At 35.9% G+C, this 72,089-nt stretch overlaps 1 protein-coding gene across 2 annotated transcripts; it reads right to left on the bottom strand.

Moving 5' to 3' along the window:
* Nucleotides 1-26,089: 26,089 nt before the first annotated feature.
* LOC131164252 (thylakoid lumenal protein TL20.3, chloroplastic) lies at nt 26,090-50,892 on the bottom strand. Of its 2 annotated transcripts, XM_058121300.1 has the most exons (7): nt 50,516-50,892; nt 50,250-50,412; nt 50,137-50,166; nt 49,844-49,950; nt 27,081-27,115; nt 26,627-26,755; nt 26,090-26,445 (listed from the first exon to the last, which is right to left on the bottom strand). In XM_058121300.1, exons 1-7 carry the CDS (start codon nt 50,676-50,678, stop codon nt 26,254-26,256), a joined length of 819 nt encoding a protein of 272 aa, XP_057977283.1. In that variant the 5' UTR covers nt 50,679-50,892; the 3' UTR covers nt 26,090-26,253. The 2 variants fall into 2 exon arrangements, with proteins under 2 accessions (XP_057977283.1, XP_057977284.1); XM_058121301.1 differs by lacking the exon at nt 50,137-50,166 and having other exon boundaries at nt 50,516-50,846.
* Nucleotides 50,893-72,089: the final 21,197 nt, after the last annotated feature.

Here is a 72,089-nt window from a genome sequence, read left to right as displayed (position 1 = left end):
GTCTCTCTACTGTATATACATGCACGCACACACAAATATATACATATATATTGGTTTAGCTTGTGTTTTATTACATAAAGTTTAAGTTTATTTTAATGTTACTTATGCATATGTGTGTATATCCTGCAGAACACACACACACAACACACACTGCAAAATACACACACTGCACACACATAGCACACATAGCAACACACACAACGCACACACCTACTTATTTGGCACATCATTGGTTTATATATTTGTTTATTATTTACATATGATTTATTGTGGTTTTGTGCATATTGATTGCTCATGTTTATTTAGGTTTTATTTTTCAGATTATTCTTATATTGCCATGGATTTTAGGGTATTGTTCTTCATGTTTTGATTTATTGTGTTATTTTAATAGTTAAGGTGTTTATATTTAATATTTTGGTCATACATTTGATTTTTATCGTCATGATATTATTTATGATTGTAAATTCCGATTTATTGTATAGATTATTGTTATTGTGTAAGTTTAAGTTTTTTTTTATCATGTTCATTGTGTAGTTGGGTTTTGGATTTATTGTCATTGTACTGGTAATATATTTAGGGTTTTTGATTTATTGTATTCACATCATTAGGTTTGTCTTATTGTTGTTACATTATTTATATTTATTGTTTACATTTAAGTAGGGTTCTTGATCAGTTAATTTTGAATATTATTTACATACTTATACAATTATTGTTATTAATCACATTGTATATTATTTCATATTAATGTTAAGGTTAATTTGCTATCATACTTATCCTTGTATATCTATATACTAATTCTAGAATCGATTTGTTTCCATATTATATAGTTTACATGTTAATTGTGGGATTGATTTGTTTCTTTACTTTCATTAATTATTTCCATATTGTATATATCATCATTAATCGCATGTTAATATTAAGGCAGATATCGTATTATTTAGGTATGCCTATTATTACTAATATTATTATTGGTATAATTATACATGTACATAGGTATATTTTTAAATGTGTGTTAACATTGTATTCCCTAGTACGCGGTATTATTAGTATTATCATTTTTGTGCAAGCACATATATAGGTAAGTAGATGGTGTTATTACTATTAGTGTATGTATATATATTTGAATTACATGTTATTTATTATTGTCATACATATGTATACATATGCCGGGATAGTGTTATTATAACCATGTATTATTATTATTAGCTTGTAATTATTATGCCATAATTATTTACCTAGTGTCATTGTGATATTATTGTATGCTACTATTACATTATAGTGTTGTACTATTGATATGATAATATTAGAATAGGGTTATGATTATAGTAACCTGTTTTTATAATTGTTATTATTCTTGTTACTTTTTATTATTACTAATATTAAATATTCTTAGTATTTTTATTTCTTAGGTATATTTATATTTTATATCATATGTAAGATATTAATATTTATTTTAAATTATTATTTATTTTCTTGTATGTATATCCCTATGATTTTAATGTTAGAGTATCAGTTTTCGGGCTTCACGTACCTTTAGTTCTGAGGGAATATATATAGTACATATATTTTGTATTATTTATTTATTTATTTATACTACATATATGTTTGTAAATCCACTAATAGAGGGGTACTTTTGAAAGACTTATTAGATTAACTTAGGGATAATTCTGAATTAATTAGGTACCGTTCGTAAGAACGGGCGCGTAGGGGGTGCTCGTACTTTCTCCTTGCGCGACCGAACTCCCGACCCCAGCTCTGGTGAAGTAGACCCATTCTACCCCTAATGGAGTAGTAATCATGTGTTCTAACCACACTAAAAGGTTAGTGGCGACTTCGACATTCCTTGTTTTCCTCGAAAATTATAAATTGATTTTCATTTCGCCACCTAGGGGCACACGCGCTCTGTGACGTCGCGACAGATGCCATCTTTTTTGCTCTCTCCTTCTTCTTTCTCTTACTCTCCCTTAGTTTATCTCTCCCTCTCCCTGCTTCTCCCTCTTCATTTGCTGCCAGCCGAGGAGACCAACTCTCTCTACCTGCTGTAACTCTGGGCAGCTTCCAACAGCCCTCTTCTCCAGCTCTAGCTCCAGCTCCAGCTCCAGCTCCAAACACCTCTGCAGCAACCACCATCTACCAGAAGACACCACAGCAATAGCCACCCGTAGCTCCCTGTGACTTCAATTGCTACCTCATCAGACCCGAACACAATAGCTACCAGCTCCAGCTCTAACTGCTGAACCCTCTGCCTCCAGCTGCTCCGGCCTTCCATCTAAAGATGTATTCTCTCTCTCTCTCTCTCTCTCTCTCTCTCTCTCTCTCTCTCTCTCTCTCTTATTTTAATTTTATTTTATTTTTAAGTTAGTCATTATTATTTTTATTATTATTGAAAGTTGAAAAATTGTATTTGAATATTATTTAAATTGTTTTATTATCATTGCAATTTAATTATTTATTTGTTTTCTCAAGTAATTTTAGTGGTGAATTTAATTCGCATTATTTAATTATTCTATTAAGGTCTGGTTAGGTCTTAAAATAAAAATAAAAAAAATAAAATACAAAAATAAAAAAAAAAGTGCTTTTGCTTTTAAGAAATTAGATTAGTTGATCTTTTCAAAATTTTAATTTTTGTCGAAACTTGATTTTGTTTAGGGTCCCTCTTATTAAAGTTCATATTTTTATCGTGTTTGTGTTTGTGTGAGTTTCATTATTGTGTGTTTTAATTACATGTGTTTCAATTCTTGTTCGGTTGTTAACGTAGGGTTTCTGTTCTTGCTATTTAGTTCAGTGCATGCTAGGATTAGGGTTTTAATTCGTGTGTTTGTTTAATTTGTCGAAGGAAATATCCACCAATCTTGAAAATCCAGAATTTGAACTAAGTTTAGTAACTTTTTAATTTCGATTGAGAAAATGAAAAACTTGAGATTAAAACCCATTCCTGGAAGAGATGATCTAGTCCTTGGGCTGAATATTACACGACGTAACTCTTATACTTGGGATAGCTTCCGAGCTGTTCATTTTTCAAGTGAGTTAGCACCTCCTAGCATTGATGATGATGGTGACTGCTCGCCACGTGTGGCTCAGAAGGGTGGGTCGTAATTCAATGCATTTGATGTGGGTGATCAGGACCACTGGGGTTTCATAAGGATCGAATGGCAACAATTGAGCATATCAGAGACGCTGACATCGACGCCATCGTGCCCATTCCAGCCGATCCAGATCGAACAGTGTTATACCCATCGTCAGTACGACTTCATCCTGAGAGTTTGTGTCAAAAAGTGATCATACGACTCTGAGGGTGTCACGTGGCTTTTTGATCAAACGGGCGCGAAATGGCCACATAGCATGATCTTGGGGGTCCGAGGCTTGGGATACTTTGGCAGAAATTTTTGATTCTGTTATTGTTTTTTCTCGTTCTCTCGAACGCCACCCTCTCTTTCTTCTCTCCTTACTCCCTACGTTCCTCTCCCTTTCTCTATGACTCTCCTCTCTGTCTCCTTCTGTTATTTTCCTTCTTAGCTTTTGTCTTCTTTCTCACTCCCTTCTCCTTTTCTCAGTCTCTCTCTACAGATCTGTGGAACGCAACCCTTATCCCCCTTCTTACTCTCCCCTTCTCTCTTCGGATCCCCTCTTGACAGAAACCCTTTTTGATTGCTCGCTCACGCTCACCCACTTTTTCTGAAGCCAGACCATGAGGAAGCTCGAGATACCAACGAACAGAGCATGAAAGACTCCTCAAATTGATCCTGCATTGCAAGATAAGTTTTTTTTTTTTTTTAATGCTTTTATCCTTTCTTTCTTTCCTCTTTTCGTGTGTTTTTATTTGTGGAAAATATTTGGGGGGGGGGGGGAGGGTGTGATGTATTAGCCTACGTGTCGATGATGGTTGGTTCAGGTTTTCAGGATGGGCCAGTGAGATTGAAGACGAGTCAACTCGTCTTCGACTCGATGGGTGTGTGTCAGAGTTGACTTGATTGAGTCGACCTGGTGAGTGTATGTGTATTGATCTAGCCAGACTAGAGTGAGCTTGGCAAGCTAACCTGGGTGAACAGGTTGGCACGTGTCTGGATCATGTGTAGGCTTTAAGATTTGGGCCTGGGGGTTAACAAGTGTTCTTGGGCTTTGGTCTTTTAAAACGGGGAGCTGGGCTTAGTTCGACAATGGGTCTGGTGATTTTTTTTTAAAATGGGCTGGCACGTTCATTTCTTTAAAACAAAAGGCCTTGGTTTATTTATTTTAAAATGGGCAGACCCAGTTCTCTTTTAAAATAAGGCCCAGTTTTCTTTTTCAAAACAGGTTTGGCCCAATTCAATTTAAAGCAACAGGGCCCATTTGATTTTCAAAAAGGGCTCAGCCCGAGTTAATTTTTTTTTTTAAAAAAAAGGGTTCTGGGCTTGTGTAAGACTAGGCTCAGAGCTAGGTTAGGTTAAATTAGTTAGGCTCTAGGTCAGAGCAGACGGAGAAAGAGGACTCGAGTCTTGAGTGTGATTTGGAGTGGGTATGAATCCGAATGCGGGTTTGGGAATAAGTTCAGGTCTGGTGAGAGTTTGAAGGATCTGAACCCAAGTTTGAGTTTGGGTTGGATTTCTGGGCTTTTTTGCAAAGAGGGTTCGAGTCTGAGAGTTGGAGGGGCTCAACCCAAGCTCATGTTCGGGCTCACGATGTTAGACTTAGGGCTGTGGGAGTCTCTCTTACTGAATTCCAAAATTCAAGTTCAGACATGAACCTAATCCCGAGAGGAGGTACCTACATACATTCTCAAAGATTTGAATCAATTATAAAAACATAGGGTCGAGGATAGTTACTCTTCTCTTTTACTCCTTCGATCTTCTCTCCCAAACTCTGTGTGCGTCTGATTTGAGTTTCTGGTTCTCTGTTTCTATACCAAGTGCTGCAAAGCTTCTCTTGGTAGCTCCTTTTCTTCTCAAACCTCTTTCGACACTCTGAGTTTTGGTAATGCTCACTTACTCCTTCTCAATTTATCAATTCTTGTAAGACTCTCTGATTTTCCCCCTCTATTCTAATTTTTGCAGAGTATTCTTACACTCTTAGCCCTTTTTCTTGCTACGGTGATGGGACTCCCTATTTATAGGTGGTCTGAGAGTGCATTTAGCAACAATTTCATTCCCTTGTAACAAACTGTGTCAGGGAATAATTTTCCCTGCACATGTGACTGATTTGATTTTGCATATTCTCAGCTAACCAATTTTCCTTTTTTGGTGCACACGTGACCCTGAAGGTCCACATGGCAGATGAGGAATGGAGGGCTTTTGGGATGTTTCCAGGTGGCAACACCGGGATGGAGGGCCTTTGGAATGTTTCTAGGTGGCAGCACTGGGATGGAGGGCAAGGTATCTTTGGTTTAGTTTTATTTTTATTATTATTTTTTTATTTTTAATCTATGATTTCTCTCTGCTAACTAACTTGCCTGCTTCTTTCTTCTGCATGCAAGTGACTCTAGGTTTGGCCAGGTGGCGTCCGAAGAGAAAAAGGCTTTTGGGGGTTCTAGGTGGAGTGTTGTAATTGACGGGAGAGGAGAAGATACTTCTAGATGGCTGGTAGGGATAGGCTCAACATTTTTATTTTGATTTTTGTCTTATATTTCCTCTTTGATGTATGTGTATTGATGTATTCTCCCCGCATCATCTTTTTTGAACATTCTTCTATATTTGCAACATTTATTATCTCATACGCCCCTTGTATTCTCCCTTTGGCACGTTTATACTCTTACATGCCCCTGTGCACACACGTACACTGTGCTAATGTTCATACTCCCAAGTCACACATCCCTTTGATCATATTTGACCATTCATTTTGACTTAATTTGACCAAAGTAGTTGACCAACCTTGGTCAAATAAAACAATATATAACTTTAATCCTTGAATGACACCATCTTTTAAGAACAAGACCCGATCTGAGAATGAATTAAGACTTTGGTCAGTCAATTCTGAATTCCAAAGTTTTTGGACTTATGGAAACTTAACAAGACTCAATCAACTAAATTAGCTTTTAGAAGACTTAAAATCAGTCCTTGAAGGGCGAGATTGGATTTTGGAAATTAAAAGATGACTCAAATTTATTTAAAATGGAATGACCCCTCTTGATTTGGAGATTCTTGGCTAGACTTGGGACTCGGAGTTTTAAAATTGCCAACTTTAATAATCTGAAGATCCAAGAATTTTAAAGACTAGCCCACAATGAGTTTGGAAAATGTTGGGGGCTCCAATTAATAAATTTTTTTTTTAGATCAATTAATTTAGAGGCACTTGACTTAGACGAGATCAACAACTCCCAAGACTCTAGAACCGAATACCCTAAAAAGGGAAATTATAATTATGGGGGTCCTATATAGGAATGAAGATTAGTCTTGCAACTAAAAGGGATTAGCTAAACTTGCCAACGAAAAAACCTAGCACTTGGTTCGAGAACAAAAACAAAACTTGGATCGGCTATTTGCACGACTCAACTTTGAACCATTTCTTTTAGAGATTCGACTGAGATCGGGAGGACTCGAGTGAAAGGTCAGGGCCTTAATTTTAAGAATGCGGGGTCATTCAAGGCTTAAAGTCAACTCCTATTTTTCTAGGCTTCTTTGGGGTAGCCTGGTTAAAATTGGGGTGTCGATAGTTGCCCCTCTTTGTAGGCTTCGTTGCTTCAATGTAACGGTTGGAACGCTCCTACATTATTTGAAGTGACAAGTCTACAAAGATAAAGACAACTATTTTAACCAGGCTACTCAGACATTTAGTCCCTTCAAGTGCATTTGCCAGCCAATGAAGGGCAAAGTGTGATGGAAATGCGGAAATGCACGCATTTTTTTTTTTATAGTTAGGAGTTAGTGGGGGTTAGTGATCAGCGTTAGGTGTAGGGACTCAACTAGAGAGATGTCACGCATCAGGTATGGGTACTTGAGTTGCACGAGTGAGAAGAAAGTGACGCGTCTCAGAATATTGAATCTGGGCCTGCGCATCACAAGAGGGTGATGTTCCTCGGAATATTCAATTCGGGCTTGTGCATCAAAGAGGGTAACGTGCCTCGAAATATTGAATCTGAGCTTGCGCGGCTCAGTAGAGCATGACATGCCTCAGAATATTCAATCCGAGCTTGTGCATCACAAGAGGGTAACATGCCTCAGAATATTCAATCTGGGCTTGTGCATCACAAGAGGGTAAAGTGCCTTGGAATATTCAATCCAGTTTTGCATGCCTCAAGAGACGATGACATGCCTCAGAATATTTAATCTGGGCTTGCACATCACAAGAGGGTAACGTGCCTCAAAACATTCAATCCGGGCTTGCGTGCCTCAGGAGTGGATGATGTGCCTTGGAATATTCAATCCGGGCTTGCACATCATAATAGGGTAACGTGCCTTGGAACATTCAATCCGAGCTTGTGCGCCTCAGGAGAAGATGATGTACCTTAGAATATTCAATCTGGGCTTACGCGTGCCTCGAAATATTCAATCTAGGCTTGCGTGTTGCAAAAGGGTAACATGCCTCGGAATATTCAATTCGTGCTTGTGTGCCTCAAGAGAGGATGACGTGCCTTGGAATATTCAATCTAGGCTTGTGCATCAAAAATGGGTAGCGTGCCTCGAAATATTCAATCTGGGCTCATGCAACAAAGAGGGTATCTTGGGCCACACCATGAGTGATAGGTGATCATTCAGGCGTAGGCTGCCCTGAGGTTCTTTGGAAAATATATCTTTTTAGGTTTGAGGCATAATTGTCCCACTAGGGACAATCAAACGGGATTGAAATCCCGAGGTCCTTTGGGAGATGTCCTCAAATGTAGGGCTCCAAGTCCCTGCAAAATTGCTCCACTAAGGAAGTTCAATTAGGGGCATGTTCAAATAAGCTCATGTCCTGAAAAATGGCTTCACTGGGGATCATCAATTGGGAATGAAATCTTAAGATCTCTTGGAAAATTCCCTCAAGTGTAGGGCTCAGAGTTACTCCACTAGGGATGATCAATCGGGAATGAAATCCCAAATCTCTTAGAAAATGCCTTCAAGTGTAGGGCTTAGAGTTACTCCACTAGGGATGATCAATTGGGAATGAAATCCCAAGATCTTTTGGAAAATGCCCTCAAGTGTAGTGCTTAGAGTTACTCCACTGGGGATGATCAATCGGGAATGAAATCCCAAGATCTGTTGGATAATGCCCTCAAGTTTCGGGCTTAGAGTTACTCCACTGGGCATGATCAATCGGGAATGAAATCCCAAGATCTCTTGGGCCATGAGCATTCAAACGTAGGATTCCAGGTCTTGAAAAAGGTTCCTCTACTAGGGATGATCAGTTGGGGACTAATCTATAGGTTCTTTGGCTGTCTTTAAATCGACTGACCCTGAAATTCAGCAACTAATGTCCTGATGGGTCAGTTCTCCTAGTTTCAAACATTAGACAGTAAAGGATGCCAAAGGACTATTCACAAGCTTATCCTACCAGACAAGTATGAATGCATGGTTTGTTACTACATGTATGCATGCTGGGATGCATGGATGCATGTCGCATAACACGTTCCCAAATGCCTTCCCTAAAATGCATCAATATATAGGGTGCCTGAGGATGCATGAAGTTCTTGAGGCTACATCTTAGTTATTTGCCTCAGTATTTATCCGCTAGTACTTTCAGTAATGTTCAAAACTCAGCAGGTGATCAAAGTTTGCCCCTAATGTCTGACTGTTCGTACTTTTAGTGATTTTTAGGACCCAGAAGGTACTCAAAATATGCCTCAATGTTTGGTTGTCCATACTTTCAGTGACTTTTCAAGACCCAGAAGGTACTCAAAATCTGCCCCAGTGTCTGGCTGTCAATACTTTCAGTGGTTCATCAAGACCCAGAAGGTACCCAAAATCTGCCCCTAGGGTTTCCTAATCACTGATCCTGGAAATGCTTCATGTTCCCACCAGTGCCCAAAACTACCCTGGTATATTGGACTCTCGAATTTTGGCCTGTTCTTTTTGGATTTTTTTAAAAAATGGGGGATTCCTGATAATGAAAATGATTATGCATTTATGTCATTAACGTACTAAATCAAGATATTAGGTTATGCAAAATAGTTGTTTCGTTATGTTCAAAAAATTATTTAAGGAAATGGATAAATTTTACACCAGTGTTTCTTATCCTTATGGTATCAATACTAATTTTTGAAAACTAACTCTCCCCTTCAGCAGCAACTGCTCTAGTTTCAGTTAAAAGGAAGTTTTCCTTTCTTGTTGCTGTAAGGCCAAGTGGTGCCTATAGTTCTATTGTTTGCTCACAGTTCATTCAGGGTTTTGCTCATGTTTCAACCTCTAGATGGTTTTTAAGACTCGGGACGAAATGCAAGCTTTGGGTTGTGGGCTGCCAAGAGGAAAGTAAACTCAAGCTCCAAAATCCCATCCCTTGGTAACGTTTACTACCCTAGTTTTCGGTTTGCTGCAGGGTATTGATCAAACTTGTTAATTTTGAACAAGCTGCCTACGTACCTTTTTAAGATCAGATCATTATGTAGTTCAGACTCAACATTGAGTCTGACAAATCATTTGAGCTAACAATGTGAGGCAATCTGGTCAAGACTTTTATTTGGACCGTAATGTAGGCTTAGGGTATTGGTTAGAGAAGAAAAGAGTGCAATATGGTTCAAACTTTGTTGTTCAAAAGGGAAATCCTTGGTCAAAGATCACATCTCAAGTAGGTCCCTTTTCATTTTCTTTCTTTTTCTCTTTATTCAGCATTTTCTTCTTTTTTGCTTCCCTTTTATGGAGGATTTTTGGGCATCATGTTCTTTGGGAGCTTAATTGGGACTAATACTTTAAAACTACCTCAGTGTGGGGCATGATCACTTGAGGGGTTGATCAAGAATTGAATTCTTTTAGGCTCAAGGGGGCTCGTAAGGGATTTCTTTAATCTTCTTTTTGGTAGTAGAAAAGACGGCTTGCCATCACTTTGGTAGCCAATTGTTGTCTCACATGATTTGCCAAACCCTTGGAAAAACCCCAACCTGGTTTGATTTTTGGGAGATGACTTTTTGAAGAAAATGGTTTAATTTTAAAGCTCAAAAGAGTTCTTCAAGTGATTAAAAGACTTTGGGTTCTTCAAGGGGAAATTGGCGGGCCAAAAATGGCTATCCGTCATTTAATCGACACGATGAGTAAAGAGAGAACGCATGAAATAACAATATGATCTTTTATTAGTTTCTTTTAGGGATGTACACAAGCATTAGACATAATACTTCTTTACAACATCAGAATTAACAGGGTGCAAAAGGTCGGTTCCGTCCATATCTTCCAAAAGTAGGGCGCCTCCTGAGAATGCCTTCTTCACCACGTAAAGCCCTTCATAGTTTGATGTCCACATGCCGTGAGGGTGTGTATGGATCGATAAAATCTTCTTCAATACTAGGTCCCCCTTCTAGAACTGCCGGGGCCGCACTTTCTGGTTAAATGCTCTTATCATCCTTTATTGATACAATTGTCCATGGGCTATGGCGGCCATCCCTTTTTCCTTAATTAGGTTTAACTGGTCATACCGAGATTGTACCTATTCTGCCTTAGCCAGCTCTACTTCTTTCAGGACTCTCAGAGATGGGATTTTGACCTCTACTAGGACCATTGCCTCCATTCCGTACACCAAGGAGAAAGGAGTAGCACTTGTGGAGGTTCTGGATGTAGTCCTATAAGCTATCAGAGAAAAGGGAAGCTTGTTATGCCAATCTTTGTAAGTTTCTGTCATTTTCTCCAGGATGTTCTTAATGTTCTTATTGGTTGCTTCCACTGCCCCATTCATTTGTGGCCTATACGAAGCTGAATTATGGTGCCTGACCTTGAACTGGTTGCATAGCTTCGTCATTACTACGTTGTTCCGATTCTTGGCGTTATCTGTAATTATTCTTTTAGGGATTTCGTATTGGCAGATCAGCTATTTTTTGATGAAACGACTTACCATGTTTTGTGTGACATTGGAATATGAGGCAGTTTCTACCCATTTAGTAAAATAATCAATTGCCACAAAAATGAATCGGTGCCCATTGCTGGCTTTTGGGCTTATTAGCCCAATCACATCCATGCCCCAGGTTGAAAAGGGCCGTGGTGCGGAAAGGACATGAAGTGGGGCCAATGGAACTTGTATCCGATCGCCATAAACTTGATACTTATGGCACTTCTGAACGTAGTCAATGCAATCTCTCTCCATGGTCATCCAGTAGTATCCGCTCCTGAGTATTTTTCGTGCCAATGAGTGGCCCCAAGAGTGAGTACCATAGACTCCTTCGTGGACCTCACGCATGACTCATCGGGCCTCCTGTGCTTCCACACACCGTAGGAGGGTCATGTCGTGGTTTCTTTCATACAATGCTTCGCCATCCAAGAAGAACCCCATGACCAGCCTTCTAATTGTCTTCTGATCATTACTGGTTGCCCCTTCAGGTTACTCACTTTTCTGGATGTATGATTTGATATCATAAAACCAAGGCTTTCCATCAACCTCCTCTACCACAGTGCAATGGGAGGGTTGTGACTGTATTTTGATCTAATTGGGTTCAATCTCGACCCCTTCCTTAACCTTGAACAAAGTTGCTAGTGTAGCTAACACATCAAGAATCATGTTGTTCTCTATTGAAATTCGGGAGAAGCTGAAACTATCAAACCCTTCAATCATCTTTTGGATGTACTCCCGATACGGTTCTAGTTTGGCATCCCGAGTCTTCTATTCCTCGGTTAGTTGGTGAATGACCAAGGCCAAGTCTCCTCTTACCATTAATCGCTTGATACCTTGATCCATAGTGACTTACAATCCCAGTTTACACGCCTCGTATTCTACTATGTTGGTAGTCCACCACCACCCTCTCAGCCAGGTATTCTGCAATGACACTTCCCTTGATGGCTTTCATGGTGACGTAAGAAATGTCATACTCAATTAGCAGCATCTGTCATCGTGCTACCTGTTATATTACTGTGGGCTTTTCAAATATATATTTGATCGGATCCATTTTGGAGATCATCCAGGTGGAGTAATACAATGTGTATTGCCTTAACCTGCTGATTACCCATAGCAAAGCGCAACATGTTTTTTCAAAGTCGGAGTACTTAGATTCATAATCTGTGAACTTTTTGCTTAGGTAATAAATGACCCTTCCTTTTCTCCCTGTCTCATCATGTTGGCCTAACACACAACCCATGGAATTTCCTGAGATTGCTAGGTACAAAATCAGCGGCCTTCTAGGCACCAGGGGCACTAGCATTGGGGGTTTCAAGAGGTACTCCTTTATCTTTTCGAAAGCCACTTGGCACTCTTCATTCCACTTTTCTAGGTTGTTCTTTCTTAACAACTTGAAGATGGGTTCGCAAGTGGCGGTTAGCTGAGATATGAACCAGGCAATGTAGTTGAGCCTACCCAGGAAACTTCGTACCTCTTTTTTGAACTTTGGGCTAGGCATCTCTTGAATGGCTTTGACTTTGTCAGGGTCCACCTCAATCCCCTTCTTACTCACTACAAATGCTAATAGCTTTCTGAAAGTGGCACCAAAGGTACATTTTTCGGGGTTCAACTTTAATTGGCACTTTCAGAGTCTCCTGAATAATTTCTCCAAGTTTATTACACAGTATTCCACATCTCATGACTTAACGATCATGTCATCAACGTAAACCTCAATTTCATTGTGCATTAAGTCATGAAAGAGGGTTACCATAGCCCTCTGGTAAGTGGTCTCAACGTTCTTTAGTCCGAATGGCATGACCTTATAACAGAAAGTCTCCCCCATAGTGTGATGAAGGTTGTCTTTTCTTTGTCCTCAAGTGCCATCCTGATCTGGTTGTATCTCGAGAATCCGTCCATGAATGAAAATAAAGCATGCCCTACAGTGTTGTCCACCAACACATCGATGTGCGGGAGTGGGAAGTTATCTTTAGGGCTAGCTTTATTTAAATCCCGTAAGTCAACGTAGACTCATACTTTGCCATTCTTTTTTATTATTGGGACAACACGTTGGCCATCCATTCAGGATACTATTCTACCTCCATGAATCCTACCTCAAACTGTTTCTGTACCTTTTCCTTTATTTTGAGCAACATCTCTGGCCGCATTCTTCTCAGCTTTTGCTTTACCGGCTTAGAGTCCAGATGAAGGGGAATCTTGTGGGTTACTAAGTCCGTGTCTAGACCTGGCATGTCCTGGTATGACCAGGCAAACACATCCCGGTATTCTTTTGCAACTTAATCATTTTGCTCCTTTCCTCACCCTTTAGTAGTGCTCCGATTTTTACTTGCTTTGGCTCTTCCTCGGTTCCCAGATTGATCATGATGGTGAGGTTGCTGTTGGTCAGGGTTGGTTTTTCATCTGTTTGTAACATTCTTTCCATTTTAGGGGATAAATTTATTTCTTACTTTTCAACTTCAGTTTCATGAATTATATTTTCAAAGTTAATGTCAATTACTTGGTGAGGAATTTTGATGTTGTTATTTCCTTTATTCCTACATGAAATCAATAACAAACAAATTTTTACAACTGCTTTTCAAGATGCACGTAAATGACAAGAAATGCATAGTTCATTTTCATTAAGAAACCTCCTTGATTTTTCAGTGGCTGGGGGGGGGGGGGGTTACATAAACAAAACCAAACAAATTTTGAACAAAATCATTACATGATGATATATGGCAAATCAAAAGAGCTCCAATTCTGAAGTTGTATTCCTGGTTGGAGAAGATGGACCCACTCTGCGGAGGTACTTGAGGAGACTTCATAATCTAACACTGATATGCTTAATTGTCGGAATTCTACCTCCGGGTTGGATTGGCTACCTTTTACGAAGGTTTGGTTGATGGATGGGACAACTAAACCCCCCTTCGAACTTGTCTCACCAATAAGCCTCTCTACCCTTTGTATCTTCTTTTCTTTTGCTTTCTTATTCCGGTCTGCTGTCGTGGGTATGTAGCCAAGACCGTATCTGTCTTTCACTTCTTTGAGCATTAATGGCTTTCTAATTCCAGGTTAGTATTTCCCAAGCCCCTTTTTCGGATGATACCCCTGCTTAATCATCTCAGACGCCATCCTGCGGCGGAGATCCATGGATGAGGGATGGGAGATCCTTCTACTATAGTTGTGGCATTCACAATCTCAAAATTTTGGAATGAGTTCTCCAGTGCCTCTTCATCGGCTTCCACGTATGGATTTGAAGTGAGTTTAGTTATCATAACATCAATCTCGCCATACACGCAAACTAATTGATTTCCTAACACAAACTTCAACCTTTGATGTAATGAAGATGTGACTGCCTCGATGTTATGAATCCATGGTCCTCCCAACAAGCAGTTGTAAGATGGAGTGATGTCTATAACCTAGAATGTAATGTCATAAATAACTATCTCGATCTGCATGGGAATCTCGATTGCCTCTGTCAACTCCCTATTGGTTATGTCGAAAGCTCTTACTACCAGGTTATTCTATTTGACATATGAGGAATCTATCGGCAATTTCTGAAGAGTGGCCAATGGCATGACATTGAGGGATGATCCATTATCAATTAGCACCTGTGCTATCATATGATCCATGCATTTAACTGATGTATGCAGCGCCTGATTATGCCTTCTCCCTTCTGGTGGAATCTCTTCATCGCTAAAGGCAACATAATTAGTAGTGGCCAAGCTCCCAATCACGTGGCTGGACTTTTCTACACTGATATTTTAAGGAATGTATGTCTGGTTAAGTGTTTTCAACAATGCCTCCCTATAAACTTCTGAGTTTAACAACAAAGATAAAATGGATATATGTGTCGGCATCTTGTTCGATTGGTAAACCACATTGTATTGTGTTTGATAAGCGTAAAAAACTCTTCGGCCTCCTGCTGTTGCACAGGTTTCTTAATATTTCTACTTGACTCCCCCATCTAGTCCGTATTCGGATTCCCTAACTGTTCTAGTGCGTATACCCGACCACTGCAAGTTATTCCTACGACATCGTCTATATCTTTCGCGCCCTGGGCCTGGCAATCATACCTCCAACGTATTCCCTTGTCGTTTTGGTAGGAATGGCTGGGAAACTAAAATAATTAGCTGAGTTGGAACCTTGGGGACATAGCTGGTGTTGACCTTATAAGTCATACTCGATTTTGATTATGAAAAATACTCATTGTATCTAATGAGTGTTTAAGGTTTTGTGTAGGAACTAAGATTGTTAAGATTAAGATGGGCACAAAGTAAGTAAAGCCTAAAGACCAATTATTATTTTCAATTGTAATATATTTCATTTTTGAAATTGGTTGGTAATAGTAATTAGGTGTTTGGTTTGTAATAAGCTCATACACATCACATGCATGATTTATTACATAAGCTCAAACCAAAATACAACCCAAAGTTACCCTAGGACACACACCATTGCACTTGCATGTATTAGGAACTTGCATAGGGTGAATATGTATTGAAATGGGACCGAAATGCACACTTTGTGCACTTTCGGTCGACCGGTCAAGGCAGTTCATTTTGCCCCGGTCGACCGAAACAGCTGTCGCGGCGTCCCGAGAGCGCGTGTGCCCCGGGCGGTTAGAACACATAATTACTACCCCGTTAGGGGTAGATCGGTCTACATTACCAGAGTTGGGGCCGGGAGTTCGGTTACGCGAGGGGAAGGTACGAGCACCCCCAACGTGCCCGTTCTTACGAACGGTACCTAATTAATTTGAAATTATCCCTAAGTTAATCTAATAATTCTTTAAATTACTCCTTTTTATGAATTTATAAATACATGTAATAAATAAATAAATAAATAAATATATACATATATATATTCCCTCAGAGCTTAGGGTACGTGATGCCCAAAGGCTCATACCCCCGCAATAAAATCATAGGGATAATAATTAGGAAAATACACTCCCAAAATTTTGAAATTATATATAAAATTTTTATAGGAAAATACTAACATGGGAGGTTTTTAATATATGGTAATAGAATAATAAGCCTCACATACCTACCAACATATTATGAATGTCAAAATAAGTAACTAAATACTATATATATTAATATATTAAGGATACTTAATACTAAATATAGTCAGGTTCTAATAATGATTAATACTAAACCTATTTATATACTAAAAATAGCTGATACTAAAAATACTAGGATACTAATAATTAATACTAACTATATTAATATACTAAAAAAAATAATAATGATTGATGCTAAACATGTGATTAAAATGCTAATTTACTAAACATACAATATCCATTAAACCCTAAATCACTAAATATATAATATAAAAAAAAATACAAAAATGCTAAATATGTAATATTTACCAATATGCTAATATATGATATACATATAACCAAAATTATTAATTTACATATAATATCAATAAAACACCAAGCTTAAGATCCTAATTTACTAAATATGTAATATTACCTTACTACTAAACATGTAAAAACCCTAACTTGATAATATATCATTTAACATTTACAATGGATACGACAAAAATTTAAAATTAAATATTAAGACATACTTTAACCATATCAATTTTGCAATGAGAACAATGATTATTAAATAATACATATAGCCAAAATACAAACATGGATATCAACTTAACAAATATTAAAAATCCTATAACAGTAAAAGTTTAACAAGAAAATTCTACAAATATAATAATAAATACTACAAAAGATACAAACATGAATATCAATTAAAAGGTCTCACCACAATATTATATATGTAACAAATATGATAAAAATTTAAACTTTAAATATTAGAACAAGTTCTTACAATAAAAATTCTATAATAATAATAATACAACAATTAATACAACATAAGTAAAATCAATATAATTACGTTAATACAATTAATATAATGGCAATAATAATATCCAAGCAATTTACTAATAACAATATACAAATAATAATAACAATATGATCAACAGAAAAAAACCTTCAATAACAATTTTAATATATATATAAAGGATAAAATAAAGAAAAATTTAAACTTTAAAACATAAGGTGTGTGTGTGTATCGTGTTTGAGTGCAGGGACTTACAGAGGGGGTGCAGCCGGGAGATGCCGGAGTAGGTCTTCAGGGCTGGATTGCTGGAGCGGGCCGGAGTATAGGGGTTGCCGGAATTGCAGGTTCGTCGGAGTTGCAGGGATACACGGGGCCGCCGGACTGGGTCTGGGAATGGTGCGGTGGCTGGAGGATGGAGCGGCTGGGTTGCTGTCCGTCGGGTTGTGGGCGATGATGATGGAAACGGCGAGTGGTGGGAGGCGTCGGCGATGGCGCCGGTTGCTGGAACAAGGGCTGGCCGAGGAGTTGCTGGACGGAGGCGGTACTTGCAGCGGCGACAGTGAGTGGGGGGTTGCAGAGGGTCTCCGGGGATTCTTCGGGCGTGGCTGTTGTAGCAGGGCCGCTTGGGATGGCCGAGAGTTGCTGGTGGAGGGTGGCCAGAGCTGTCGCCGGAGACTTGTCGGAGAGGACGTGGCTGGATTCTGCTGGCAGGGGCTCGCTGGTTCGTGGTGCGGTTGGTGGCTCGCCGGAGTTGCAGTAGGAAGAGGCGGCAAGGGGTATGGAGCGGAGATGGTGAAGTTGGTGGCTTGCGGCTCTGCTGTTGCTACTGCAACGAGGTTGGGGGCTGATGAAGAGAGGTTGGTGGTGAATGGTAATGGCGATCGCGCAGAGTGATTGAGAGGAAAGAAGGAGAAGGAAAGCTCTGTGTGTGTCCCCTGCGTGCAGTGCAGCGCAGCCCCCCCCCCCCCCCCCTTTTGAGAGAAGCCAAAAGAGACCCTTTATAAAAAAAATTTGGAAACCCTACTTCTCTTTTCCTTTTTTGTATTTTATGGTATTTTTCTTTTTTTTGGAAATAATATATACTACTATTATGGTAATAAGGAAATAATAATAATAATAATAATAAGGTAAAAATAATAATGATAATAATAGTAATAACAAAGATAAATAAATAAAAAAAATAATAATAATAATAATAATAGTAATAATAAAGGTAAAAATACTAATAATAATAATAATTAAAAATAATGTCAATAATAATGAAAATAATAAATAATAATAATAAACAATATAAATAGAAATAAAAATAAAAGTAATAATAATAAATAAAATAATAGTAATAATAGTAATAAAAATACTAATAATAATGATAATAAAAATTAAAAATAATAATGAAAATAATAAATAATAATAATAATAAAATAGACGTAAAAAAAATAAAAATAAAAGTAATAATAACAATACTAATGAAAAATAATAATAATAATAAATAAAATAATAGTAATAATAGTAATAAAAATACTAATAATAATGATAATAAAAATTAAAAATAATAATGAAAATAATAAATAATAATAATAATAAAATAGACGTAAAAAAAATAAAAATAAAAGTAATATTAATATTACGAATGAAAAATAATAATAATAATAAAGAAAATAATAATAATAATAAAAATAATAATAATAATAAGATTAGTGAAAATTAATAATAATAATAATAAGAATAAATAAAATAATAATAATAATAATAATAATAATAATAATAAAATAACAATAATAATAATAATAGTAATACATATATTGGGTCTGGGTAAAAATGGGGTGTCTACAACAGGTCTAGGTCAATAGTTGACTAAGGTCCTGGTCGACCGAACCAGTATAGTTCAAAACCTTCCGGTCAACTGAAACCCCCTGAGGTCAACAATTTGACCATCTGGTCGACCGAGCCAAAAATGAATACAACAACCTGATCGACCGAGGGTCGTTGGGAAAAATCCCAACGGTCTGGTCGACCGAACCTGCCAGTTCAAAATGGCCTGGTCAACCGAACCTTGGAGAAATAAGAAATTGCCCACTTTCGATCGACCGATCATTCAGTTCAAAAGTGACCTGGTCGATCGAGCCATATGAACTCTGGTCGACCGAAACTGTTCTGGTCGACCGGACCTCTCGAATTGCCCTGATTTTTACCGCAGTTAAACATTTTTTAAACAGGGTTAAAATATTTGAAATGTCATTAAAATTTCCTAATAATACTCAATAGGTCCCTAACGGTCATATCTCTTTCCATGTCTATATATATGAGATCATTTGTGCAAATTAGGAAGAGATTAGCCACTTTGATTAGGAGAAATTTTCTAAAATTTCCAAATCTTATAATACTCATATCTAAGCCCCAACCACTCATACTTACCTTCTCTTATTGCTCAAACTCTTTGTAAGTTGATTGAGTGCTTGATTTAAAGGTTTGCTCTCCCATTCTGATTAGATTGATTTGATTTTTACGAGAGCTAAACCTAAGTGTTTTTAGGAGACTTTGTTAATAAGTCTCTCCTAAGAAAACTTGTATAAAACTTCTGAGTATTGCATATTCATTGTAATATCTTGAGAAGTTTGTATTTGTTTTTGAATTGCAAAAAATTCTCAAACATTTTTAAATATCTATTGTGTCTTTATCTTGAAAAATATTTGAGGAGATATTTGTTTATGTGATAAAATCTTTGTTGCAATATTCATTGATCTGCATCATTCGTTGAATACAAAACATATATATTACTTATTTGAGCATCATACAACTGAGAAAATTTGCTGATTGAAATATACATATATATATTGTTTGGCTAGTATCTTTGTGTGAGCTGTTAGATTGAGCACATATTGTGATACAAAGATCATGCTGGTTGATACTCTCACGTACTCATTACACTGATGGTAAATATATATATTTGAGAGTTGAAATACTAAACCACACTAGGCTTACATATTAAATCATATTGTGGTGTATGTAATTGCACATATTTGGGTACACATCTGCTTTACATGAAAGCATAATCACTGTACCATTTGATTGTAATACACATATGTTGTATTTCTAGGCACAGGTCTAAAGAGGGAGACTAGCCTTGGAATAGTCCCGGATTGGCTTAGACCTGGTTTGGAAAGCTAGGTGCGTCATCCTGTTAAGGCATGTAGGTTGAGGTTAGCCCCTCTAATTGACCTGGTTAAGGTTGAGGTCAACCCTGTGCTAATTGACCTGGTTGTAATCGGTGCCTCTCCACCCTTTAGTAAGCTATTAGTGGAATCCCCTGGCTTGCGAGCTAGAGGTGGGGACATAGACACAATTGGCCGAACCTCGATAACATATTGTGTGTTTGTTTATATTTCCGCACCTTATATTTATCGCACGTGTATGTTATCATGTGAATGATGTGCTTAATTTAAATTTTCGTATATTATATTTATCAGTGTATTTAGAACTGCATAAAAATACCTTAGGTTGCAATATTCTGCTAACAACTAATTCAACCTAACAGAAAAGTTTAAAATTCCAATTCACCCCCCTCTTAGGAATACACCAATTCTAACAGCTGGTTCCTTTTGACATGGTCCCCCCCATGGTTTGGCAAAGGGTTTCCTTGGATCCTCGCTGGTTTGTCATCAAAGGTGAGCCAACCCGCATCTTTTAATGACTAAACTGTATATTTGAAAGCCCAACATTGGTCTATGGAGTGACCTTGAGAGTTTGCGTGGTATGTGCAGTGGGCGTTGGGATTGAACCATCGTGGGGGTGGGTTGGTGACGGGGATGGATAATATAATTGTCATTATTTTCATTTCACGTAATTGAGGAAACAAATTTGCATAAGGCATTGGTTTCAAATCAATTTTCCTGGTATTCTGTGGCATATTCCCCTCCCAGACTTGATCATTTATCTGTGTTGGTCTTGGTCAGGGAGCCACGTATTGAGGCCTTGGGCCTATATGCAGTGTCTGGTTCACCATCGGTTCAATATAGAAATTTTTCTTAGGCCGTTGGTTTCGGCCTCTCTGCTTTTGATTCCTGAGGGACCCTTGTACAATTTGGGCTTCTTCTTCCTTCTTCCCTTTAACCCATTTCTTCCTTGGACCACTATCGGTGCTGCTAAACTTTATCTGTTTGGCCTTAACATCGTCCTCCAGTTTGGCCCCCGTTGCCAAAATATCCATAAATTTTTGGGGTGTAAATCCTACCAGGTGTGAATGATGGGGATCTTTTAATGTCCCTACAAATAACATAATTGCCTCTCGGTCGCCTACCTGGGGATCTACTTGGGTGGCCACGTCCCTCCAACGGTGCACATTTTATCTAAACGTTTCTGTCGATTTTATCTCCATTTCAAAGGGAATCATTTTATTAGGAGTCATTTCCAAGACATGGTAAATTCGGGCCCGATCTTGTTGGACATACCATCTAGCCGCTGCTTCAGTGAGACTGTTCTGAAAGGAGTGCATCATTAATTTCTCATTGTCAACATAAGCGACCATTGACTTGCAATACATGCACAGGTGGGTCCGGGAGCATGTAGTCCCGCCAAACCTCTCAAAGTTGGGCATTTTAAACTTTAGAGGGAGCACTACATTGGGCACCAGGCAATAATCTGAGGGTTCGGTGGTATTGGAGGTTCAGGTCCCTTCTATAGCTTTTAACCGCTCTTCAAGCTCATCACAGCGGTATTCTATCATAGTCTTGCTTGTCCCCACAACTATCATTGCTGATGAAGGCATTCCCATTCTTGGAATCGTCGCTGCTGGAACAAAGGGGGGCACACCAGGCGGTGGTCTCTCCAAGGTGAATGGTGGCGGTCCTGATAACTGCCCATGAATCGATGTGAAGCCTGGTGGATGTATATGATCTGTTTCTTCTTCATGATCCTGATCCTAGACTGTATTTCTTTTGTTTAGCAGCAGGTCCAATATTCTTTTCATCTAATTGCTTAGTTCTTCTTGCCCCTTCTCAATACCCAAAACACGACTTTCCAGTTGTTCTGCCATGGCTTTGGATTTTCTACAAGTGTTGTAGGGGTGTGTATTTGTCTTAATTTTTCCCGATCTCAGCCACGCCTTTTTTTCCCCTTGAACAAGAAACCCGCATCTTTTAGGACAAGTGCATGCAATGAATGCTTATGCAAGTATGTATGGATGAAAAAAAAAGTACAATTATGCAGTCTTATGCGCCTTGACCAAGGTTTTAAAAAAAACTATCATCATTTCATTACCACTTTTTGTACAATTTTTGGTAGAAAATATAGGGAACTTTCCGAATAGTCTAGGTAGATGCCAGATTCTGATTTTCTGGTCCCCTCCCATTAAGGTAGCTCGAATCTTCTAGAGCTGGTTCTAACTTCCTAAGTGCTGCACTTTCTACCTTCTGTTTTAATGCTCTGTATTGCGTTTCCCAATTATTGGCCTTTGTAACACAAGGCTCCAACTTTTCAAGCACTTTGTTATAATGGTATCTCTACTTGTCATACTCTTCCTGTAGTTCTTGTATGTATCGATATTTTTCTCCAGTTTCTGCTTTGGACACCCTCAAAAGTTGGGTTTTTCGACCAAGCTTCATCTGAAGTTTTTGTTTTTCCTTTCTCATAATTGTCACCTTTTCCCCTGATCGTGAGCTCTGGATCTTTGGTTGTTTGTTTGACTTGGATCGAGGGTCAGCTGGATCTTATTTCCTTTGCTTTGGTGACTACTCTTTGGTTGCTATTTTCAAAGCCTGCACGCTTTCTTTCGGTTGTTTCTTTGCCATCGGTGCTTTTGTCTCCTGCCTAACCCGAGGGTTTACTCTATTAAGCCTCCACACATAACTTTCTTGGGCTCCCCAGGTCTGATTGCTCGATTCGACAATGTGCACATGCTTCCAGGATACAACGAACTCTTGAACCTTCTTTTGGCTATCAACGACGTCGTATGCAAATTGAGCATCTGCTAATCCGTGGGTCATGGGTATAAACCACACTACGCCCACCTGTCTTCTAAACATGAGGGGTGCGTAGGATATTTCTCCCTAAGGGCCTAAAAGTGGGACTTAGGGGAGGTTTCCACATTTGTATACTACTTTCGACTTGTCCATCCACGGTGCTTGCTATACGATCCCTTTATTCACCAGATTGTGCAGCTTGTCCTTCCATTCAATCTTGCTAGCGTATCCTTCCCACTGAGCTGCCACAAATTTTGCCAAAAGGATTTTGACTGTTAATAAGGAAGCACGAAAGTACTCATGAATGCACTGGAAGTGACTCATTATCCAGACATACAATAACGGCACACAACAAGTCAACCTAGCATGCCTCTTGGTCCGGCATTTGTTAAGAGATCGAAACTTTTCTACCTAAATCTCATGGACCGGGTTAACCCCTTCCTTCACATGCGCCACGAAGGTAATGGTCGCATAGTCAATGGTCCCCAGCTCATTTGGAAATATAAGCAGGCCATAGATGGCTAGTGCCAACAAGTGCAGCTTGGCATCTTCCCCTTCCTCCTTCTTTATAAACTCTTTTAAGCATTCCCAGGTGGCTTTTGATTCTCCCAACTTCTGGACCTTAACCTCGGTGATTTTAAATAGTTCTTTGGCGATAGATGTTCGGGCAGGTACATGTGTCTTGTAGGGTGTCGGAAGTTTAGCTAGTTGCAATAATGAGATGTACTCCTCCATGGTGGGAGCTAGATCTACCCCATCCAGAGTAAAGCAGCTGTAAGACGGATTCCAGAATTCCACCACTGCTTCAATCACATGAGGGTTTATGGATACATGCAGCAGAAAGCCAATGTGTCTGTAAATCTGAGAAAAGGTCAAACGACTCTGGGGTGTTCATCCCTTCCAAATGTCTCTCAGCTCCTTTAGGGAATTGGATCGAGCATTGACATCAACCTTGTCTAATATCTTAGCCACAGATCCCTTGTTGGTATTGTCGCCCCACTTCCTTTGTTGATTTTTAGAATATAGCCGCACTGTTGACTCTGTTTCATGATAGACCACCATGTTCTCCATGGATTAGTCAGATTTTTACCAGAACCTTGGCAAAACGAATGGGGATGCCTATATGAATGCAACATGTTAGTAAATATGCAACACATTTTTAAGCACAAGATACATACATATAAGATCATACGGAGAAGGATGGAGCCTCTGTCCCAGTCCTAGAAGAGGTTGGTATTTTTATAGGGTTCTCCGAGGCTCTATCCTAAAGATGGGATTTTTGGACGATAATGTGTGGTTAAGCTTTAATCCCTATTGAAAAAGGTTCCTAGATTAAAACTTCATCCTCCCTTACAGAGGTCCGGACGAAACTTGCACTGAGCAAAGTGGTTCACGGGTTCTCAAAGGCCCTGCCACATGGGAACTGGCACTATTACACTTTTATCTAATCTTTAAAAGGGAAAACCCGGGTATAAAGCTATGAGGGTGTGTGAGTTTAACAGTTTTAACCTACACCCTCTACCTCCTTCTCCTTTTCTCAGTCTCTCTCTACAGATCTGTGGATCGCAACCCTTATCTCCCTTCTTACTCTCCCCATCTCTCTTCCGATCCCTTCCTGACAGAAACCCCTTTTGACTACTCGCTCACGCTTACCCACTTTTTCTGAAGCCAGACCATAAGGAGGCCTGGGATACCAGCGAACAGAGCATAGAAGACTCCTCAAATTGATCCTGCGTTGCAAGATAAGTTTTTATTTTTTTTATTTTTTTTTATTTTTTTTTATTTTTTTTAATCTTTTTTTTATTTTTATGCTTTTCTCCTTTCTTTCTTTCCTCTTTTCATGTGTTTTTATTTGTGGAAAATACTTGGGTCTCCCTTTTTTCTCCTCCTCTCTTCTTGTCTTGTCCTTCTTTTCTTAATGCCTTTATTTATAGGCTTGGGAGAGGTAATTTGAATTGAATTTGATTGGTCAATCAAAATTTTTAAATAAATTTCCAATTTGCTTTAATCAAAATTTAAATTCCAAAGTTAACTCCTAATCACCACTTATTTTTTATTTTTGCACATTTTTCACATTGCATGTGTGAAAATGATTTTCAATTTGAAGAATGTGGTCCACTTCCATTCGTTTTCTTTTATTTTTTAATTTTCCCAATGTAAAAATGTAATTTCCTATTCTCTACATTTTTTTTAATTTTTTTTTGTTTCTTTGTATGAAATATATATATTTTTTTGTAATATAAGACCTCCGGATAATTTGGGGTTTCTACAAACCATGTGCTTAGAAACCGTGTGCATCAAATGAGAGGTCCTTTTCCCTTCTCTTGGCAATAATTAAAAGAGAGAAAGCTTTCAACAAGGATAGTTAAAACAGGATCATCTCTCCTATGCTCCATCATTGAGAAGATCACAACAACTTTGTAGCCGATAATATACGTTGTTGAGGATAGAATGACTAAACTATATACTACAAGAGCCAATAGTCGTAGACGAAAATGGGCGGTAGAATCATTGAAATGATTTTTGAAGATTTTCTCTAGACTGGTCAAATCCCATCCTTTTGTCTCCCCCTTCTTTTAAACCTTGTCGGTTATCCCCTTGGCTTGCTGGGCCTCCATTGATCCTAAGAATCTTTGAATCTCTCTCTCTCTCTCTCTCTCTCTCTCTCTCTCTCTCTCTCTAACTTAGAGTCTTTCTATCTAAAACCCTACATATCATCCCCTCATCATTATCTTGCCACTTGAACTTAAGCTTCTAAGAGTCACCTAGTTCTCTTTGCTTGGAATATCCATTCTACCACTCTACTTAGATGCAAGTTTGCTTCTCATTTGAACTCGCACCTAAATCCCCAATTTAAACTCCCTTATTCTCCTTTCTTGTTTTGGTCTATAATAAAACCCACCCTTTTGATTTTGCTCAACGTTGTTCCATACTGATTTTTTATAACAAAGTCATTAACACCCCAAATTTAGAATCCTAGGTAGTGTTCCAACTAGTCATAGTTTCACACCCTAATCTGAAGCTCACCCAAATGGCCAAGACACTATCCTAGATCCAAAATTTGAGAATACCAATTTTTTATCTCCTTAAGTTTAATTGTAAACACCTAAAAAATCATTGCATTGAACATTGAAATGAGTATAATAAAACTATAATTTGTGATGTTGGCTTATGCAAATCCAAATCTTGACTGATTATCTATGAGAAAAATTGTTTGTTCCCTGAAATTTTGAGATGCTGATTTTGGAAGGATAAGAATTGATAGACTACCTTTTTTTTTTTTGGTCAAAAAAGCTTCTTGAATGCACTTATATTGTAGGAAATGTTCACTTAAATATTTATTACATATATATTTTTTTGTTGAAATTAAAAACATAAACACAAAATAAAGAAGAAAAATCAACGTGAAATGACCACATCAGTCGTGAATTTTTTTTTTTAATCCTTGCACACACAAGTACATACACTGAGATATATATGCATACAATGTTTTAAATTTGGTTTTGGAGTTAATGTATGTATTTAAAATATTAATCAGTCTAAAAACGGAATTAAAAACAAAACTATTTGGAACCACAAAGACCAGTGCTCTCATCACAGAATCCATCACGATCAAGCAGGCGTTGGGGTGGAGCACTCAACAATGGGGAAGATGGGGTGCCATATGCATTTCGCCTGCTATTGCCGCACCCTAGGCTTGCTCTCGTGCTCACCCCTGTCGTTGGATTCGTCCCACTCGCATACTTGCACAAAGCCTGTATAACGATTCAAAAAATAGCAGAGCATAAATCACATATACGAGGAAGAAATATCGTAACTTGACATATCGATGCTAGGTCGACCCAGGGCTTTCTCAAGTCTCGGATTTCAGTCTTGAAAACTGTGGAATAGAAAGAGTTTGAATGTCAAGGATGACCGACCAACTTAGCGTGATACCTGCTTCTGCGGAAGGTCCAACACAGCGTCACTGAAGTCGGCGCCTTCGATTAGGGCTCCACCGAGATCGCTCCGAGTGAGAACAGTTCTAGCCAGCACGGCATTTGTGAGGTTAGCTTCGTTGAGAACCTAGGTGAATTAAACGAAGAACATAACAAATTAAGCAATAGATTTGATTTTTTTTTCATCTCATTATGTTATATTTCTATACACTAATCTTAACAAAAATTCACTAATCAATTCTATCGAAATTAGAATTTTGGTCCATTAATCAATACTCATTTGTCCAATAAAAATTTGAATTGAAATTTACACACCTACACATGAAAATAGAGACCTTGTAGTGGGAATTCATGCATATTAATGGAAATTTTCTTCCTTCAATGATCCATTTGAGTTTTTGAACCAAATATGCTTAAATTTTAGAAGTGGGTATAGCCAAATAGATTTTTACCATGCGATCCATCAATGTGTCGCTTAAATCCGCACCTGTTCAATGACAAAAATAGTATACAAATTACTAACTTGTTTAACAGCTAAACAAATTAATGTTAATAATAAATGTTACTTGCAACAATAAAGAGTGTAGATGAACAATACAATAGAATATCACACTTCATAAATTAAATGGATAAGTTGAAAATCTACTTCATCAGCAAGCTAGGTTATTGGGAAGTCTTGGTTGTGTTATTTAGCGTAGATTTTGAATTTTGAATTTACATCCATTCATACATAAATACAATAAAATTTTGTAGCAAGTCTCCTCCAAATCCAAAAATTCTAAACTTAAAGTTCAAGTTCCAAACGTCTGAACATTAGATTAATTTATTCCGAAATATATTGCCTTTCATTTATATACCCTCTATTTCATCTTCAACTTTTGTTATGTGGTTTCTTGAATGTAATGTAACTTTCATACTAGTAGGAACACATGCCATGCACATGAAATTAAGGATCTAGTATACTTTGACTACATATTTTTTAACAATGACAATGAAAAATAAAATTTCTTGAATTATAAAACATGCAATAATGAATAATTTTTAATAAATAATTATTTGTTCGTAAGAATCAATTACTTCGATGTAAATTTAACACATAAACCCTTTGAAATCCATATTGGAAACAATGTATTAGGGAGAATTAATGTTTTGAAGAAAAAAAAAAGTTGCAGAAATGAGTATACAATTAAATCAATTTTAATTCAATTTCATTTTGCCTCAAAAAACATTTGTGTAGAGCATTGTGCTTCTTTTCGGCTTAACTAACATAAACAATGTGTCTTGTGTGCGTCTCATATTCAAATTGATAATCAAGTAGCCAAGAAATTCTTTCTTGCATGCGTTATTACAACAAATACATAGTTCATGGTGTTCTTATTTTTATTTGCACTTAATTGTGTTGGAAAATTTTGAATAACAATAATTACAAGTTATGAATACTTTTTTATAACTATATTTAAGATATAGTCAGGTCATAACTCACAATATTTTATTCTATGTGAATTAATTATGCAATAAATTTGTTATGAATCACTAAACAAATTTCAATAAGAAATTATTGCAAATGTTAAAAGTAAAAAATGTTTCTACTGCTTCACTGTGACATTATAACAAACAATCTATACGCACTTGAATAGGGAAAGGAAACTTGGCTAAAAGCATCAAATTGCATGTGATTGTTATTGCATCATTAAAATATAAGAAAAATACTACTCAATTAGCACACAATTGACAGAGGAAAATCTTCTATCCAAAAAACACATATTTAAAAGAAAATAATAGAAATTTAAGCATCACAACATGCAAAAAATCGGTACCAATCAATTCGTGGAATTACAACAAAAGTTATGCCTCATTTTCATGATGAAGGAAAATTACACAGAAAACCAATAATTGATTTGCAAGTGGGAACAACATTTTACAATGAGTTTTCATTCTTTTTTTTCTTTTTTCTTTTAAGTAAAACCAACAACAAATCAAATTCAGACCTTCTTCATCAACAATTTCTTCCACAAGGCTTGCAACATAAGAACGAAGTTTAAGAAAAATCATTAAAAATTTAGGTCATTTTTTTTTAACCTAAATATTTTTTTGAAGTGACATAATAATTGAAATTAAGATCATAAAAAAGTATATATTACAATTCAGATGAATTTGAAAATGATTATACATAACAACGATCTTTGCCTTAACTCTTTATGGTTAGTTGATCTCTCCTAATGGCACAAAATGATGAACATGAAGGGGTTACTCAAGTTGAGTATGCATATTGTTAGTTTGAAGATGTCACTTTATAATTACGCGATACAAAGAGGACATACCAAAACCAAGGGAAAAGGATAAAAAAAAAAAAAAAACCTATTTTCATGTTATAAAAGATCCATGAAAATAAATAGAGATAAAACATAAATTTTCGTGGTTCGGCTATGCCTACTCCATGGGCAGATGAGATCAAATACTTTACTATCTCAGGAAAAATTACAAGATAATTTGGAATCGGCCTTGTACAAAATATCTCTCTTCTCTTTATCTCTCATCTTCACTCATCCTTTCTATATGCATACTCTCTTCAAGTATTTTTCAGTACATAACCAAATGAGAGGAAGAGGGCTCTTTTATAGGGCAATACATGGTGGTGGAAGATGAAGGGGTGGAAGATGAAGGGGTGACAACCATATTTTTTATTACACTCTCCCTTGGATGTCACCCATATATTAACTACTTCTGCTAAGATCTTTAAGATGTCTCATTCCAATGAGATGAACCAATTTCTTAAATGTTGTAGATAGGCAAAGTTTTGGTGAACAAATCTGCTAGATTATCACTTGATCGAAACTGCAAAACATTTATATAACCATTCTTTGGGGTTCATGTGTATAGAAAAATTTGGAGAGATGTGCTTTACTCTGTCACCCTTTATGTATCATCCTCTTAGTTGAACTATATATGCAACACTATCTTCATATAAAACTGTTGGAATACCCTTAATTGATTAAAGATCACAATTTGCATGGATATGAGAAATCATTGATCTGAACCACATGCATTCTCTACTAGTTTCATGGATAGCTAGTTTTTTAGAATGATTGGAGGATGTTGTTGTAATCGTCTGCTTTATTTATTTCCAAGATATAACAATTTTTCATAAAGAAATACATATTCAGTTTGAGATTTAGCATTGTGAGGATCAAATAGATATCTAGCGTCTGCATATCCTACTAGTTGAGATTTGGAATCAGATGAGTACAATAGACCCAAATCAGATGTACCTCTTAATTAGTGTAGAATGTACTTAATTCCATTCCAGTGTTGTCGAGTATGAGTAGAGCTATATCTTGCTAGTAGAATTATAGAAAATGCAATGTCAGATCTTGTACAATTGGTTAGATACATAAAAGAGCCAATAGCACTTAAATATGGTACTTCGAGTCTAAGTAATTCTTCCCCCTCATCATGAGGTTGAAAGGGATCCTTTTTAACATCAAGTGATTGCACCATCATTGGAGATCCCAAAGGATGAACTTTGCCCATACATAATTGCCTTAATATCTTTTTGGTATATCTAAATTGATGAACAAGAATTCCACCATTTGCATGTTCAATCTATAGGCCAAGCCAATATTTTGTCCTTCCTAAATATTTCATCTCAAATCCTACCATTAAATAATATGTAGCTTTAGTGAGCTCTTCAAGAGTCCCAACTAAATTCAAATCATCAATGTAAATATCAATTATAGCAAATCTCAATTCTGATCTTTTAATAAAAATGCATGGACAAATTGGATTATTTATGAATCCTTCTTTCACAAGGTACTCACTTAATCGATTGTACCATATGCGTCAAGAGTGCTTTAATTTATATAAAGAATGTTGGAGTTTAATTGAATATAAATTTTTGGGTTTTGCTTCAAGAAATTTAAATCCTTTAGGGATTTTCATATAGATTTTACTATCCAATGATCCATATAGATATGCTTTTACTACGTCCATAAGACGCATGCTTAGTTGTTTAGTGACTGTTAGCCCAATTAAGAATCTAAAAGTGATTCCATCCATTACAGGAGAATATGTCTTCTCATAATTAATTTCGAGTTTCTGTGAGAACCTTGTGCCACAAGTCTTGCTTTATATTGAGTAATTTCATTATTTTCATTTCACTTGTGCACAAATACCCATTTGTATCCAACATGTTGGACATCTTCTAGTGTCTGGATTACAAGTCCAAAAACTTCTCTTTTAATAGAGAGTTTAATTTTGATGTGATGACCTCTTTCCATTTTAGCCAATCACTTCTATATTGACATTTATTAATAGATTTAGGTTCCAGATCCTCATTACTCCTGGTAATGTCAGTAGCTACTGCATATGCAAATATGTTGTTGACAACAACTTTATTTCTATCCCATATTTCTCCTATGTAATGAATTGAGATCTCATTATTATTTTCAAGTGTCTGTCCCTTTTCAAGGGATGTCTCTTCAGGAGATTCCTCTTGACGAGGTTCCATAATAGGGATTTCATTTTTAGGAGAAATGGGTTTTTGAATGTTGAATGGATTATCCATCCATGTAACCTCTTCTAAAGTGTTTAGAGATTTCAATTTTTTCCTTGTAGGAGTTTTATCTTTTGCACCAATAGACCTTCCACTCTTAACTTGAGGTTTAAGTTTATTAGCAGCTGTTGTCCTTGAAGGATATCAATACCTATTGAAATATTTGTAGCAGATATATGAGATTTTAATATGACTTTGGTATCTACAAAAGAATTTGGTAACTGATTTGTAATCCCTTGCAAGTGTATAATCTTATAAACTTCAAGTTCACTTTGATTTGTCCAAAGATCTAAATGAGATAAACTCATAGCATTCCATGTGATTTCATGTTGTGCTTTAGGCACTTATTTTTTTCCTCCAAATGTAAGAAATACTGCTTCATCAAAATGACAATCTTCAAACCGTGCTTTAAAAAAAATCACCTATTAAAGGTTCAAGATATCTAATAATAAAAGGGGAATCAAAACCAACATAGATACCAAGCTTGCATTGAGGACCCATTCTAGTTCATTGAGGAGAGGCAATAAGAACATATACTGCACAACCAAAAGTTCTTAAATAAGAAATATCATGTTGTTGCCTAGAAACTAATTGCATGGGTGAAAGTTAATTGTAAGCAGTTGACCTCATACAAACTAAACTTGTAGCATGAAGAATAGAATGTCCTTAAACTGATAAATGGAATTTGGTTATCATAATCATAGGTTTAGCAATAAGTTTAAATCTCTTAATAAAAGATTCATCTAAACCATTTTGTGCATGGGTATCAACAACAAGATGTTCAACATCTATTCCATGTAACATGCAATAGTTATAAAAAATTTGAGATGTAAATTCACCAGTATTATCCAAATGAATTGATTTAATTGGATAATCGGGAAAATGAGCTTGTAATCTAATCAGTTAAGAAAGAAGTCTAGAAAATGCAATATTATGAGTAGAAAAATAGAGAAACATGTGATCATCTAGTAAAAACATCAATTAAGACCATAAAATATCTAAATGATCCAGATGGTGGATGTATTGGTCCAAATATATCATCATGAATTCTTTGTAAGAAGTTAGGAGATTCAAGACTTATCTTTAAAATAGATGATTTGACAATTAATTTCCCTTGAGAGCAAGCAGTACACATGAAATCACTTGATGAAAGAATCTTCAAATTCTTTAGTGGACTACTATGTAAATTCTCAATGATTCTTTGCATCATTACATCTCCAAGATGTCCAAGACAATCATGCCAAAGTGTAAATAACTTTGGGTCATTGCACTTCTGGTGCAAGACATTATATGATTCAACTGCTTTAATTTTTGTATGATATAGTCTAAAAATAAAGTTGGCAGTTTTTAAAAATTTTTTTTCTTCCTAGAAACAATAATAATAATAAAAACCATAATTGATCATAACAATCATAAATATGATAGTTTATTTATTTAAATCCAAATTTTGCTTACTTTATAACTTAAATTATTGCATCATTATTTTCATCTTGATTTGTAAGAAAATCAACACAATTTATTTCTACTTCTTTACTATTTTCCTTTTCATTTATAAAGGCTTGGTATAGATCTACCAAGTTCGTAGGCATATGATAGGTACACAACCAATGACATTTTCCTCCGCATAAGTAGCATTCATTTTCATAATGTATGGGTTGCTGATTTTGGTCATTATCTCACTTCTAGGTGTCATCCATTTTCTGGGGGTTATTCCTTTTCCATGGGATTGTATCCTCACGTTGATGCCAGTGATTATTTCAATCACAACCATGCCCACGACCATACTTGCGGTCTCATCCTCGACCACGAGATGTGTTCATATTTACTTCAGGGAATAGGGTCGAACCAATTGGACGACTTTGGTCATTTTTCATCAAAAGCTCGTTATTTTCCTTAACAACAAGAAGACATGGTATTGGTTTAGAAAATTTACTAAATTTACTCAACCTATATTGTTGTTGCATGAGCACATTAGTAGGATGGAAAGTAGTAAAGGTATTTTCAAGCATGTTTTCATCGGTAATATTTTCGCCACATAATTTTAGTTCGAATCACGTAAATACTGTCTTGTGCATATGATTATTTTCTTTTTCTTCGGCATGTGTTTTTACTCTATTTTGTTTCTCACAAGTTTTTTTTTTTTTTTTAGAATTTCGTGATAATTTCCTTTCAATCCCCCACCCAAAAATAATATGAAAATGCAGTACTTAGTGATGATTAGCAAGTTGGTCTAGAAGTTTGAGGTGGTCAAACAAAATTGAAGGGGATATTTTTAAATGAATATGGGTCGGAGGTTATTGGTACATTTCAAGGTGATTGTAAGGAAGGAATTAGAAAGGAAGTTGAAGTTGGATAGTCTTAGAGAATAAATTGAAAGACACTAGGGAAGCTGGTGCAAAACCTCACCGTAAGAGTGGTTTCCTCTCGCCAGACCTTAAGAGCACATTCAAATAAGACGATACAAATTCCAAAGCTGTGGGGAGAAGAAAGCAGGTGCTTGTGATAGTTCAGAGCATGGTTTTAAATAATGGTCATGACCATTACATAACGTCGTCATGTAACTATTTTTTTGGTTACCGATATCGTTATACACTGCGAAATCAGTAGGAAAAAAATCACGGTTGTAGCAGCCATTACAAATTGTGACCATTTTGTAAAGGCTACTATGGCCGTTACATAACCGCTACAAGACTACTTAGCCAAATTTTTTTACTTTTTCTTCTCACTTTTCCCCTCTCTTTCATCAATCATTCTCAATATACTATGTGGCAAGAGGGGGAAAAGATTATAATAAGGATGACAATGATACCAAAATTACTATTTTTTTAAATACTCACTAGATAAGCATTAATTAACAATTGGAAAATACTATCTTGTAAGGAAAATATTTATTTTGATAATATTACAAATTTAATATTTTTGTTCAATATTTTTCAACTTCAACCTTCTTTCTTTTATGGCTATTTTATATTTGTATTATTTGTATGTCTTATGTGTCTAATAGACTAATGAAGTGAATAATTTATTTTGTTTTATTAATTAATTTAGCACACATAAGAAAAAATGAGAAGTATAAATACGCACACACATGTAATTTTTTCTAACAATGGTGGTTTTAAACAAATTTAAATTTCTTGCCTTTACCAAATAATTTAGTTGAATTAAGGGACCCAAAATACACTAAAACTCTTTCTAAAAAAAGTTTACATCTTAAAACATGCAAGTATGCTAATATACACAAGGTTGTGTGTGCTTGCAAAAAAAATTCACAGTTGCTACACCCGCTTCCTGTAATGTAACATCCACTACTTTCGCTTCTTGTTACACCCGCTACCATTATGTTACGCCACCTGCTACCATGATTTAAAACCATGGTTCCGAGTATGAAAGTTCAGGGACAAAGTTGAGTGGGATCTTTGGTAAAATGAATTTGTTTGAATACTGAGGAATATTCACAGCGCAGAGTGATTGAATAGGCCTTGATGGTTACCTCCAAAAATTCTCCACTGAGGTGGAGCGAAAAAGCTTGGAAAGCTAAGCGAATCAATGGTAGAACCAGAGGCATGGAAAATAATAATTAGCTAGACACTCAAAAGTGATCTCATCTATTGCTAGAAGGGTATATTAGGATTCGGGTAGGATTGTAAGATCCAGTGACACATTAATTTTTGGCTCTTTACTAAATTACTTTTATAGGTTTTGTGTTTGTCCTATCCTATATATGTTGTAATAATGGATCAGATAAGTAGGATGCGCAATGGAATAAATACGCAACAAGTAAATCAAACTCATTCAGAAAACATCAAGTAACAAGCACAACAACAAGATGAACGCGGTTTGGCAAAGCCTACATCCACGGAAGCAAACGACATAAAAATTTCACTAAAAATTTTTTTTTTTTAACTAAAAGAGGGCGGCACCTCCATTTTGTTATTGATACACCCTCACTTTTGGCAGAGAAATACCATGGTTACAAGATAAAAATACCCTTAGATAGGGATAAATAGACATTCCTTCAAAGGTTCCTCAAATTACCCAACCATCCCAACGATCAAATTCAAAATTTAAATTTCTTCTCGCACCCCAGGCACACTCGTTGACGAGAGCAGGAGATTCGTCGACAAGTCAAAGAAGCCCAATTGTCGACGAGTCTATCCTTTCATCGATGATTCTTTAACTCTAAGATTTTAAGGCTCTTGGTGTCTACTTGTCGACGAGTACAGGGCACTCGTCGACGAGTCTTTTGTTGCTAGCACAAGAAGACTTCTCTCACATGTTTTTCTTCCTTTGTTTCTAATCCCACTAAGTATAAAAGATACACACAAATATAACAAACTCTACCTTGGCAATTATATGCCCCATAGGAGAACCTAAAAAACATGACTGATTCTTGAACTTGAAACGCTCGGTTAGGACAGTCTCCCTTCTAGTATTTAGAGACATGCACCAAGTCCAAGCAATGGTGCTTGAACTTCCCAATGGCTGCTTCAGCTTCTACCATCAACCCCGATACATTTGTAGATTCAGCACCCGAAGACTTCTCCCTAGGCTTCCAATAAGACCTTCCCACAACAGTAAACACAAAAGCTACTGCAAGTCTTATATCACTAAAGCCCCCTGCATAGTCTTTAACAAAACTAACAACTCATGGTCTACTCTGTTGCCTGCTGAAACACTCCATCAAACAATCATGGAGGACCTTTGACATATCCCGGACATCACAACCCATCCTTGGGTACACAGTAGACATTTCACAACGATTTCTCCATAGAACCTCCTTGAGATGGCAAACAAAGTCTCCCTACGGTTCCGTCCACAAAGCCACACTGAGATAAAACCATTCTCCCTGCATCTCTGTTCACACGAATCAGAAAACCAAGACTCATCTTTGTTGTACCCAACATCAGGCTTGTACCACATGAGATAAACCAAGACCTTTTGTGATACATTCACGAAAAACATATGTCTATCCTTTGATTCTATCATCATCAGTCCCCAAACATCTGACTACATTTAGTCATCCATATGCTTCAATTGCGTTTTCTACAAAGTATGTGATTCAGATTCGACAGTTGTAACTCCACCTACAACGGTAACACCCTGCAGTACATAGATATTTCCTGCTATCTTTTCTCCTTTCATTACAATCAAGTTGCCTTCACAGACTTCCATTTTTCCACTTTTAGACTTGTAAAAAAATCCATTACAGTCTAAAGTACCCAATGAAATAACATTCTTTCCTAGACCCTCAACATGCCTTACAATATATATGGTTCTTACAACACCATCGTGCATTTTAATTTTGACATTTCCAATACCAAGTATTTTACATGAAACATTATTTCCCATAAAAACACAACTAGTATAAACTATCCTGTAGGTGTCAAACCATTTTTTATTTGTTGTCATGTGATAAGAGCATCTGATATCTAGAATCAAAGAATCATCCGTGAGACACTCCGAACCTGATGAAATACAAATCATATCCCCATCATTGCACTCTGAATCTTCTTCCACTACATTTGCAGATTCTGATGGACTTTACTTATTTTTAGAATTCCCTTTCTTCTACTGTGGACATTGTGGTCTTACATGCCCAATTTTACCGCGCTTAAAACATTTCACGTCCTTCTTCCTAGACTGCAACCGAGAATTGCTTTGGGACTTATGTTTTCCATGTTCTTGATTACTTTTCACAACAAGTTCTTCACCATGTGAAGCTTCATTACTAATCATTTTTCTTTGATGAAAACCAAGCAATGCACTTGTCAACTCTTCCAAATTTGGGCTATCCTTGCCCCATGTAAGACATCTGACCAAATTCTCATTGTTTGAGACATAGGTAGGGAATTTAAGAGCATTAATGCTTTGTCTTCCTCCTCGAACTTTACATCAACACGTGCCAAATCACTCACAATTTGATTGAAAGTGTTGATATGTTGGTTCAAATCCGAACCCTCAACCATCTTAAGCCAATACAACCTTTTGCTTAAGAAAAAGTTTATTCAACAAGGATTTAATTTAGACATATACCAGTTTTCTAACTTTCATCACACAACCGCTGGAGAATCCTCCTCCATTACATGATAGAGAACTTTATCGGCCAAACACAAGCCTATTGTAGAAATAGCCTTTACTTCTAATTCTCCCCATATTGCCTCTTTCATTCCAACTGATTGAATGCCAAGTAGAATCTTAGCTATTCCTTGTTGCACAAGTATATCCTTCACTCTCCTCTGCCATAAACCAAAGTTCCCGGTTCGATCAAATTTGACGAAGTCAAATCTTGTGGATGATGATCTCGAAGCCATATCAACAATCGCTCTGATACCAATTTGTTGTAATAATGGATCAAATAAGTAGGATGCACAGCAGAATAAATACGCAACAAGAAAATCAAATTCAACTAGAAAACATAAAATAACAAGCACAACAACAAGATGTACGTGGTTTGGCAAAGCCTACATCCACAGAAGCAATCGACACAAAAATTTCACTAAAAAATTTGAGAATACACAATACACTTCACAAAGATCTCTCTCATCTCTCACAATGCCCTCAGATAGGGATAAATAGACATTCCATCGGAGGTTTTCCTCTAATTACCCAACCACACCAACTTTCAAATTCAAAATTTAATTTTCTTCTTACAGCCTAGGCATACTCGTTGACGAGAACAGGGGATTCGTCGACAAGTCAAATAAGCCCAATCGTCGACGAGTCTTTAACTCTAAGATTTTTAGGCTCTCGGTATCTACTCATCGACGAGCACAGGGCTCTCATCGATAAGTCTTCTGCTGCCAGTACAAGAAGACTTCTCTCACATGTTTTTCTTCCTTTATTTGTCATCCCACTAAGTATAAGAGTCACACACAAATATAAAAATATATATATATATATATATATATATATTATATAGTACAAAGGAAACAAGTAGTACACTCGAGCAAAAAAAGAAAAAAAACCTATAAGTTGCCAACAAACTTCCCCAAAGTCCTTAGAAAAATAGTTGCAGCCAAGGAATATTCCCCATTTGAGAAAACCTAGCAATTTATTCCAGTTGGAGAAAACATTTTTCAAGATCTTCAAACTGTCAGTAGACTTCTTGTCAATTCAACCATAGAAACTACACTCAAAAAATAGATGGTTTGGCTCTCCTAATGGTGATGATAGAATTAATAATCAGAGGCAGTTCCACTCTGAGTAGAAATCATTTCTAGAGTGCTCATTCTATTCCAGGCAGCCAACCAAGCAATTAATAAAATCTTGAAATGTTATCTTTAAAACTAAACAATAGAACACCAGCAGAAAGTGGAATTCCTAGGTTTATCAAATGCAAAGCAGAGTCTGAGCTAAAGCTACTATTACTTGTGCCTTCCCAACAAGGAGACGTGTCTGATATGACAACATTAGCTGAGGTTATATTGGATTTACAAGACTTAAAATCTTGTTTTGATGATAACAAATCAGAGGAACTTAACATATTTGATTAAGTGGTGATATTTCAGGACTCACGTATGTCAATACAAGGTCAAGTGCTCATAAGGATTATTGAAAGTTTATACTCCAAAGAAAGATGATAAAATGAAACTTAAAGAGTTTTAAAGCATGGATTCAAAGATGATCTAATAAAGCTTGAAGTATATTGAAGCATCTCAAAAGAATGGTAGCTACACATGAAGACTTACTGCTTAGAATGCTTAAGTTTAAGAAGTCTCATGTAAATACTTCATTCGATTTCAATATGGATACATAAAAATCTTAGGTTAATTACTTGGCCTAGATACCTTTTAAAATACTTGGAAAATATTCTTATGAGGTCAAAAGTTATTTCAAAAAGGTTAAAATTATTTTTTGAATAAAAAACACCAAAACGGGGTTCTTCAAATTACCTTCTTTTTTCTACATTTATATCGATGAGCATTTTTATCTATCATATACTCATTAATTTAAATAGTGTTCAACATGAAAGTTGTGGGATTTGCGCTTAACTTTTTGTTGATACCAAGAATGTTAAAATCAGAGTTGTATAGTGAACGTTATACCCAAAATACTAAACATTGGTCGAAGTTGTCAGCTTCCCAGGCGACTGACATAATTTGTCCAGGCGACTGAACAGCAACCCGAGAAGACCCAGGCGACAAACTCTCTGTTTCCAGTTGACTGACTCTTTGAGATTTCAAATTTTAAAAATAACAAGAAGTTTCCAAATTTCATTTTTTGAATTCTAAACATAATGAAAACTTCGGAAACACTCTAAGTCACTTGGGGAACACGAAATACACTTTATAAACTCTATAAATACCCCTTAAACCCAAGTATTTCAAAACACCAAGGAATACAAACAACAATAAAGCTATATTGCAAATACTTCTCAAAAGCTCTCTTTTTCTCAAACTTTTGCTGATGTTTCTACTAAGAATTTATTGATTTAAAGCCACAGTTCTTTGAGTTTCTATTAAGATTTTCCAAATCTAAAGAACCTCAGTGATATTATCTTGAGCTTCTATTGACTTTATGAGTCTGATCCCATTTTGATTAATGCAAAACCAATGTTTCTCACTTGTGCACTAAGCTTCTTGAATAGGTTTATCCTTACATGCACTGATGGTAGGAACTCAAGCGAGCCATACAGACTATGAAGATCAAGCTTCATTTATGGCAACTGAAAAATCGAAAGAATGAAGACCTATTTGCTATTGTATTTGCATTCATTATTTGGTCTGTAATATAATATGGTCTGTAATTACTGCATCACATGCATGATAGAACTAAATGCTCAAAGACCATAGATTAAGACGGTCAACCGACATCGAATTTTTGGGACTAAGTAAAAAGTCCTTAGATGACCCTAAGTCCTTACACAAATACTTAGGAAAAACTCCACTATTAACTATGTAATCAGGGTTAACTTATGATTTAAAATATGACTTAGGTCTTAATTGTGTAAGGGGTTCGGGTGATCGAATCTTCGCTTTGAAAACGCCTCGGTACTTAACTGTTGACTGGTAAAAAAGTTGACCTGCATTCGGGTGACCGAACTCAAATGACTTGAGTGTCCATGGTCGACTGAAAGCATACCCTTACTTTTTCGAACAACTCAGGCGCCCGAACTTCACATTCAAATACCCCCAGGTGACCGAATGTGCAAGTTCAGTAGACTAAACTTGAAACTAGGTGACTGAACCTTACATAGATTGGAAAATCGCCTTGTTCAGCAAACTGAACCCTCATTCAAACACCCGAACTTCAAAAATAACTTTTTCTGTTGTGTCTGTTTAGGCGACCGAACCTATGGCTTGGTCGACCGAAACTCTTAAGTTGGCCAAAATTTTACCGCGGTTAATTGGGGTTAAACAGGGTTAATTTTCTTAAACTATTTTAAAAAAAATTAATAATTCTCTATGTATCCCCAACGGTTAAAATTTTAGCCCTGCCTATATATACGGGTTCATTTGCTCAAATTCACAATTAATTGGCACTTTGATTAGAAAAATACTCTCTGTATTTTTCAGAGAGCTTTTTCCAAGTACAAAACATATACCCTCACATACTACCATTCCTTTGATAAATCAATCCTTGTGAGAGTGCTTTGAGTGGTTATACATTATTCTCTTTGTTAAGAAACTCTCATTGTGTTGTATATTTGATATTCGGATTGAGAGTTAAGCATAAGGTATTTCCCCCGATTTTAATTAATAAATCTTTGTGTGGAAAAACCTTTGTAGCTAGTGAGTCTTTGCATTTTTTCATATGCATACTTTTCAAATATCTCTTGAGTTTTTATTTTGAGAAAATTATCTTTGAGATATTTTGAATACTCTAGTTGGAACTCTTTGAAACTTGTGGTGATTTATTAATATTGATATTTTGTTTCAAAGATTGTTTGAAAATACACTTTAGGACTCAATTGTATATTTGCATCAGATTGAGTGCTAGCACACTTTATTGGCACCAAGCATAAATTCTATCATCTATGTGTGCATATTTATTTGGACTATATTGTGGTACTTATCTGTTTGTTTAGAAGCACTTTACTTGTACAACAAATTTGTATTTCAACGATTGTATTCCAAGCATGGGCTTAAAGAGGGAGACTTGCCATGTGAAAAGTCCCGGATTGAATTAGAGCCGGTTAGGAAAGTTAGGTGCACCGTCTTGGTAAGGTTTTGAATACGGTGCCGCTCCACTCGTGAAGTGATCCTTAGTGGAATTCTTGTGCTTGTGAGCTAAGGCGGGGATGTAGGCAGGATTAGCCAAACCCTGATATAATATTTGGTGTCAAATTTACATTTCCTACATTATATTCTGCTTTGTACTTCACTTAATTTCCTTAATGAATATATTACATATTTGATTGGCGCGATATTGCTTTTGAATTGGAAATACTAGATTTGCATTGTATGTACTAAAAGGTGATTAATATATCGTATCAGCATTTTCATATATACTTAGACTGCCCCTAGGTTGTGTAATAATGCTGCTGGATTAGTTGAACCTAGGAGGAAAATTTTTAATCTCTAATTCACCCCCTCTCTTGGGATTGCACCAAAGTCAACAGCTTCGTATTTTATGCTAATCAACACTAATCCGCTCCTGTAGAGAGTGTCATTGTACACCATTTGTTTTTTCGTTTTTGTGAGGATTCAGGATTGTTGGATCATTGGATTTGCAAAAAGAGGATTCTTGTGTAACCAAGCGTGGGGTATTGCTTCGAGAGGAGAGCTTTATCATATTGAAGGAGTGTTGTATAAGGTTTGATCTGCCCATATAGGAGTGGTATAGTGGAATCCTTAGGTGTGTTGCCTAAGGTGAGGACGTAGGAGGGTATAGCCGAACCTCATAAAAACTCGGTCTCACTCTCTTCCCTGCTCTATTTAATTTTTTGTTCATATTAACCTCGTGGTTGATTGTTTATTTTTCAATTCATATACACTACGTGGTTTGAAAATAAACAAAGCTGAAAATGAATTTGATATTGGGATTGCGGAAATCGAAAGGGGGTACATTGGTTGATCAAATCTTATTGCGAAAACTATAAGGCAGTACGTTGATTGATTAACACCCAAGACTCAAAAATCATTAAAAGAAAATCAACAACAATCTTTAATCTTGAAAGTGATTGGTTTGAAATATGAGTCTTGGAAGAGTGGTTGGAAATTTCTATTGTGTTTCATATTGAAAAATCAAGTGTATCTTGTGTATTAATAACAAGGCTTTTGTCAAGCTACGCACATAAAAGCTGAATCTTAGAAGCATTGCTGAGATTGTGTTATTATTTAATATTGTGAATCTTATCTTGTTACCTTGATTGGATTGGTTTGTTGGATAATTGCTGAAAGATTTATTGACTAATCAATAAAGCATTCAAAGTAAGCATGCTCATTCATTAAGGTTGATAACTAATTGAATCTTCTGCTATACTTATTATTGATAATCAATCTTATATGTGTAATTGTTAAAACTAAATAGGATTGAGGAAGAGTTTATTAAAAAGGATTTAAATAAAATTTTAAAATCCCAATTCACCCCCTTCTTGGGAGTACACCTTCCTTTTCCAATAGGTATTAGAGCATGGTTGTAGCAAATCCTAACTAGAAGCTACATAAAGATCTATATGACACACCTAGGTGTATCTTCCTTTGCCAAAGGTCAATCGTCATATAGACCACCTCTCTTTTGTGGTGTCAACTATACTTTTTGGAAACAATAAATGAGGATATACCTGCAAACCATGGATTAGAAAGCTTGGAAAGTTGTCACACAAGGTAACCACATCCCCACTAAAACCATGGATGGTAAAGAAATACCTAAAGATGAAAAAGAGATGATGGACAATGATTTTAAGACGTTGCAAGTAAATTCAAGTGCTATGAATGCACTATATTGTGCCCTTGATGTAAATGAATTTAATAGGGTTATGACATGTAAATTAGCCAAAGAAATATGGGATAAATTAGAAGTAACCTACTTCATATGGTTGATTTTAGAGATAGTAGAATCAACATGCTCACAAGCGAGTATGAGGCCTTTAGGATGAACCCAGATGAAACTATCACTAGCATGTATACTAGGTTTACTCACATAATGAACTCCTTAAATGCTTTAGGGAAAAATTACTCAATATATGAAATGATTCAAAAAATTCTTAGAGGACTTCCACCAATTTGGGAACCTAAGGCAACTGCAATAACTGAAAAAAGAAATTTAAAAAACACCTACCTAGATGAACTAATAGGTTCTCTTCTCACATATGAGATAACAATAAATGAAAGAAGTGAAAAATCTAAAGCCTAGAAATTTGTTGCATTTAAAACCTCACATGAAAACTCTAGTGATGTAGATGAAGAGGAAATTGATGCAAATGATGTAGCTCTCATAATCAAAAGACCTGCAAAAATTCTTAGGAAAAAGAATAAATTTACTAGAAAATTTTCGGGACTCAAAATCAGATGAAGAAAAAACCAATAGAAAGGAAGCAAGGAATAAAATCCCTACATGTTATAATTGCAAGAAAGTTGGACACATAAAATTGGATTATCCACAACTTAAGAAGGATTCCAAGAAGAAAAAGAAAAAGGCAATGAAGGTCACTAAATGAGATAATCTAAGTTCTAGTAGTTTAGAGAGTGAATCAAGTGAACAAGAGTTTGAAAATGGTTGTCTTATGGCATGTGATGATGATTATGATGAACAAAGTTCCTCATCCAAATCTTTTAATGAATCATGCAGTGAAACTAGCAATGATGAATCCAATGATGAGAGTATACCATCTTATAAAGAACTACAAAGTGAATTATTCAAGGTTCATAAGATTCTAATTAAAGTGATCAAAGGGTATACGTCGTTGAAAAATAAGAATGAAGCTGTAATGAAAGAATTAGTATCTAATCTTATTGAAAGAGAAAAAGATTTAAAAATCAAAATATTTGAAAGCAAGAATGAAAAAGTGATGAAAGAAATAGAAGATCTAAGATCCCAATCTTCTATGGAAAATGAGAAAGATTTATATATATCTGAACTAGAAAACAAAATTAGCAAAATGTCTCAAAATCAAGAAAAGGGTAAAAATACACACGACCCGAATATCTGGGATCTTAAAAAGAAAATTAAGGATTAAAATAAAATAATTTACAACTTCACTAGAAGAAAAGAAAATGTTGATAAAATGATTGGCGCATAACGAATGTCCTTGAATAATGTAGGCATGAGATTCAGTGGAGTTAAGAATACAAGGAAAAAGAACCTCTACATGGGATACTTTGCAAAAGTCTCCAAAGATTATGCTAGCTCCTCCTTAAATGTTTACACACATACCACATGTTTTCTATGTAAAGAGAAAGAACACATTAAGTTTGAATGTCCATTAAAAAGAAAGGGTACAAAAATCAGATAAGTTTGGAGAATAAAAGAATCAACTCTTGTTAAACCATCCGGACCAAAGAAAGTATGGGTACCTAAATAAAAAGCCTAGTTCACAAACTAAGGACTCCAAAGATAGGATTAGTCATTTTCTTTTTAGAAATTAAGAAAGCTAAATCTATACTAAAATGAAAAGGGATACCTCCATAGCCTACAAGATTCAAGATAACCAATTCAAATATAAGAAGAAAATTTATCCTTGTTCAATATATGGAAAGCTACTTAATCCAATTTAATACAAGGATATTGAACTAGTTGAAATGGAATCTTAAAGAAGAGTTTATGAGCTTATTGATGACTATAACATTGCAACAAATGAATACAAAAATGGTATTGTTGACCACAAATCAAGAAAGTTTGGATTGTATAAGGCTTATCTTCGAAGTCAAGGAAGTCATTTGCTTCAAAAAGCCAATTTAGAAAGTCATTTGAAGCTTGATAAAAGGATAAATAAAAAAGAGAGATTGAGTTGCAAAATTGAAATAACTTGCTAAGCATGAGCATGTTATGATATTAATGATATTGATATGATATTGGTAGTATTCTTGATATTGATACCCATGAGCACTTACATGAAATTAATTGATATTTGAGCATGACATGACAAATTTAAAAGCATGATTGGTAGTCTTGACACCTTCATAAACACATAATTTGTCCTTCAAGAATGAAATTATAAATTTATTGAACATGAAATACATTTCATTCAAGGGGAGTTAGATTTGTTAAGCTATGAAATCATGATTTATGGAGATTATTGAAAATTTTGATATATAATCGTTTGTATTTTTTTCATACTATTTTGAGACTTATTGTCTATCTTTTTATGCATGATGAATGCAAAGTTTATGTTTTGTGCCTTCATTGGATATATACTTTTGCTTATGGTTGCTCTTTGTCTTAGTATTTATATATTTTTCTTGATATCTTACTCTTTTTCTTTCCCTAAAATAATTTAAGACTTTTGAAAAGTACTTTCAGGGTTTTTCAAAACATGGTCTCTAAGTCACTGAGATTCTTAATGAGTTTCAAATCCAATCAAATTATCATTTGAATGAAGTACTTACATAGAGACTCTCTTAAGACATTAAAACATTTTAAGCTTGGAATCTTCATATTTGTATTTTGTTTTGTCCATCTTGACTTTAAGCTTCAAATTCTCTAAGCTTTTAGCAAGTCCTCTTTGATATTCATGCTCTCATGATCTTTAAGCTGTCATATTCCTTTTCCATGGAGTCTTGCAATCAGATTTTGTATTCATTTGAACATGACCTTAATGATTTGATTCCTAAAGTTTCATCACTTGCAACAAAACTAGTGCCTTCACTAGATATACACTTTTGCTTATGATTGCTCTTTGCCTTAGTATTTATATGTTTTTCTTAATATCTTACTCTTTTTGATTGATGTCAAAAAGGGAAGAAGTTTGGGCAAAAATTGAGCATGACACTACATACCTAAGCATGTATATGGGCTAAACTATAAAAGTATTTGATCCTGAATTATAACATGATGTGATCTTGATATATGAGCACAATATTGAAATTATTATTGAAATTAATCTTGATATTTTAAATATTGTTAAGTTGATGCTTATTGTAAGGGGGAGCCTTTTTAAGGTTTACTCATTTTTTGTTCCTTATTTGTCATTATAAAAAAGAAGGAGATTGTTGGCCTTATAAGGATTAAAATCTTATTTTAATGATAATAAATCATAGGTACTTAACACATTTGGTTAAGTGATGATATTTCAGGACGCAAGTACGTGAATACAAGGTCAAGTGCTCACAAGGATTATTGAAAGCTTATACTCTAAAGAAAGATGATCAAATGAAGCTTAACGAGTATTAAAGCATGGATTCAAAGATTATCTAATAAAGTTTGAAGTATATTGAAGCATGAAGTTATAGATGAAACTTAAAGCCAAATTCAAAATGAATAATGGAAGCTACACATGAAGACTTACTGCTTAGAGTGCCTTAGTTTAAGAAGTCTCGTGTAAGTATTTCATTCAGTTTCAATATAGATACATGAATCTCTTAGGTTAATTACTTAGACCTAGATACATTTTAAAATACTTGAAAAATATTTTTATAAGATCAAAAGTTATTTCGAAAAGGTTTAAATTATTTTTTGAATGAAAAACACCAAAGCTCTCTCTCTTCAAATTACCTTCTTTTTTCTATATTTGTATTGATAAGCATTTTTCTCTATAAAATACTTCTTATTTTAAAATGTGTTCAACAAAAAAATTGCGGGATTTTCTCTTAGCTTTCTGTTGGTACTAAGAACATTAAAATTGGAGTCGTATAGTGAAAGTTAAACTCAAAATACTGAAAGTTGGTCAAAATTGTCAACATCCCAGGAGACTAACATAATTTGTCCAAGCGATTGAACAACAATTTGAGAGGACCCAGGCAACGGACTCAGTGTTTCTAGTCGACTGACTCCTCGTTGAGTTTGAATTCTTTGTGTTTTTAACTATCCAAGTGACTGACTCTTTATTTCCAGTTGCCTGACTCTTTAAGATTTCAAATTTTAAAAATAACAGGAAGTTTCCAAATTTGATTTTTTGAATACTAAACGTTATGAAAACTTGAGAAGCACTCCAAGTCATTTGGGGAACACGAAATACACTTTATAAACTCTATAAATACCCCTTAAACCCAAGGATTTCAAAACACCAAGGAATACAAACAACAATCAAGCTATATTACAAATACTTCTCAAAAGCTCTCTCTTGCTCAAACTTTTTCGAAAGTTTCTATTGAGAATTTGTTGATTTAAAGCCATGGTTCTTTGAGTTTCTACTGAGATTTTCCAAATCTAAAGAACCCCGGAGATATTATCTTGACTTTCATTCTTTCTATATTGATTTCTGTTGAAGTATATTGTGCTAATTAATTGTACTAATGAACTTTTGTAGAGAGTGTCATTGTACACCATTTGGTTTTTGTTTTTGTGATGATTTAGGAATGTTGGATCGTTAGATTTGGAAGAAGATAAATTCTTGTGTAACAGAGCGTAGGGTATTGCTTAGAGACGAGGGCTCTATCCTATTGAAGGAGTGTTGTAAAAGGTTTGTTCGGTCCGTAAAGGAGTGGTATAGTGGAATCCTTAGGTGTGTTGCTTAAGGCGACGTAGTAGGCGGGTATAGCCGAACCATGTAAAAACTCGGTCTCATCTCTTCCCTACTCTCTTTAATTTTCTGTTCATATTAACTGCGTGGTTGATTGTTTATTTTTTAATTCATATACACTGTGTGGTTTGGAAATAAACAAAGCTGAAAATTAATTTGATATTGGGATTGCGGAAACCAAAAAGGAGTACGTTGGTTGATCAAATCTTATTGTGGAAACCATAAGGGAGTATGTCGATTGATTAATACCCAAGACTCAAAAATTATTGAAAGAAAATCAACAAAGATCTTTAATCTTGAAAGTCATTGGTTTGAAATCTGATTTTTGGAAGAGTGGTTGGAAATTTCTCTTGTGTTTCATATTGAAAAATCAAGTGTATCTTATGTATTATTAATAGGGCTTTTGTCAGCTACATACATAAAAGCTGAATTTTGAAAACATTGCTGAGATTATGTTATTATTTCATATTGTGAATCTTATCTTGGTTACCTTGGTTGGATTGGTTTGTGGGATAATTGTTAAAAGATTTCTTGACTAATCCATAAAGCATTTAAAGTAGGCATACTCATTCATTAAGGTTGATAACTAATTTAATCTTCGCTATACTTATTATTGATAATCAATCTTACATGTGTAATTATTAAAACTAAAGAGGATTGAGAAAGAGTTTATTAAAAAGGATTTTAAAAAATTTTTAAAATTTCAATTCACCTCTCTCTTGGGAGTACACCTTCCTCTGTCAGGTTCTTCTATGCTAAACCTAATAACTATTATGGTAGAAACTTTAGCATCGATGGGGAGGGAGTATTCTGTGTTTATATTGCTCCCATATCTGCTCACTACAGCACTAAAGAGGGTGCCAGTTATCATGAAACAGGCAAGAGGAACAACCATTGCCAATAATTTTCTTTTCCTTAAGGCCCGAAGAAACCAATGAGCATTTGAACAGATAAGCCTGAGACGCCTGACAGCAATACAAACCCAAGCTCTTTTAAACCCCTCAAGCCTAGTTCACCTTCAGCCAAAGGCTTGCTGATATTAACCCAACTAATTATACTTTTACAGCTTATTCTGCTCACAGCCAGTACCTTTACACAAGAAGTTTTTAAAATTATGTTCAAGAAGATCTAAAACAGTTGCAGGCAGGGACATGGCAGAGCCCCTTGGATACTAAGCAGACTGAATAGCACAATCATGCTTATAAATTTTCTTTATAATCTGAGGGAGAGCAAGATGCTTGATTGGCAAAAAGCCCTCCTTAATGCCCGGAATGTCAGAACAGATTGCTTCTCCATATCAAATAAACCAACATAAAAACAGCAGACTTAATAGTGTTGGCTTTAAGACCAGAAGAGGCAACAGGAGAGATCCAATATAACCTAGATGCAAATTGAAGAGCGTAAATCTCAAGAGAGAATCAAGAGATCACCAGCACAACACAAATTTGCATTTTTTTTTTTTTTGAACTTCTATTTTTTTGGTTGCAATTAGGTGATACTTAAGCTTCCCTTATACAGAGGCAAGCTCCAATAGCTTTGTTGGCCATGCCTTTGCCATAACAAAGAGATAGGGAGAGAGAGGATCTCCTTGCCTGATGCTTCTTTTCCCTTGGAAAATTTCCAAGGAGCCATTTATAGCTAAAGAAAAGGAAGAGTTGACATGCACTCTTTAATCCAAGAAATGAAATAGAGGGGTTTTTGTCCTATGCTAACTTGTTCAATAAATGGACAACTTAGGAACTTATTTGGTTTATCCATTATCATCAAACTCAAATTTACTTTTAGATATTGAACGCAACTACTTGAACACTCTTGATGTTGATATTGTTCTTATATCTATTTTATTTTGTTATTAGAGTCTGACAATCCTCAATCCAATTGTGCCAACCCTCCTAGGAATTCTACTTAGTAGCCCATTCTAACGACCTTGAGACCATCTAAGAATTGTTTAGTGCGTTACTACAATTGTAAGAAAGCATCCTGACAAGGTAAATAGTTGGTACTTGCTTGAGGATATTTTTTCTTTTCTATAAGATAATAGTCACCAATTCGTTCACAAAGTCGCAGCTCTTAACTCTGATGTTTTTGAGCATGTGTTTTACCTGTAAAATTTGCCTTGTACGCAACAGCTTTCTCGAGGTATGCACCATTGAATGTTGAGCCACTGAAATTGGATTCTCTCATGTCGGCAGATGTGAAATTTGCTCTTCTGCATCACCCATTTTGGCTGATTATAAGCATGGGAAGGTATCATTGCCTTGTTCATTACATTCCTATCGTCAGTCTATAACCATGCTACTCTCATGAATTCAACAAGCTCAGTTTTGATTAATTGCATAGCATAGATTCACGGTTTGTCTCATGCAGGGTTAATGGTTTATATAAGAAAAATTACCTGAAATTTTCATTGACATGCATTGCTTTCCTACACAGCAAGAAATAGAATGTTCAATCTAGAACTGAATGCACAACTTCTTTGCGGAGTTCAAGTTATCGTGAAATGTTTACCTGAGATCTGCAGAGCCAAATTGAGCTGCTGATCCTATCCCAAATTCACCTCGCGTTTCTGCTTCGTACTTATTGAGTTCGGCAAGAGCCGCTGGGTTGGAGCTAAAGCCAAGAACTGCAGCTGCCAGTGCTGTCGAAACAAATGTCTGCCATTTCTTGGATCCTGCATCGGTGATTGGATATCTAATGTCGAAATAAACTAATTTAAGGAGAATTCATGGGGGTCTGCAAGTGGAAATTGATGACAGTAGCTGATATGAACTCACTCTGCCAGTGATCCTCTCTTTCCGGGTCTATCCTACCACAGATTATGGCAAGGGGCCTTGAGATAGATTGCAGAGGATTTGAAGCCTTTGAACTAGAACGGCTAGAGGAAGAAGAGAGGTTCAGAGGTTTTATGGATATTGGGGAGATAAAAGTGAGTGCCATTACAGTGTGTACAGAGAAGTGTAGGATGAGGAAAGATGGAAAGAAGAGGATTAGAAATGTAAACTGGCACGTGCGAGCTGGGTTTTCTCTCTGCGTCCACAACTTTTGTCGGGACAGAGGATTGGCTGGAATTGGCACACGTATGTTCTTTGGATGGTGGAATGCCACTCGGTTGCGGCACTTAGAGATCCCTCTAGCATTTTGAAGTTTCAGCTTTGATGAAATGGTGAGAAGAACTCGTCACTTCTTAAATTTGCAAGGATGTAAAATTTCAAGAATCGAATCATTATGACCGAATTTTTGTTAGCAAAATACAATCAAATAAATTTTTGGAAATAATTTATCCTCTCAAATGCTAAAGTCATAGGGGTTGGTTGGTATCACTATCAAAAATTAGAGAAATAAAAATAAAAAAATAAAAACCAAAAATCAGAAATCAGAAATAGAAGACGAATTTATTTTTCATTTTCAATTTTTCTGATAATTATACAAGAGCCATCTGGTTTTCCAATTGTACAGGAAAGGTGATAACTATTTTTAGTATTATTGCTTTCTAGCTTTTTTATACTTAGAAAAAAATTAAAAAAAGGTAACATTTTTGTAATCATTTAGAAATCTAAAAATAACAAATGAAAATTATTTTCTACCACTAAACATATAATTATTTATTTAGTTATTTTTTGTTTTATAATCTATGGTAGGTAGGACTCAACAACTATGACGGCACTGAAACACTAGCTTTGTGTGACGCTTTCGACAAATTGAATGTCTTCCATAATTAATCACATTCATAACCACTTAAGTTTTCAAATTTGAGGAACTTTCGCTTGTTGAATAAAGTATGCAAGAGAAGTTAACAAAATGAATTTATTAGTAATCAAGAGAATGATGAACATTCATCATTGCACTTCGACTTTAATATGTTATGAAAATGAAATACATATTATTTTAATTGAATGAAATGATAAAAATGTCACTTTATTAGTGTTTGCATTCTCTTCTTGCACTCCCTTGTAGAATGATCACAATTGCCTAGTTAGGGAAATAACATAAAGAGTAACGTTGGAAAAAAATTGCTTGGATAAGGTGAGTTACTTATTGCCTAAGCAACCCTAGAATATTTAGTCACGTAGCTAGGCGACGAAAGGCCATGCAGTCATTAGATGATGTGATCGTCAAATTATTAGGTGAGGCAAGGAGATCATAAGTGGTCTCTCAAGCTATAGTGGTCCTAAAAAAATAAAAAATAAATTAAAAATTAAAAATTAAAAATAATTAATTAATTATTTAAATTAATTAAATAATATGATAATATATTATTATAATATAATATAATGCTATAATTTTATAATATATTAATAATATATATATATATATATATATAAAATACATAAGTAACCTTTCTTAAAGGAAGCTTCGGGAAAGGAATTCAATTGAAATCCAAAGAGGCCGCGCCCCCCCGCCCTAAACGCCTCCTCCGTCCTCCTCCTCTCTCACCTCATTTTTTCAATAAATATTTGGCCGATTGAAAAACGGAAGATACCGTTGAGTTCCTATCTCCGCCACCGACATTCCTATTGGAGTGGATTTGTCGTAGGAGCAGCGTAGACATCACTACTGAGAAAAGGTATACTCTCTCTTTTTCCTTAATTTTACCTTAAATCTTCAACTAAATTGACGATCGGACACAATCACGGGGTCCTAATCTCGATTATAGTCATTTTGGTCAGAGCAAATTTTCAATTGGGGGGTCTTAGGCACCACTCCAAACCAAGAGTGGGATTTAGGGAATTAAGAAAAATTGGTTATTTTCGGGAGTTTAATTGTTATTTGAAATTGATGGGCTTAAGAAATGTTAAAATAGTATTTTATTTAGGGTTGATTTGATTAAATTATGATTATTGAATCAGGGCTTGGGTGAGCACCGCAGACATCGTTTTGGGGTCCCTGTTGGCATAATTCATGAATCCAAGTAAGGGGAATATATTAAACTAAGATTTTTGAGGAAATAACTGGTGAAAAATGGGAATTTTATGTGTATATGTATATGATTTTCACGTGAGTTTTGAAAAGCCGACTGTTTGAATTTTAAATTTCCGAGCCTAGGGCTATGCTACTAGATATTATTTGCAAAAATGGAAAGTTAAAATGACATATTTTCTCAATAATTGTGTAAGAAATTAAATGTATATTTTTAGTATATTAATGATGAATGAGTTGACTTATTTTATAGTAAACATATGAAATATATTGTTAAATTGTGTGGCATGAGTAAAATGAAGTTTTTGTGTTGAATAATGATATATGTATGAGATACTGGAAATGTATTGAGAATTAAAATGTGATATGATTTATTCTGCACGTGTTTGAGAATATTAAATTACAATGTATGGTTTTAGAACTCCAGTGGACTAGAATAGGCATAGTACTGTTGCGGGTATTTTTGGCAGCACTAGTGTACCCACACGTCTTAAAGAGAGTATGGAGATGGGATGGTCGATTGTGCTGGGAAGGGTAGGATCCCCCTGGAGTCTAGACTAGTGTTGGAACATCCAATCGGACCTACAGACTGTAGAATGTGGTTGATTTAACTCTGGAGGGCTGACTAGGGTTAAGTCTAGCTTATAGGCCGCACAACTCATCATGGGGCAGAAGCATGACAGTGATTTCTCCATCGATATAGAGAGTTCTAAACGCATAATTATCAATTTAACTAGTGATAATATAAGAACAACAGATATAAGAATAGAAAACGAGAATGATATTAAAAAAACAGAGAAATGTAAAAATTGAGAACATGAAAAGATGAATAATACAGAGATAACAGCATACTGAATAATGTAGTAAAGTATTATATCAGTATTAAATATAGTAGTATTATATGTATTAGGGGCGAGGTATACTCTCCACCCGAGGGCTTGTTGAGAAAGGCGAGTGCTCTAATACATATCAAACGTAACTTGGGGTACCTAACAGATTAGGGCAGAGGGAAGCTACTTTTACGGGCGGGTAAACTTCCTTATTCTTGGGAGCCTTCGCTGTTAAACATTTGTGTGGATGTTGTGAATATAAGATAACTCATCCACCTGAGGGCTTACTAAGTAAGGTAAGTGCCCTAATATGCTTCAGTTGTGACTGTAGGTTGTATAAGGTATCATAGTAGAGGGGTGCTACTTGTATGGTCGGGCAATCACCCCAATCCTTAGGAACTCTCGTTAGTAAAATACCTTACATGTGTTTGAGTAGGAATAGTGAATGATTTCATAATTGTGGTTTTATTTGAAAATGATTAATACTTATATGTTGTACACAAACTTCATGATAGCCACACATTGATTTAATGCATTCCATCCATACTGCGATGTGTCTCACCCGATAGTTGAATTTTATCTTTTTCAAGACCTCCGCGTGATCGATCTTAGAGAGCTTGGGGCTATTGTAGCATTTTTTAGAGAGAGGGTATAGACTTTTGGATGTGTATATTTTTGGGTTTGTTTATGTTTTTTGAGATGTATGATTCTGAATACTAGTTGTTGGAAGATAATTTTGAGATGTATATATGTAGATACTATGGTATATTATTATAGAATTATTATTACTTTCACTGCGTTATTGAGATAATAGGGTACCAGATACAGGTAAATGGTTAACGTGGCATCTGGGCCCACCAAGCGGGTTCAGGGTGTCACAGAGCATGATATTATTTATAATAACACTCCAAACCCTATTTTAGGGTTTAAGGCATTACAATTTGGTATCAGAGCATTAGATTTTAGGTTCTACAAACTTAGGGATGATTAATACCAAAGTATAGGAATAGATGATGGGGAGGATAGGAGATGGGTAGAATAGGGATTGAGAAATATAGGATTTTGTCTTGTAACCCGGAGGTGGAAATACATCGACAATTTCTTGTGATTTTTCTGAAGCAGTTGACGGCCTCGGAAAAGCCATGATAAACCTTAGATGATTTTGTTTCTGAGCTATGAGACTAGTCCTAAATTAAAAAGTTAGGTGTATATTGGGATTTAGATTAATTATTGTGTTAATAGGGTTATGATAATTGAATTCTTAACTCTTTCCTGTCTTATTTTCAGGATGGATGCTAGAGGTAAGAATGTGGCGGTTGAGGGAGAGTATGATTCGAAGGCTTCTAGTGAGGAGGATTTTGATACCTCCATGATGTTGTGGAGTATAGTCTGTCAGGTTAGGGCAGAGACGAGGTAGGATACTAGAGAAATGAACTATCAACCTACAGGTCAGGGTTGCATTATCCAGAATTTTATGAGACTGAACCCTCCAACTTTTGCGAAGGTTGCAGAGAACTGGGTATAGGAGATTAAGGAGATCATGACTGTACTCAGTTGCACGAATGAGCAGAAAGTCCTATACGCCAAATTCAAGATGACATGGGATACGAAACACTGGTGGCTTTCTGTGAAGCTACTAGAGGAACAGAGGTTAGTAAAGATAGCTCTGACGTGAGATCGATTCACGGAGCTATTCTTTGATAGGTACTTCCCCTTGTCCACCATAGAGGAAAAGATTGAGAAATTCACTAACCTGACACAGGGGAGTATGACTATCGGGGAACATACAGCTTAGTTCGTTGAACTTATGCATTTTGCTTCGTTCCTAATCTTGAACGAGGCAAGAAAGGCCAGAAAGTTTGAAAAAAGCCTGAGATGAAGGGTTTATGAGCTTGTAGTAGGGTTCTAGGTCCAGAACTTCTTTGAATTGGTGGATAAGGGTTCAGTGTTGGGAAAAAGCATTTAGGGCGGTACAGAGCCAATAAAGTAGAGGAAGAGGCCTGCACCTTTCAGTTTTCAAGTAGAGGGTAGTCAAGGATCATGGAAGAGAGAGAAGAATATTGTGGTCTTGAGGAAGGAGATGGGAGATCGGGGATATTCTGGTTATCAGGATAACCTATCTTGCTCTTTATGTCCAAGCTGTAATAAGAGGCATAGGGGCGAATGCCAGATCTAGACTCCTAACTGCTCTAGGTGCAGTAAACCGGGGCACATTACGAGGAATTGTCATGAACCGTTGCCTATTGCACCTATACCAAACCAGATCAGGGGAAACCAGTAAGTACCCCGAGGTGGAGGTGGTCCAACACGAATGTAATCAATGATCCCAACTGAGGCAGATATTGCTAGGGACGTAGATACGAGTTTATATTTAAGATAAATAATGATTTTATTTAATTGTAGATGATGTAGAAGTTTATATGAAGTTATATATACTAGATTGTGTGAAATATAGTTATTTGATAAATTTTAGAAATGTGGAAATGAATGATTAGCAAAATTTCAAGGATGAAATTTTTGTTAGGAGGGGAGAATGTAGTGATCCTAAAAAAAAAAAAAACAAAAAAAAATTATTTAATTGTTTAAATTAATCAAATAATAATAATAATTAATTAAATAATACAATATAATATAATATTATATAATATATTAATATAATATATATATATATATATATATATATATATATATAAAATACATAAGTAACCTTTCTTGAAGGAAGCTTCAGGAAAGGATTTCAATTGAAATCTAGAGAGGCCGCCCCCCGCCCTGAACGCCTCCTTTGTCCTCCTCCTCTCTCACCACATTTTCTTGATATATATTCAGTCGATCAGAAAACGGAAGATACTGTTGGGTTCCTATTTCCGCCATCGACATTCCTACTGAAGTGAATTTATCGTAGGAGCGGTATAGGTACCACTCTTGGGGAAAGGAATACTCCCTCTCTTTTCTTAATTTCTCCTTAAATCTTCAGCTAAATCGACGATCAGGCACCACTATGGTGTCCTAATCTCGATTGTCATCATTTTGACTAGAGTAAATTTTCAATTTCGGGGTCTTAGGCACCACTCCAAAGTGAGAGTCAGATTTAGGGAATTAAGAAAAAATGGTTATTTTTTGGAGTTTAATTGTTATTTAAAATTGATGGGTTTAGGAAATGTTAAAATAGTATTTTATTTAGGGTTGAATTGATTAAATTAGGATTATTAAATTAGGGTTCGGGTGTGCACCGCAAGCATCGTTTTGGGGTCCCTGCCGGCGTAGCTTAGCAAACCAGGTAAGGGGAATATATTAAACAAGGATTTTTAGGAAATAACTAGTGAAAAATGAAAATTTTATGTGTGTGTGTATATATATTTATTTATATTTATGATTTTCACGTAAGTTCTAAAAAGCTGACCGTTTGAATTGTAAATTTTTGAGCCTAGGGCTATGCTACTAGATATTATTTGTGAAAATGGGAAGTTAAAATGGTAGATTTTCTAGATAATTGTGTAAGAAATTAAATGTATATTTTCAGTATATTAATTATGAATATGAGTTGCCTTAGTTTACAGTAAACGATAGATTTTCTAGATAATTGTGTATGAAATATGTTGTTAAATTGTGTGGCATGAGTAAAATGTTGTGTGGCATAAGTAAAATGAAGTTTCTGTGTTGAACTATGATATATGTATGAGATGCTGGAAATACCAGAAATGTACTGAGAATTAAAATGTGATATGATTTATTATGCATGTGTTTGAGAATGTTAAATTACAAGTATGATTTGAGAACTCCGGTGGACCAGAATAGATATAGTACTATTGCGGGTATTTTTGGTAGCACTAGTGCACCCACACGTCTTAGAGAAAGTGTGGAGACGAGATAGTCGATTGTGGTGGGAAGGTTAGAGTCCCTTTGGATTCTAGACCAGTGTGGGAACAGCCAATCAGACCTACAAATTGTAGAATATGGTTGATTTAACACTAGAGGGCTGGCTAGGGTTAAGTCCAGCCTATGGGCCGCACAACCTGTCATGAGGTGGAAGTATGCTAGTGATTTCTCCATTGGTATAGAGAGTTCTAAATGCATAATTGTTAATTTAACTAGTGATAATATGAGAATAGTAGATATGAGAATAGCAGATATGAGAACAACAAATATAAGAATAGCAGATGAGAATGATGTAAAAACAACAAATCTTAAACCAGAAGCTATATAAAGATCCCTATGGCACATCTAGGTATCTCCCTTCGTTGAAGGACAATCCTTATCTATACCACCAACTTTTTGCGGTGTAAACTACTCCTTTTGGAAACAAAGAATGAGAATTTATTTACAAACAATTGATTGGAAAGCATGGAAGGTTGTTACACATGGTGACCTTATCCCCACTAAAACTGTGGATAGTAAAGAATACCTAAAGAAGAAAAAGAGATGACCGACAATGATCTTAAGATGTTGTAAGTAAATTCAAGTGCTATAAATATACTATATTGTGCTCTAGATGTGAATGAGTTCAATAGAATTATGGGCAGAAAATCAGCTAAAGAAATTTGGGATAAACTTGAAGTAACCTATGAAGGAACAGTTGATGTTAGAGATAGTAGAATCAATATGCTCACAAGCGAGTATGAGACATGTAGGGTGAACCTTGATGAAACCATCACTAATATGTATACTAAGTTCAGCCATATAATAAACTCCCTCAATGTCTTAGGGAAAAACTACTCAACTTATGAGATGATGCGGAAAATCCTTAGAGGACTTCCAAAAATTTGGGAACCTAAGGCCACAACAATTACGGAGGGAAGAAACTTGAAAAAACTTCCCTTTATGAATTGATAGGATCTCTCCTCACTTATAAGATGACAATAAATGAAAGAACTAGAGTAAATCTAAACCAAAGGAATCAATTGCATTTAAAGCCTCAAAGGAAAGTTCTAGCGATGAAGATGAAGAGCAAATGGATGTAAATGATGTAGCCCTCATAACCAAGAGACTTACACAAATCGTTAGAAAGAAAAATAAATTTACTAGATTTTCCAGGACTCAAAATTAGATGAAGGAAAAACCAATAAAAAGGAAACAAGGAATGAACCTCGTACATGTTATAATTGCAATAAAACTGGACACATAAAACCAGATTGTCCACAACTTAAGAAGGATTCCAAGAAGAAAAAGAAAAATGCATTGAAGGCCACTACATGGGACAATATAAGTTCCAGTAGTTCGGAGAGTGAATCAAGTGATTAAGAAATTGCAAATGGTTGTCTTATGGCATGAGACGATGATGAAGTACAAAGTTCTTCATCCAAATCATTTAATGAATCATGCAGTGAATCTTGTGACGATTCATCTGATGAATCCAGTGATGAGAGTATGCCATCTTATGAAGAACTACAAAGTGAACTATACAAGGCTTATAAGATTCTAGTTAAAGTAACTAAAAGATGCACATTGTTAAAAAAGAAGAATGAAGTTGAAATGAAAGAATTGAAAGATCTTAGATCCCAATCTTCTATGGAAAATGAAAAAAAGATTTGTATACATCTGAATTAGAAAGAAAAATCAACAAAATGTTTCAAGATCTTGTAATGCTACAAGTAAAGGGTAAAAATATACAAGACCCGGAAATTTGTGATCTTAAAAGTAAATTTGAGGATCAAGCCAAAATCATCTACAATTTCTCTGGAGGAAAGGAAAACCTTAATAAAATGGTTGGATCACAAAGAATGTCTTTGGATAAAGAAGACATAAGATTCAATGGAGTTGAGAAAACAAGGAAAAAGAACCTTTACATGGGGTACTTTGTAAAAGTCTCTAAAGACTGTGCTAGCACCTCCTCAAATGCTTACACTCACACCACATGCTTCCTATGTAAGAAGAATGGACATATAAAGATTGAATGTCCATTAAAGAAAAAGGGTGTGAAAACTAAACAAGTTTGGAAAGTAAAAGAAGCATCTTTTGTTAAATCATTAAGACCTAAGAAAGTAGGGGTACCAAGATGAAAGTCTAGTTCATAAACTAAGGACTCCATATGTCTTAGGAATAGTCATTCCCTTTTTAAGAATTCAGAAAGCTAAATTTGTACTAAAATAAAAAGGGATTGGAATGTCTCCATAGCCTACAAGGTTTAAGATATCCAAATCAAATATATGAAAAGATTTAGCGATAACGCCAAGTGTGCTATGATTGTAGATAATACTTAAAATGTAAATTACTAAATTGAAATGTCTACTATAATAGAGACCCTGAAAAGCTGAGTGAAATGAGGTATCTAATGCAAACTTGACTGTGCATATCATGGTAAATAATTCATAATATCAGCTATAAGGGAAGAGTTAGAATAACCTTAGTTGAATTGTTAAATGAAAGGTTATAAATTATTAAGGTTAAAATTATAGAGCAAAACATATGTTGCTCTTTGCATAAACTTGAGATTTAGAAGAACTAATGAAAAAGAAACCTAGTTGATTGATTAAAACACTGAAAGAAGCTCCAAAGTGAAGAATCAGAAATTCGGTTGGTTAAAGTATTGCAGGTGCAATGAAATTAATTTTGAAATACTCATAGCATATGGTTGACTTAAGAGGAAAAGTTAAATTAAGAAGTTTTCTAAAATTATTATTAAAAGCCTTCACTCCATGATCATATCAAAAGCTGCTACTTAGAAAATCTAAAGAGCTCACAAATACCAAGAAGAAAATTCTCCTTAATTCAATATATGGAAAGCTACTTAATCAAAATTAATAAAGGGATATTGAACGAGTTGAAATGGACAATCTTAAAGATGAGTTATTGAGCTTATTTATGACTATTATATTGAAAAAAATGAATACAAGAATGGTATTGTTGGCTACAATCAAGAAAACTTGGATTGTACAAGGCTTAACTTAGAAAGTATTGAGATTTGGAAAGCTATATGAATTTTGGGTAATCATATGCAAAAGAATAATGTTGGCCTTACAAGGCTTAAAATCTTATTTTGATGATAACAAACAAGAGAAACTTAACATATTTGGTTGAGTAATGATATTTCAGGATTCAAGTATATGAATACAAGGATGATTGCTTACAAGAATCATTGACAACTTATATTTCAAAAAAAGATGATCAAATGAAAATTAAAGTACATTTCAAATATGATATATATTAAAGCTTGAAGATCATAAGAGTGTGAATGTTAAAGAGAAACTTTCTAAAAGGTTAAAGCTTGAAGACAAGAGAGTCAAAGAAAAACAAGCATGAAGACTTATGTGTTTAGAGTGTCAAAAATTCTAAGAAATCTTTATATAAGTGCTTCACATTTAAATATCTCTTGAAATATTTGAATCTCTTCTAGGGTTAAATATTGACTTAGAGACCCAATTACACTATGGTTCCTCAGCCGACATACCTTCCATAACCTTTAAAACCTTTAAATTGAATTGTCTAGCCGATTGACCATTTAAGTGATGTTTAGTCAATCGAATGATATTTAAATGAATTAATTTTTGGATAGATAAAATGTTGTCAGCCGCCTGTCCAGCCAACTGACCTATACAAAAACTAACACAGTCGAGTGACTTAGCTGACTGACCCTACGAGAATTTAAATTTTGAACTTTAATGGGAAAATTCTAAAAATTAGTTGTTCAAATCTAAACATTATAAAAACTTGGTAGACACTCCAAGTAACTTGGGAAATAAAGAAACTCACCTTAAAAAGTCTATAAATACTCCTTTAACCCAAGGAATCAAATTACCAAGCATACAATCAAGCAATCAAGCATCCTACTTTCAATCTCTCACAAAGCTCACTCTTGCTCACACTCTTACTGGGAGAATTCTACTAAATTACTGCTGATATTCATCTAGAGATTGAATTGGTGAATTCTAACTTGAGCTTCATTTTATTTCATTTTGATATTTAAATTCAGAAGTACATAGTGCTGAATTTGTACTTATTTTCTCTTTGAGAGAGTGTTCTTGTATGCATAAATTTTTTTGTGTTTCTTGTATTTCATGGATGATTCCAAGTTGTTGGATCATTGACCAAGTGTGGGGTATCGCTTGGAGAGGTGATTACTCTAGCCTATTGAAGGAGTGCACAGGCGTGGGGTATCACTTGGAGAGGTGATTAATGTAGCCTATTGAAGGAGTGGATAAGGTTTTGTTTTGCTTGAAAAGGAACAAGTATAGTGTAATCCTTAGGTGGTTTGCCTAAGGCGAGGACGTAGGCTGGGGATAAGCCGAACCTCGTAAAAACCTTGGTCTTCTTCTATTTCCCTTACTCTCTTTATATTTTAGCATACCTATCTACTGTGTGGATGTTTTAAACTTCATAATCATATATACTACGTATTTTGGAATTAAATAAACAGAAGATTAATTTGTTTTTGGGCTTGCTAAAACCGAAAGGGAGTAATAATTTGCGGAAACCGTAAGGGAGTACATTGATTGATTCAACACCCAAAAATTCTTTAACTGAAAGTTTATTTAAATTCTAAGCTTTTGGATAGAGTGTTGGATTTTATATTGCACATCATATTGAGAAAGCAAAATCAATTATCCACACGGCTTGCATATATATACACAGGGCTACATACAAAAGCTGAGAATTGTCAAAGTGCTGAATATTGTATTTTGTAGATTGAACACTTTTGTTGTTGATTGATTGGATGTTTAAGTTTTGATTACTTGTGCTTGGTAAATCAATTGGTTGATCTTCATTACTTTGTATTAATCTTGAAACAATTCATTAATTGAAGTGTGATTTGTGATTAGCATATGTAAGCATTGAATAACAAACATTCTTGTGTAATTGTTAAATCAACAAGGGGTTAAGAATTCTTACAAATATTTAAAAGAAAATTTTAATAACCCAATTCACCTCCCTCTTGGGACTACACCTTTGTTTTCAATTGGTATCATAGCGGGGTTATAACAAATCATAACAAGTAGTTATATAAAGATCTAATTGGCACACCTAGTAGTAGCTCCCTTTCAAGAGGGTTAATCCTCAACTAGGCCACCCATATTTTGTGGTTTAAATTTTACATTTTGGAAACAATGAATGAGAATTTATCTTCAAACAATGGATTGGAAGCTTTAGAAGGTTGTTACACGTGGTAACCTAATCCCTACCAAACTTGTGGATGGAAAAGAAGTCCATAAAGATGAAAAAGAGATGAACGATTTAGATCATAAAATGTTGCAAGTTAACTCTAGTGCAATAAACGCCCCATATTGTGCACTTGATATTAATGAATTCAATAGAGTTGTGGCATGTAAATTAGTTAAAGAGATTTGAGATAAATTAGAAGTTACTTATGAAGGAACCATTGATGTTAGAGATAGCAGAATAGACATGCTCACAAGTGAGTATAAAACCTTCAAGATGAACCTACATGAATCAATTACAAACATGTATACAAGGTTCACACATATTATAAACTCCCTCGATACTTTAGGAAAAGCATATTCAACCTATGAGATGATCCGTAAAATACGTAGGGGACTTCCTCCAATATGGGAACCTAAAGTTATAGCTATAACGAAAGGAAGAAATCTTGAAAATACATCCCTAGATGAACACATAGGATCCCTTCTTACATATGAAATGTCTATGAATGAAAGAAACGGAAAATATGAAGCCCAAGAATCAATTGCTTTTAAAACTTCAAACAAAAACTCCAATGATGAAGATGAAGATGAAATGGATGAGGATGAACTAGCCTTCACATCGAAGAAACTTGCAAAAATCCTTAGAAGAAAGAATAAACTTAAAAAAAAATTCTGGAACAAAAAAATAGAATCAGATAAAGAAGATATCAATGAAAATAAATCAAAGAATAAAATCCCCACATGTTATAGTTGCAAGAAAGATGGACACATAACATCGGATTGTCCACTGCTCGTAAAGGACTCTAAAAAGAAAAAGAAAAAAGGCAATGAAGGCCACTACATGGGACAATCTAAGTACTAGTAGTTCAAAAAATGAATCAAGTGACCAACAGGTTGCTTATACTTGCTAAAAGACATGGGATGATGATGATGAAGAACAAAGCTCTTCATCCAAATCGGTTAATGAATATAGTAGTGATTCCTCTAATCAATCCAATGATGAGAGCATGCCATCTTACGAAGAGTTACAAAGTAAATTATTCAATGTTCATAAGATCCTAATCAAAGTAACTAAACAATATACTTCATTGAAAAATAAGAATGAAGGTAGAATAAAGGAGTTGGAATCCCTTAAACTTGCTAAAAGAGAGAATAATATGAAAATCCACATAGTAGAAAGCAAGAATGAGAAGGTAATAAAAGAACTAGAGGATTTAAAGTCCAAAATTTCCATGGATAATGAAAAAGACTTATTATATATTTATGAATTAGAAAATAAAATTACTAAGATGTCTCAAAATCAAGAAAAGGGTAAAAATATAGAAATTTCAGAAATCAGTGATCTTAAAGGAAAAATTGAAGATCAAGCAAAAATAATCTACAATTTCATAAGAGGAAACGAGAACTTTGATAGAATGGTAGGTGCACAAAGAATGTCCTTGAATAAAGAAGGCATAAGGTTCAATGAAATTGGAAAAAAAAAAAATAATAATCTTTACATGGGATACTTTACAAAAGCATCTAAAAATTATGCTAGCACCTCTTCAAATGCTTACACTCACACCACATGCTACCTATGTAAAAAGAAGAGACATATAAAGTTTGAATTTCCATTAAAGAGGAATGATGTGAAAACTAAACAAGTTTGGAATATTAAAGAAACATCTCCTGTTAAACAATCTGGACCCAAGAAAGTATGGGTACCTAGATAAAAAACCAAGTTCATAAACTAAGGATCCAAAGATATTTGGAATAGTCATACCCCTTAGAAACTAAGAAAGTCACTCAATGAAAAAAAAATTAAACTAATGAAAATTGTTGGCCTCCATCAACGAATGAATCATACAAGGCTTAAGATTTGAAAAGCAAAATTTTGGAATTCATATGAAATCAAAAGAAAGAAAATCTGAAGCAATATGGATAATATTTGAGCAAAATGAGAAGTAGTTAAACTGAATGAGAAACACTTGAAACATGAAGACAATTTGAGATGATTATAATATGCTCCATACTTATATATGCTGAGATATTGACTTTACTTACATTGAGGATTAATGGCTCACTATACATTGAAAAATTGAGCATGAAATTATTGAGCATGATCAAGAAGCTTATGATATGATATTTGTATTGGTATCTATGAAATGAATGAGTATACTTGAGAATAACAACATATTGGTATCCATGAATAAACTCTTGAGCAGAACAATATATTTTTTTCTATGAGCATGTTATGATCTTGACATGATATATAAGTATGAGATAAATTCTTGATCATATCATTTTACATGATGAAAAGCTTTGTATATCTCTTGCATGATAGACTAAGGATAAAACATAAGCATAACATGACAAAGATGATATTGAAATAATGTTGGTATTATTCTTAATATTGGTATCCATGTGTGCTTGCATGAAATAAATAAATATTTGAAGCATGGGATGATAAATTTAAAAAGCACACTTGATATTCTCATGAATATATAGTTCATTTCACAAATGAAAATCTGAATGTATTAAATTCAGGAGGAGTGTTATGACTTATTGCTTATATTATATATTTTTTTATCTTTCAATTAGTATCATGAAATAAACAATTGGTATAATGAATTAATGTAAAAAAAGGAGAGATTGTTGTAAGCAAAGATAAATATGCATGATGAATTTTTAGCAAATATGAACCTTCATAAGATCCATTGTAACGACTCGAAGAATAATGTTATCTAAATAATAAAGAGGGAGAAAAATGGAAACAGTAACAGAAGAAGGCAATCGATGACATTGCATTTTGGATATAATAACCCTAGATATTTTCCAAGCACTCGTCGACGAACACAGGGGTTTCGTCGATGAGAAGATAACGAGAGGGGATTTTTAGGAAGTCTGAAATTTGTCGACGAGAGTGCAGATTCATCGACGAACTTTCCACAAGACTCGTCGACGAGGTGACATGGCTCGTCGATGAATCCCGCAGTATAAATAGTGCTTAAACTCAATTTTACGCAAAATTTTAGCGCCGTTCTCTCTCCTCTCTCTCTCCTACGGTCCCTCCTCCATCTCTCTTCGATTTCGGCCCCATCAGTAACCGGATCGACGATCTAAGGCTACCATGACGCTCATAGTGGAGTTCTCTTCAAGTCTACTAGGGCGGATCATCAATGGGATCGAGTTGAATTTCTTCTTAGAATCAGGGTAAGGCCTTTTAGTCAAGTTTTGGTCTTCTGGCAATTGAAGGAAATGATGTAGGCTAAGAAATATTGATATTCTATTCTTGCAAATGTGGTTTTCAGGGTGTGGAAGAGGAAGCCCTATGGGTGTAGGACCAGTATACGATAGGGGCTTTTTGATACCTAGGTAAGGGAAACATGCTATGCTAGGAAAACCTAGTATGATTTCAGTATGAAGTTTATGTTTTTACTAGATTATTACTCAGAGAAGAAATTTATGCAAATTATTATTGAGATTAAAGTGTTTTAAATTATTGTGCGGCATGAGAGTATGAATATCGTATAGAAACATGTTTATAAAGTATTTTCAGGAATATGTTTTACAGAATATACAGGCGGTAAAATGTGTTTACAACATTTTTCAAAATACCGTGATTTTACAGTTTTACATCATCATAACAGGTAGATTTACAGTTTATCTCAGAAAGATACAGTTGTTACAGAATCATGGTAAAATAGTTAGTTGTATATAGAAACATATTATATAGTATCAGATCCTGATGGATCAAATAGCAGAGCACGGTACCATAGCTACAAATATACAGATATTCAGTTCAGAGTGCAACCACTTAACTCAGATAGTAAGTGGTATGAGGTCGATCGTGCCTAGTTGTGAACAAGCTCCCTATCAGATATGGGTTGAGGAGGGCCAATCTGATGGAGGAGTAGAGTGGTTTACCTTGGTAGGCCAGCCAGGATAAATCCAACCCTCGGGCCTCACAACCCTGTCATGAGGGGTTAAATCATGACATACAACCATCTAGGGAAATATTCTCAGATATTATAGTATTATCAGAATTTTTGAAATAGTAGTATTATTATGAAAAGCAACTTCATGCAGTTTGACATGTTAAATTGTATAGTTAAAGGGTTATAATATGTTATGTAGTATCAACATTTTCATTTTTAGTTATTTGTACTATTCTTAACTTGGATGAATTTTTACAGATGTACATCTCAGTAGCCACACACTAGTGATAGCATGTTTAGTCTTACTGAGCTTTGACTCATCCCTGTGTTGACTTATTTTTCAGGGGAGCCAGTTCGGTGAGCGGAGCAGGCTCGCAGATAGAGGAGTTGTTATACTACCCTTTTTGAGGGTGAGTGGTTTGGTGTTCAATTTTGTTAGCCCTGGTATTAGTATGAGTAGTTCTTAAGAGTATAGTGAAATATGTAATCTTTGTGGGATATTTAGACACTCTGGTATTGTATATGTATGAGGTTGTGTTTCATGTTATTTGCTTTCCGCTGTGTAGGAAATTGTTTTAATTTAAAATAGTAGAGAATTTATTTTATTAGGTGGTCGTTACAAATGTAGTAACAGAGCCTAGGTTGCTAGGTTTTGTAGACTTTAGAGTACAGTAGAAGCAATACTAGAGTATAGGGAAGAATTTGAGATTGCATCTGTTGTCTGGGCATAGGATTTACCGAGGTGGTTTCTGTGTTTTTCTTAGGGTGATGATTTTAGGAAAACCATAGTAAACTATTGTCGGGTCATGTGTCTGGGTGACGGAACTGGATATTGAATTAAGATCAGGGAAGATAGCTAATTCTGAATAGGTATAGGATAGGTTTATGTAGGAGATAAAGTTCTTAAGTGTGTTTCTTGATTTCAGGATGGATCCAAGAAGCAGCGACACAAATGCTGGGGGAGACAGGCCAGGACCTTCTAGTATGGGAGGTGCCAATATGGATGCCGCTCCTAACAGGTGATGGCTGAGATGTCTAGGAGCTCAGGGGAGCGTAGTTGTTCGATTGAGCAGTTTACGTGGATGAAGCCCCCATCTTTTCCTAGAGGGGATGACCCGATTGTGGCTAAAAATTGGGTCCAGGATATTGAAGATACGTTGGTTGTGCTTCCTTGTACAGATGAACAGAAAGTGGTATTTACGACATTTAAATTGACAGGGGAGGTGAAGCACTGGTGGAGAGCAGCACGAGTGATAAAGGATCAGAGGCCGGTTCCAGTGCCAGTGACTTAGGATCGATTCAAGGAGCTGTTCTTCGAGTGATATTTTCCTTCTATCATTTGGAGCATGAAGGCTGCAGAGTTTCTGCATTTGGAACAGGGGCAGATAACCATATCCTAGTACACAGCTCGATTTATTGAGTTGTCACGTTTTACTCCACATCTAGCACTCGATGAAGAGAAAAATGCAAGAAAGTTTTAAGAGGGACTGAGGCAGAATCTGTTTGAGCAAGTGAATGGCTTTAGGGCTCAGACTTTTGCGGAGGTTGTAGACAGAGCTGTGATCATTGAAAGTGGTATTTAGAGGGGTTTAGCAGGTCAGAGTCAGAGGAAGAGGCCTGCCCCTCAGGGTTTCTAGTCAGGCTCCAGTAGGGGTCCATGGAGAGGAGGCCATAGTAGAGGAGTTCAGAGGCAGATGACAGGACCCCGTGAGAATCAGGGCATCTTGTTTTTCCCAGTATGTTAGACATATGGGAGATGCCATTCAGGAGAGTGCTTGGTTAAGAGAGGTGTATATTACCGCTATGGGAGACCCGGCCATATGGCACGTGCATGCCCAGGACCACAGGAACAGGTTCTAGCTCCCAAGCTCTATCGGGGAGGATATCAAGTGCCTCGTTGTGGCCAGCAGAGGAATGTATACGCTCTGACGCTAGGTGATGCTGAGGCTACTGCAGATGTGGTGACAAGTACATTTACTCTTTTATCATATCCAGTCGTTGTTCTTTTTGACTCAGGTGCTCCTCATTCTTTCATATCTATATCTTATGTTAAATTATTTGAGAGTGAGACCCAGTCATTATATATAGCATTGTCAGTAGCTACACCATCAGGGTCAGTGATCAGATATCAGAGGGTATTTAGGGGCTATCCGATAGAAATTCATAGGGCAGTGTTTGCAGCTGACTTGATTATATTTGATATGTGTAGGTTTGATATAATACTGGGTATGGACGGGTTGGCTGCCAATCATGCCAGCATTGATTGTCATCAGAAAGAGGTAATTTTTAGACCCCCTGGTACGCAGGAATTCAGATTCGTTGGTTCACGGGTACGTGCTCCAACACAGCTGGTGTTAGCTGTGTAGGCAAGCATATTACTCTTGGACGGAGGTCGGGGGTTCATAGCATTTGTGAAAGCACCCCCAAAATGAATTGAAGATTGACAACACCCTAGTGGTATGAGAATTTCTAGATGTTTTTCCAGAGGAGTTACCTAGGTTGCCTCCTGTGCGCAAGGTGGATTTTCATATAGATTTACTTTCAGGGACCGCACCGATCTCTAAGATTCCCTACCGTATGGCTCCAGCTGAATTGGGAGAATTAAATGAACAATTGCAAGACTTGCTGAACAAGGGGTTTATACGACCCAGTGTATTGTTGTGGGGAGCTCTAGTGTTGTTCGTAAAGAAGAAAGACAGGTCTATGAGGATGTGTATTGATTACAGAGAAATCAACGAGGTTACTATTAAGAATAAATATCCTCTACCCTGTATAGACCATTTGTTTGATCAACTCCAGGGTACACGGGTATATTCCAAGATCGACCTCATATTTGGGTATCATCAAGTGAGAGTAAAAGCAAAGGACGTTGCGAAGACAACCTTCAGGACCAGGTATGGGCACTATGAGTTCCTCATTATGCCTTTTGGTCTGACGAATGCCCCAACCGCATTCATAGACTTGATGAATAGAGTTTTTCACGAATATTTAGATCAGTTTGTAGTAGTTTTCATTGATGATATACTGGTGTACTCGATGAGTTTTGAGGATCATGAGGTGCATTTGAGGCAGGTGCTGCAGACACTCAGAGAGGAGAAGCTCTATGCCAAGTTTAGCAAGTGTGAGTTCTGACTTGAGAAGGTAGACTTTTTAGGCCATGTGATCTCAGGGGACGGTATTTCAGTGGATCCTAGCAAGATTGATGCGGTGGTAAGTTGGGCTGGGTTGAGAAATGTGCAGGAAGTTAGGAGTTTCTTAGGACTAGTAGGTTATTACCGTTATTTTTTTTAGGGGTTTTTGGCTTTGTTAGGACCACTCACGCGGTTGACTAGGAAAAATGCCAGATTTGTGTGGCATGAAGAATGCGAGCAGAGCTTCTAGGAATTAAAGTAGGAACTCATCACTACACCAGTATTGACGATTCCATCAGGAGGTGATGATTATGTTATCTACAGTGACGCATCTTGGAAAGGGCTTGGTTGTGTACTGATGCAACATGGTAGGGTGGTGGCATATGCATCCAAGTAGTTGAAAGAGTATGAAAAGAACTACCCTACTCACGATTTGGAATTAGCTGCGGTTGTACATGCACTGAAAATCTGGAGACATTACTTATATGGTGAGAAATGTGAAATATTCTCTAACCATAAGAGCCTAAAGTATTTCTTCACACAAAAAGAGTTGAACATATGGCAGAGGAGATGATTGGAACTCCTTAAGGATTACTACTACACCATCAGTTACCACCCAAGTAAAGCAAATGTGGTAGCTGATGCACTGAGCCGTAAATCAGGAGATATAGCACAGCTAGCAACAGTAGTTCAACACCTGATTCAGATGGACTTGGAAAGACTTGATGTGGAATTAGTGAAGGATGATCATTGGGTGCTTACTACCAGTTTTGTGATACAGCCTGCATTGTATGAAAGAATTGAAGCTGCTCAGAGAGATGATCCAGAGTTAGTGGAGGTGCTTACCAGAATATAGGATGGTCAGGGAGAAGAATTCAGTATTGCCGATGATGGGGCCCTTAGATTTCGCACCAGATTGTGTGTGCCTGCAGATGTTGGCATCAAAAGAACGATTCTAGAAGAGGCACACAGATCTTTATACACTATTCATCCTTGCAGTATGAATATGTATAGGGATCTATGGGATTATTTATGATGGAGTGGCATAAAGAGAGAAATAGCAGAATTTGTGCAACAGTGTTTGACGTGTCAGTAGGTTAAGGCTGAGCACCAGAGGCCGGCTGGTCAATTGCAGCCATTATTCATTTTTGAGAAAGTGGGACCACGTATCCATGGATTTTGTTACTGGGTTGCCACTAGTGCCGCATGGTCAGAATGCCATTTGGGGTGTGGTTGATAGGTTGACGAAGACAGCGCACTTTCTGCCTATTAAAGTCAACTACCCTATGAACAAGTTAACAAGGATTTATATATAAGAGATTGTTCGACCCCATGGAGTGTCGGTATCCATAGTCTCAGACCATGATCCTTATTTTACATCACGATTTTGGAAGAGTCTGCAGGAGGCTTTGGGGACTCAGTTAGCACTTAGCACTACTTTCCACCCTCAGATCGATGGTCAGACTTAGAGAATAGTCCAGGTATTAGAAGACATGCTTCATGCTTGTGTGCTAGACTTTGGAGGTAGCTGGATTGAGTTTTTGCTGCTAGTTGAATTTTCTTATAATAACAGTTATTAGACTAGCATCGGCATGGCACCCTACGAGGCATTATATGGTAGGAGATGCCTATGTCCTTTTTCTGGGCTGAAGTAGGCGAAAGGCGAGTTTTGGGTCCAGAAATAATTCAGCAAGCCTGTGATAAATTCTGACTTATTCGAGACAGAATCATTGCAGCGCAGATTCGGCAGAAAAGCTACGCGGATACTTGCCACCGAGAACTGAAATTTGAAGTGAGTGATCATGTATTTCTGAGAATAACTCCACTGAAGGGGATCTTGAGATTTGGGAAGAAGGGTAAATTGAGCCCTAGGTTTATTGGCCCATTTGAGATACTTGAGAGGATTGGGTCAGTAGCCTATCGGTTAGCCTTACCGCCATCTTTATTTCGAGTTCATGACGTATTTCATGTTTCCATGCTAAAGAAATACATCTTAGATCCTTCCCATATCATCAACCATGTAGAACTGGAAGTTAGTAAGGCTTTAGCATAAGAAGAAGCTCCAGTACAAATTTTACATAGAAAAGAACAAGAATTGCGCAGCAAGAAGATACCACTAGTAAAAGTTCTATGGAGAAACCACGCGACTGAAGAAGCCTCGTGGGAGCTTGAAGATGAAATCAGATGAAAATATTCCCCATTTGTTCGATGAATTATAGTATTGCTGTATATGCTAGGATGGTAATTTTAATTTGTTGAGTCGAGTGTAATTGTAATGTAGAGCATTAGTTAGGTAGTATTTTGGTTTTGGGGGAAATTTTCTTTTATGGTTGTAATATCTCAGAACTACCCATGTAACCACAGTATTCCTCCGCCATAAGTGAGGGCAGGTAATAAAATAAGTAGACCGTTTTGCCTTTAAAGGATGATGAGATATATATATAAACAGAAATTTTTGAAG

Source organism: Malania oleifera, chromosome 9 (genome assembly GCF_029873635.1).
Source record: "Malania oleifera isolate guangnan ecotype guangnan chromosome 9, ASM2987363v1, whole genome shotgun sequence".
NCBI lineage: Eukaryota > Viridiplantae > Streptophyta > Magnoliopsida > Santalales > Ximeniaceae > Malania > Malania oleifera.
Note: the sequence above shows the minus strand (reverse complement) of the source record. Positions and strands in the feature narration are given on the sequence as shown.

Coding starts and splice junctions, on each gene's coding strand:
- LOC131164252 (XM_058121300.1), bottom strand. CDS start 50,678: ATGGCACTCACTTTTATCTCCCCAATATCCATAAAACCTCTGAACCTC. Junction 50,413..50,515: donor AAGAGAGGATCACTGGCAGA/GTGAGTTCATAT, acceptor TCACCGATGCAG/GATCCAAGAAATGGCAGACA. Junction 26,756..27,080: donor ACACATTGATGGATCGCATG/GTAAAAATCTAT, acceptor TAATTCACCTAG/GTTCTCAACGAAGCTAACCT.